The sequence below is a fragment of the Aquarana catesbeiana genome, linkage group LG02 (genome assembly GCF_042186555.1).
Source record: "Aquarana catesbeiana isolate 2022-GZ linkage group LG02, ASM4218655v1, whole genome shotgun sequence".
Taxonomy (NCBI): Eukaryota; Metazoa; Chordata; class Amphibia; order Anura; family Ranidae; genus Aquarana; species Aquarana catesbeiana.
Genome location: NC_133325.1, coordinates 296,474,471 through 296,546,559, shown reverse-complemented (window position 1 = coordinate 296,546,559; position 72,089 = coordinate 296,474,471). Strand labels below are relative to the sequence as shown.

The window sequence follows — 72,089 nt, the reverse complement described above, 5'->3', positions numbered from 1 at the left end:
CGAGCTTGGCGTGGCCTCAGCCGTCGGCAGATAGTAGATATTCTAAATTCTTGTGAACTGTGTAGATCAGTATAGTGTGCTGCACCTTTGAGTAGGTATCTCCATTCATCTAATGCCGCTTTAATGGCGAGTAATTCTCGGTCATCCACATCATAATTTCTCTCTGCTGGGGAGAGTCGGCGGGAGAAGGCGGCTACTGGGTGCATCAGATCCTTCAGTCCTTGGCTTTGTGACACCACCGCTCCTATTGCTGACTCTGAGGCATCTACCTCCAGGATGTAGGGCAGTGCTGGGTTATGCCCCGTACACACGGTCGGACTTTGTTCGGACATTCCGACGACAAAATCCTAGGATTTTTTCCGAAGGATGTTGGCTCTGTTAGGTACCTGGTAGGAGAGCCTGACTGTAGGAGAAGACCTCTCATACAACGCTGGTTCAGGAGCCACTGGAGTGGGGACAGTGGTCTCCTGAGCGCAGTGGGGTAGGAGTGCCTGTTGGAGTATAGGCTCTGATGTAGAGGCAGAGATCCCTCCTGGGATGGCAGGACTGCAGGTGAGTGGAGACTGGAACAGCAGCAGACTTGACACACTGGAGGTGAGGGATCACAGGAGCTGAAGCTGAAGGTGCAACAGCAAGTAGAGCGGCAGGCACAAGCAGAGTCAGACAGTCCGGGTCGGCAGGTAACTGGCACAGGTAATCACAGCAGGCAAAGGCAGAGTCGGTGAACAGACAGAGGTTGGCAACGGTAGCAGATACAAACAGCAGAGTGGTCAGGCAGGCCGGGTCGGGATTGGAGCAGGTCGGATGGTCAAACAAGCCGGGTCAAATCAGGTAGCAGACAATCAGATACAGGTTCAAGCAGAATCACAGAGCTGAGACGAAGCAGCGATGTTCCCATGGAACAGGGGAACTTTTATGTGCTAAATGGCGCCAAACCGGCGCTAACGTGAACGCGCATCGCCCGTGTGCGCGCACGCACCCGCGCCACGCACCCGCGTGCGCCTGAGCGCCGCGCTGATGCACAGCAACAGTAGCAGCTTGATGCCGTGTCTGAACAGGGGCGCGCCGGCGCATAGGCGCATGCAAGCGCCCCGGTCTGGTGCTGGTAGATCCCTGACAGGCTCAAACTTGTCTTGCATACACACGGTCACACAAAGTTGTCGGAAAATCCGATCGTTCTAAACGCGGTGACGTAAAACACGTACGTCGGGACTATAAACGGGGCAGTGGCCAATAGCTTTCATCTCTTTATTTATTCTGAGCATGCGCGGCACTTTGTCCGTCGGATTTGTGTACACACGATCGGAATTTCCGACAACGGATTTTGTTGTCGGAAAATTTGATATCCTGCTCTCAAACTTTGTGTGTCGGAAAATCCGAAGGAAAATGTGTGATGGAGCCTACACACGGTCGGAATTTCCGACAACAAGGTCCTATCACACATTTTCCATCAGAAAATCCGACCGTGTGTACGGGGCATTAGGGTGGCTTAGGATAGGTGCAGAGGTGAACAATTCTTTTAAGGTCTGGAATGCTTCTTGTGCTTCTATACCCCAGATGAATCGCAGGTGCGACTTGGTTAACTGGGTGACGGGGGTTATAGTGGCTGAAAACCCCTTGATGATCCTCCTATAGAAGTTGACAAATCCTATGAATCGCTGCACCCCCTTCTTGTCGGTGGGTGCTGGCCAATCCAGTATGGCGGAAACCTTTTGGGGGTCAATCTTGATTCCTGCTGGAGAGATCTTCAACCCCCAAAACTGGATCTTCTGGCATTCCAGCTCACATTTCTCCAGTTTGGCATAGAGCCTGTGTTGGCGAAGTCGAAGCAGAACACTCCTGACACGTCCCCGGTGGTCATTCAGAGATAAGGAAAAGATTAAGATATCGTCCAGACACACAATGACAAAAACGTCTAGAAAGTCCCGGAAGACATCATTGACGAAGTGCTGGAAGGTAGCTGGCGAATTGCATAGACCAAAGGGCATCACCAAATATTCATAGTGGCCAAACCTGGTGCGAAAAGCTGTCATCCACTCATCCCTTTCTCTGATGCAGACAAAGTTGTACGCTCCTCTTAGGTCCAGTTTGGTGAAGATGGTTGCTGCTCTTAACTTTTGGAATAATTCAAGCATTAAGGGGAGAGGATAGCAGTTCTGAACCGTGATCTTATTCAGTTCTGTGTAATCGACACAAGGCCGTAAGGATTGGTCTTTCTTGATCACGAAAAAGATTCCAGCCCCTGCGGGGGATGTGGACGGGCGGATGAATCCTTTCTTTAGATTCTTGTCCATGTACTCCCTTAGCGCCCCTTGTTCCTTTTCGGATAGCGGAAAGATGCGCCCGAAGGGGATCCCAGCCCCAGGCAGTAACTCTATGGGGCAGTCTTATGGTCTATGGGGAGGCAGCATGTCTGCCCCCTGTTGACTGAACACTTCTTAGTATTCCTCATAGGCCTTGGGTATAGGCTGACTTGTCTCCAGGTTGGAGTCCATACATAATAAGGTGGTCATGGCCCTGGGAGAGCAGTGTTCTTGGCAGTATTGAGACTGAAACTGGATTTCTCCAGTGATCCAATCGATCTGAGGGTTATGGCTTGGAGCCAGGGAAGGCCCAGGATGATAGGAAACAGTAGAGATGAAAATAGCATCCAAGTTTAGGAGTTCCTTATGCTAAGCTGGTGTAGTCACAGATAGGGGCCCTGTCTCCTCAGTGACTAGTCCTGATTTATTGCAGGATCCATTGGCCAAGTATACCGACAACCCCTGCGTCTTTGATCGTAATGGGAAGTGCTGCTGGTTAGCAAAGGTCAGGTCGATGAAGCAGCTGCATGCCCCCGATTCAATAATGGCGTTGACCCATACTGTTTCATTAGGAAGCTGAAAAGAGAGGAGAAAAGCGAGATGAGTTGCTTGTCTTGACAAGGATGACAGATGGGTTGGAGGTACCGTGGAGCACTTACGTAATTTTTGCTGGACAGGCACGTATGTAATGGCCGGCCTCCCCACAGTATAAGCATAGGTCCCTCTGTCTGCGCCACAGACACTCTTCGGGAGAAAATGCAGGGCATATCAATCCGATTTGCATCGGTTCAGGCTCATTGGGAGCAGAGCTGGCAGAACTGGCATGCGTCATGGTTGGGTTAGACTGGATGTGATAAGCCGGGATTGGGGCTCTTGGTGTCATCCAGACAGGCCGGTTGGATGGAGTGAACATTTCTACCCGGAGCTCATGGAGCCGCTGATCGATTTGGATTGCCAGGGTAATCAAGGCCTCCAGGGTAGAGGGTACACCGACCCAGGCGCCCTTGAGGTTCTTAGAAAGGCCCAGACAGAAGTGGTGTCGTAGGGCAGTGTCATTCCATTGGGTGTCCCCACTCCAACGTCTAAAACCTGAGACATAATCCTCGGCTGCTCGCCGACCCTGCTGAAGTGCGTGGAGGGCTGCTTCGGCCTTAACTGTGCATTGGGGGTCATCGTATAGCTGCGCCATTGCATCAAAAAAAGATGACATCCCCTGAACCTTTATATCATTCTTCTCCAGTAACTGGTGAGAGCAGGACTGAGACTCCCCTTGCAGAAGAGCGATGATGAACCCAAACTTTGTGGCCTCCAGAGAAAAGGTTTGGGGTTGGAGTGCAAAATATAACTGACAGGCAGTGCGGAAGGCCTGGAACTTGCTCCGATCCCCGGAGAATCATTCAGGTGTGGGGACCCGTGGCTCTGGAGGCGGCGTCCTCACTGTCGGTGGAGGAGCCACCTGGGCTGGAGCCGGACTGGTCGAAGAGCTGGGTGGGGTAGCCAGGGACTGTACCCATTCTTCCAACTGAGTACAACCCTCTTGCAGGGAATTGATGGCCTGTGTAAGAGCAATGAGATGTTGGCAAATCTCCTCCATTGGCGAGGGTCCTCTTGCAGGCTCTGTCATGGCTATCTGGTACTGTCATGTACCTTTCTGGAAGAGCCTGACGAGCAGAGGAAGGCCTCTCATACAGCCCCAGTTCAGGAACTACTGATTTTGAAACAGCGGCTGCAAGAGCATGGTGAGGTAGGAGTGCCTGTGGTGTTCTCCATAGCAGGGGGACATTTATAGCAGCCAGCAGCGGTAGTGGAGCTGCGGTTGGTGGCTGCGGATGCCGGTAGGTTGCTGGTGCCTGGTACCGCAAATGCAGGTACATGGAGGCTGTAGCAAAGGAAGGAGACTGGTGCAGAGTCAGACAAGCCAGGTCAAATATGGAAGAATCAGGTACATTAGAGATATCAATAAGATTGGTCAAGTTCATGCAGAGGTTTGGCAACAGGGAATCAGATATGACTGAAGAAATGTCAAGCAAGCCGAGGTCAGAAATGGAGAGAATCAGAGGAGTCAGGAAGCCGGGTACAATCAGATCAAGGGCAGGCACTGGAAACAGGATACGGAGGGAAAGCTGCTGTCAGGGCTGGGCTCAGCCCTTCCTTCTCTGAGCTGGCCACTCAGCTGGGAAAGGGATATCAGCGCTCCAGGTAGATAAATTGGAATGAACCTCGCCTCTAGATAAGAAGCCATAGGTGCTGGCAATGCATATAGCAATGAGGATGAAAGAAATTCTGGACAGCCGCACTCCAAAAATTAGCCTTTATTCGTAAAAAATATAATAAAAAATACATGCCACAGCAGAACAGACAGAAGCTATGATTAAGCACGATAGCTCATCAGCTATGATTAAGCACGGTTTGATAGTGTGAAATGCGTCAACTTTTCTGTCCGTTCTGCTGTGGCATGTATTTTTGATTATATTTTTTACGAATAAAGGCTAATTTTTGAAGTGCGGCTGTCCAGAATTTCTTTCATCCTCACTGGTTGTTGGCTAATATCCAGCTCCCATGTCTCTCCACAGTTACCCAGCTGTTGATGATCCTGCTCGCCAGTCCTGCCTACTTAAGCCATCCAGTCCAGAGGAGCTCTGCCTTCACCTTGGTCACATCACAAGTATCTCCTGCGTTCCTGTTTAAAGACTGGCTTTTGACATCCCTTCTGGCTCCCAATCCTGCTTGCTATTCCACTACTTTGATCCCTGACTTCTGCTTGGCTGATTATCCATTTCAGTTACTGAACTTTGGCTATGTTTTGACTACGTTTGTTCTTTTTACTTTTATTAGTAAACAAGTGTGATTTAACTGTACTTCTGTCTCAGTCTGATTTCATGGTTTCTGACAGCTGCAAATCAGACAGCAAAGGCCCTAGTGCATCTGCCATCTCTGTATACTACAATTGGCGCCAATGCTAATGGGCGCACATACACACGCGTGTGCATGCACAGTGGCGTTCGTCCGGACCCACGAACATGCCTCTGCACATCTTCTCTGCTATGGCCAGCAAGTCCCTGACAGACTTCCTGGCCAATCTGGTCTCTCAGGACCCGCTACCTGATTGGCCGGGAGGGGAAGCGGGAAGACAATAGCGAATATTAATTCGCTATTGTCACACAACTGGGTGGGTTTATGGCGCAGTGCTCTGTACCCCTGAGCCTACCCTTTTTTAAGCCAATTAGAGCCTTAGGCTCTAATCATGTGTTTAATTAAAAAAAAAAAAAAACATTGTAATCTATGCGTCCGGTGCTCTGCTTGTAGATTAGGGGCCCAGGAGCATGGATTAGGACGAGCCGCCACTAGTCAAGACCCCTTACAGGTTCCTCCATTGCAAGATCACCTTCCATTCCTGTGATGAAAATTTTGGATTTCCAATCAGGGTCAGTAGTGAGGGTGGATCTCCCCATTGGGGATATGGCAATAAATACCAGACAAAGTTTCTGACCTTTTCTCAAGTTTTGCCTTACATACACTTTAATTTTTTTTATGCTGTCCATGTTTTTACATTTTAACATGCCTTGCAAGATGCCATCAAATAGACAGCCCGTAAGGAAAGACTTGCCAATATACCAGATGACTCCTCTGGACAGACTTCTGTGTACAGGCTAAAATATGTTCCATTTCGTGCTTGCAAGAATTTGGCACTGGCTGATGCATATGTGCATGCATATACGCTGGTGCTCGCGTACAACTGTGACAGATGTTGGCATTAAACGGCTATTTAAACTCGGCCAGTGCTCAGGATCAGCGCTGCTTTGTCTTCAGACTCCTGGGTATCCTGTGTTCCTGTGATTCTGTATCCTTATTTCAGTTGTTGACCCAGCTTGTCTTGACCCCTTTCTGAACTCTGCCTGCACTGACCTCAGCTTGTCCCCTGACCTCTGCTTTTGTCTGCTCCATTGGCTCCTGCTTCTCTGATCGGTTCCAGCTTGTTTCCGGACCACACTGCTGCCTGTGCCCTAAACCCAATCCATCCTGCCTGTGTATGACCCATCCTGCCTGACCCTGCTACTCTACCTGCTGTCATTGGTACCCGTCTACCACCCTGCTGTTCCGGCTGACCTATTATCTGCTACCAGCAACCGTCTCAGCTGCCTTCTGTCACCTGTGCCAGTTTGCCTCAGTCTTCTGCCTACCAGCTGCTACTTCAGCTGCCCATGGTGGACACCTGCCCTGTTGCTAACTAAACTTACAGACACTCATGTCACTCTGTACTCCTGCACCTCTTGTCTACACTATCAGGGGCCTGAGTCAGAGGTGTAAGTGAGGCTTTCCTCATCATATCAGGCTTTGCTATCAGGTACGTGATACAGCTGTAGCGCCCTCCCAGGTAGGTGCTAGAGTGAGTGTATCCTAGTTTTTGGTTTCTCTGCCTAACAGAGAAACAGTAGGCAAATTTAAGTGCTGTATGCTTAACAGAGGCTGTGATTGTTGAGCAGAGTCTGCTCAGTATGCTCTGGTGCTGCTCATGTTGTCTTGATGTTTCACACTGGTCTAGTAGCTCTGAAGTGTACTTGAGAGTGGGTGGAAACCATGCACATGAGAGCATGAATGTCCATACAGCCCTGGCAAATTGGAAGGAAATGTGTCCCAATGCATGTTGGGTGACTGTACTTACAGTATCTCACAAAAGTGAGTACACCCTTGACATTTTTGTAAATATTTTATTATATCTTTTCACGTGACAACACTGAAGATGTAAAGTAGTGAGTGTACAGCTTGTATAACAGCGTAAATTTGCTGCCCCCCCAAAATAACTCAACACACAGCCATTAATGTCTAAACCGCTGGCAACAAAAGTGAGTACACCCCTAAGTAAAAATGTCCAAATTGGGCTCAATTAGCCATTTTCCCTCCCAGGTGTCATGTGACTTGTTAGTGTTACAAGGTCTCAGGTGTGATTGGGGAGCAGGTGTTTTAAATTTGGTTTTATCGCTCTCGCGCTCTCATACTGGTCACTGGAAGTTCAACATGGCACCTCATGGCAAAAAACTCTCTGAAGATCTGAAAAATAGAATTGTTGCTCTACATAAAGATGGCCTAGGCTATAAGAAGATTGCCAAGAATCACTGAGCTGCAGAACACCGACCAAGACCATACAGTGCTTTAACAGGACAGGTTCCACTCAGAACAGGCCTCGCCATAGTTGACCAAAGAAGTTGAGTGCACGTGCTCAGTGTCATATCCAGAGGTTGTCTTTGGGAAATAGACATATGAGTGCTGCCAGCATTGCTGCAGAGGTTGAATGGGTGGGGGTCATCCTGTCGGTGCTCAGACCATATGCCGCACACTGCATCAAATTGGTCTGCATGGCCCAGAAAGAAGCCTCTTCTAAAGATGATGCACAAGAAAGCCCGCAAACAGTTTGCTGAAGACTAGGGATGAGCTTCGAGTGCGAGTCGAACCCACGTTCGACCGTTCGTCGAATTGCGAACGTTATGGGCCGTTCGCGCCAAATTCGAGTGGCGCATCACGGCCCATAATTCACTGGGGCATCGCAGTGCATTGCTGGCTGATGATTGGCCAAGCATGCACTATGACCTGCATGCTTGGCCAATCACAGCGCCATCTGTACAGAGAGCCGTAATTGGCCAAAGCTTTTTGGCTTTGGCCAATTAAGGCTCAGGGGGTTTAGTACACGCCCCACACTATATAAGGCCGCCTGTGTGGTAGCCTTGTGTAGTGTGTTGCGGCGGCGGTGGAGAGATAGACAGAGAGACAGTGTCATTTGATTTAAGTTAGAGTAGGCAGGCGAGTCAGTTAGCTGCACAGTGTATTGTGTGTATATATATATATATATATATATATATATATATATATATATATATATATATATATGCATCCTAGGTGTTGTATATATATATATATATATATATATATATATATATACACTGTATTCAGTTTAGCTAGATCCGTTCCTGTTATTCTCTTCCTACTGACAGGCAGTCATGTGTTTTTACAGTATTTACAGCTACCTGAAGAAAATTGCTGGTGTTCTTCTGATCCTATTAGTACCACAGGCAGGCAGCTACAGTATTTACAGTTAGTGTAGTGCGTCCTCTGCACAGTGTGCACCTAAAGCTACCTGAAGAAAATTGCTGGTGTTCTTCTGATCCTATTAGTACCACAGGCAGGCAGCTACAGTATTTACAGTTAGTGTAGTGCGTCCTCTGCACAGTGTGCACCTAAAGCTACCTGAAGAAAATTGGTGATGTTCTTCTGATCCTATTCGTACCACAGGCAGGCAGCTACACTATTTAAAGTTAGTGTACTGTGTCCTCTGCACAGTGTGCACCTAAAGCTACCTGAAGACAATTGCTGTTGTTCTGATCCTATTAATACCACAGGCAGGCAGCTACAGTATTTACAGTTAGTGTACTGTGTCCTCTGCACAGTGTGCACCTAAAGCTACCTGAAGAAAATTGGTGGTGTTCTTCTGATCCTATTAGTTCCACAGGTAGGCAGCTACACTATTTACAGTTAGTGTACTGTGTCCTCTGCACAGTGTGCACCTAAAGCTACCTGAAGACAATTGCTGTTGTTCTGATCCTATTAATACCACAGGCAGGCAGCTACAGTATTTACAGTTAGTGTACTGTGTCCTCTGCACAGTGTGCACCTAAAGCTACCTGAAGAAAATTGGCGGTGTTCTTCTGATCCTATTAGTTCCACAGGCAGGCAGCTACAGTATTTACAATGAGTGTACTGTGTCCCCTGCACAGTGTGCACCTAAAGCTACCTGAAGAAAATTGGTGGTGTTCTTCTGGTCCTATCAGATCCAAAGGCAGGCAGCTACAGTATTTACAGTCAGTGTACTGTGTCCTCTGCACAGTGTGCACCTAAAGCTACCTGAAGAAAATTGGTGGTGTTCTTCTGATCCTATTAGTACCACAGGTGGGCAGCTGCAGTATTTACAGTTAGTGTACTGTGTCCTCTGCACAGTGTGCACCTAAAGCTACCTGAAGACAATTGCTGTTGTTCTGATCCTATTAATGCCACAGGCAGTGTCAGGAAAGAAGCAAGTACCAGTCTCGCCAATATCGCTGACTTCCTTCACATATGCGCGGGAGAGTGGCACTCCGGCGCATCCCTGGGCACAATACAGCTAAACGGCTAATGCGCATGCGCAATTCAGCTAAACGGCTAATGTGTGTGCAATTTAGCGAAACGGCTAATGTGCATGCGCAATTCATCGGAACGGCGTACGCAATAGCGCGCGCACAACATGAGCCTCCCACTGGCCTATAAAGCCACTCTGTGCCATGACCAGATTGCTGGTTTGTCTTTCAGCTCCCCGTGTGTTTCCTGCTTGTATCCTGAGTCTTGATTACCTGTTGTGACCCGGATTGACTTTGACCTGCTCCGACCTCTTCCTGCATCTGACCCTCAGCTTGCCTCTCGAACTTCTCCACTTGCTTCCTGTGTTTGACCCTCGGCCTGTCTACGGATAGTGCTTCCTGTCTCCAGTGATTGACCCTCAGCTTGCTCCTAGACTTTGCTATTTTCTTCAGTGCTCGACCCCTGGCTTGCTCACAGACTTTGCCTCCAGTTACCTGTGTTTGACCCTCGGCCTGTTTACGGACTTTGCTATCAATCTTCAGTACTAAGTCATCAGCCTGCTGACAGACCTGCTAACAGTCCTTTGCACCAGACTGTTTTTGCCTATCTAAGAGACTCTTACTAGTCATTGGTGTTTGACCCCCGGCCTGTTGTTGGATTAGCTGTTCATCTTCCTTCTTGAGCTTCAGCATCTTCCAGTCCTGCACAGCTGTATCCCTGCTGGTGACCTTCATGCAAGACCTGCCCTGCCTGCTGGTGACTTGAGCCTCTTTGTGCCCTTCACCCCCTGTACCATCTTCAGGAAGGGAGTGCGCTTAGTCGCAAGAGGTTACTGCTCTCAGCATCTCGCCTTCGGTGAGTACCCTTATCTGACAGGCAGGCAGCTGCAGTATTTACAGTTAGTTTACTGTGTCCTCTGCACAGTGTGCACCTAAAGCTACCTGAAGACAATTGCTGGTGTTCTCATACTAATAATACTACAGGCAGGCAGTTGATTCTGCTAGCTGCAGTATCAGTATATATATACATCCCAGCTTTGTGCAGCTACATCTCACTGCAGGCCATTAGTATGTCTGGAAGACCAACAAGGAGAGGCAGACAGTCACAAGCCAATAAAAGAGGACAAGCAGGCTCTGTGTCTAGAGGCAACAGTGCTGGTCGTGGAGACGGTGCATCCACATCAGCATGTGGCCGTGGGACACACTTGTCCTTTTTTTCGGCAGCCGGCCGTGTTGAGCCACAACATGCATAAGACTTGGTAGAGTGAATAACCAAGCCGTCCTCATCCTCCTCATCCTCTCTCAGCCAGGCTCAGGGTACTTTGTCTTTCAAAGCAGCTGCCAACACGGCCTCTTCCCTCTGCTCAATGGCATCAGTCACTCCTTCCCTATCCCCACCATGTCCTCCTGAGGAGTGCCCCGAACTGTTTGACCACAGGGTTGGGTACATGCTCCAGGAGGATGCCCAGCGTTTTGAAGGCTCCGATGATGGTACCCAGCTAGAGGAAGGCAGTAATGTGAGCCCAGAGAGAGGGGGTGACCAAGAAGGACAGCAATCTGGCAGTCATGTTCCCCCAGCTGCAGCATACTGCCAGCTTTGCTCCAGTGATGAGGAAGGCGGGGATGGTGAGGTCACTGACTCCACGTGGGTGTCTGATAGGAGAGAGGAGGTGGAGGAGGCACATCTCCAACAAGTCAGGATGCCCTCCAGGGGCCAGCTTAAGGGCAGCACACCGACTGCATCACACCGCAGAGCTCTGCATGTGCAGGGCGCTGCTGTCTCTGCGCGTTATTCCAAAAGTTCTTTGGTGTGGGCCTTTTTTGAGACGAGTGCATCAGATCCCACTGCTGCTATTTGCAACATATGTATCTCGCATGGCCAAAACATCACCTGCTTGGGCACCACATGCTTGACCAGACATATGTCGACCTGCCATGCAGTTCGTTGGCAAGCGTACCTAAAAGACCCACACCAAAGAACAAAGCAGACCTCTCCTTGCTCCTCATCAGCTGGGATCTCCAACTCCACTATACCTTCAGACCTCTCTGAAACCTGCATTGAGAGGAATGAAGGTGTAGAATTAAGTGTGTCACAGCCAAGTACTTGCGGGCAATCTGTTATCGGTATATCAACGTCAGATTGTACCAGGCAAATTTCCCTGCCTCAGCTGCTGCACCCCCGAAAGAAGTTCGCTCCCAGCCATCCACATGCCCAGCGGTTGAATGTTAGCTTGGCTAAATTGCTAGCACTTCAACTGCTGCCTTTTCAGTTGGTAGACTCTGCCCCCTTCCATGAGTTTGTGTAATGTGCGGTTCCTCAGTGGCAGGTTCCCAAACGCCACTTTTTCTCATGGAAGGCGATTCCGGCTCTCTACCAGCATGTGAAAGGCAATTTCTTGGCCTCGCTGGACAGGGCAGTCAGCGGTAAGGTGCGTATTACCGCTGACTCATGGTCCAGCAGGTATGGACAGGGATGTTACCTATCTTTCACCGCGCACTGGGTGATTCTTCTGGCAGCTGGGAACGATGCAGGACAGAGTGCAGTAGTGTTGAAGGTTGTTCCGCCACCACGCCTCCAAAATTCTGCTAGTGGTGATTCTGCCACACCTCTCTCCTCCACCCACTCCTTTTCTTCTTCCTCCATGGCCTCTTCCTGTGCTGATTTGTCCTCGGAACCAGCAATGCTCCGTAGGCGTTCAAGGGGCTACGCAAGCACGCAGGCAAAAAGATGCCATGCGGTGCTTGAGCTGGTGTGCTTGGGGGACAGGAGCCACACTGGGGCAGAGATTCTGTCAGCTCTGCAGGGGCAGGTTCAGAGGTGGTTGACGCCACGCCAGCTTAAGCCAGGTATGGTGGTTTACGACAATGACACCAACCTCCTCTCCGCCCTCCGACAGGGACAACTGACCCATGTGCCCTGTTTGGCTCCTTAACTCAGTGGTGCAGCGGTTCTTGGGCAGGTACCCGGGCTTACAGGATGTCCTGAGGCAGGCCATGAAAGTCTGTGTGCATTTCCGCAGGTCATATAATGCCAGTGCTCGGCTGGCTGACCTCCAAAAGGAATTTAACCTGCCCAAGAACCGCCTAATCTGTGACATGCCCACCAGGTGGAACGCAATGTTGGCCATGCTGCAGCGGCTGCACACGCAGCAGAGGGCCATCAATGAGTACCTATGCGACTATGGCACCAGGACAGGGTCAGGGGACCTTGGTTTTTTTCCCCACGCCAGTGGGCTATGATCAGGGATGCATGCACTGTCCTGTCACCATTTGAGGAGGCCACGAGGATGGTGAGCAGTGACAGTGCATGCATCAGTGACACTGTCCCTCTTGTCCACCTGTTGGAGCACACGCTGTGTGGAATAATGGACAGGGCACTTGAGGCAGAACAGAGGGAGGAAGAGGAGGACTTCCTTACCTCTCAACGCCCCCTTTATCCAGACAGTGTTCCTGCGTGCCCGCTGATCACACAGGAAGAGGACAAGGAGGAGGATTGTGTCAGCATAGAGGTGGAGCCTGGCACTCAGCATCAGCAGCAGTCTTCAAGGGATCATTTACAGTCCGAAGAAACCCATGGACTTGAACGTGACTGGGAGGAGGTGGCTGCGGATCATGTCATCCTTAGTGACCCAGAGGACTCTGGACCGAATGCCTCAGCAAACCTACGCTGCATGGCCTCCCTGATCCTGCAAAGCCTGCGGAAGGATCCTCGTATTCGTGGTATCAATGGGAGGGATGATTACTGGCTGGCAACCCTCCTTGATCCACGTTACAAGGGTAAGGTTGCGGACCTTATCTTGCCATCGCAGAGGGAGCAGAGGATGAAACATTTTCGGGATGCCTTGCAGAAAGGTTTGTGCAACACGTTTCCAGAGCCTAGGAGGTTACAATTTCCTGGTCCTCCTGTACAACGTGTTGCTGAGGCTTCGGTCAGTCACAGAAGGAGCGGTGGAGAAGGTGGCCATCTGACCGATGCGTTCAGACAATTTTTTAGTCCGCAGCCCCAAGGTCTGATCAGTTACAGCAACCATCGCCAGCGTCTGATTCACATGGTGCAGGATTAGCTAGGGGCAAGATTAGACTTGGACACCTTTCCCACCGAAAATCCTCTGGGTTACTGGGTCTTGAGGATGGATCACTGGCCAGAGCTTGCACAGTATGCAATTGAGCTACCGGCCTGTCCTGCATCCAACATTCTTTCGGAACGCACATTCAGTGCTGCTGGAGGCTTTGTAACCAATCACAGGGTGCGCCTGTCCACCGAATTGGTCGACCGGCTGACCCTCATAAAAATGAATCAGTCTTGGATCACCAGCTACCAAGCACCTGATGCTGATGTAACCAATTGATTTTTTTTTATTTGGAATCCCTTCAAGACTGCCTATGCTGATGCTGAGAGACTATCCTGATATGCTGAGTCACAATCCTCTTCCTCCTCAATTTTCATGCTGATAGCTTGTAACATTTTTGGTTCTGGACACCACCACCAGTGGCCAAGGCCCAATTTTTATGCCCCTGTTTAACAGGGGCGTGTAATTACAATTTTTGATGCAATACTTTGCAGCAGGGCTCATTCCTGCGCTCCAACTATAGTATCTATGAGGGGTTGCAGTGTTGTGGCACCAGCACCAGTGCCCAAGGCCCAATTTTTCAGCCCCTGTTTAACAGGGACATATAATTACAATTTTTGATGCAATACTTTGCAGCAGGGCTCATTCCTGTGCTCCAACTATAGCATCTGTGAGGGGTTGCAGTGTTGTGGCAATTTTTCTGCCCTTGTTTAACAGGGGTGTGTAATTACAATTTTTGATGCAATACTTTGCAGCAGGGCTCATTCCTGTGCTCCAACTAGAGTATCTGTGAGGGGTTGCAGTGTTGTGGCACCAGCACCAGTGCCCAAGGCCCAAATTTTCAGCCCCTGTTTAACAGGGGCATATAATTACAATTTTTGATGCAATACTTTGCAGCAGGGCTCAATCCTGCGCTCCAACTATAGCATCTGTGAGGGGTTGCAGTGTTGTGGCACCAGTGCCTAAGGCCCAATTCTTCAGCCCCTGTTCAACAGGGACATGTAATTACAATTCTTGATCTAATATTTCACAGCAGGGCCCATTCCTGCGCCCACCAACAGTAACTGTGAGGGCTTACAGTGTTGTGGCAACACCACCACCACCACCAAAGGCCCAATTTTTCTGCCCCTGTTCAACAGGTGCATGTAATTACAATTCTTGATATAATATTTCACAGCAGGGCCCGTTCCAGCGCCCACCAAGAGTAACTGTGAGAACTTACAGTGTTGTGGCACCAGCACCACCACCACCAGCACCAAAGGCCCATTTTTTCTGCCCCTGTTCAACAATGGCATGTAATTACAATTCTTGATCTAATATTTCACAGCAGGGCCCGTTCCTGTGCCCACCAAGAGTAACTGTGAGGGCTTACAGTGTTGTGGCAACACCAACACTTAAGGCCCCAATTTCTGCAGAGTATATATGGCAGGCCCCTACTTTCAAACATCCAACTTACAAACGACTCCTACTTGCAAACGGAAGGAGACAACAGGAAGTGAGATGAAATCTACCCCTAGGAAGGGAAATTCTCTCCTGTAAGAATTAATATGGGAAAAACGTGTCTCCTCTTCACTGATGCTTTATCACCAATCCTTGTTTCACTAAAAAACCCAAAATTTCAAAAAACATTTGTCATTGGGACAGAAAGTGAGGTGAAATCTTCTGAAGAGGTGCACCAACAGCAAAACAAATGTTACAGGGGTGATAACCCTTCCCCATGTTTTCCAAAAAGCTTAAAAATAGATTTTTTGGCTGGAGCTACACTTTAAAAATGTACCAGTTCAAAATTAAAAACAGATTCTACTTATCAACAAACCTACAGTCCCTGTCTTGTTTGCACTGCCTGTATACTGCTGTTCAGAGTATATAGGGCCTGGGGGCCCCACGCCTTTCCTTTTTTTAATTTGGGTGTGGGGTTCCCCTTAATATCCATACAAGACCCAAAGGGCCTGGTTATGGACTGGGGGGGGGGGTACCCATGCCGTTTGTCTCACTGATTTTCATCCATATTGCTGGGACCCGACATTACATTAAAGCCGTAAGCAGTTTTAAATTACTTTTATTCCTTTAAAAATGTCATTTTGTGCAGGGACTGTTCTAAGCACAGGAAACACGCGCCACTTTACAGGCATACTATAGACCCCCCCCCCCCAGGTACGATATTTAAAGGAATATTTCACTTTTATTTTTTCACTTTAAGCATCATTAAAATCACTTCTCCCAAAGAAAACGGCCGTTTTTAAAACTTTTTTTTGCATTGATACATGCCCCCTGGGGCAGGACCCGGGTCTCCAAACCCTTTTTAGGACAATTCCATGCATATTAGCCTTTAAAATTAGCACTTTTGATTTCGAACATTCGAGTCCCATAGACTTTAATGGGGTTCTAAAGTTCGCTCGAACTTTCGGTTCGTTCGCAGGTTCTGGTGCGAACCGAACCGGGGGGGGGGTGTTCAGCTCATGCCTACTGAAGACAAGCAGACTAAGGGCATGGATTACTGGAACCATGTCCTGTGGTCTGATGAGACCAAGATAAACTTATATAGTTCAGATGGTGTCAAGCATATGTGGCAGCAACCAGGTGAGGAGTACAAAGTACAAAGACAAGTGTGTCTTGCCTACAGTCAAGCTAGGTGGTAGGAGTGTCATGGTCTGAAGCTACAGTTCATTGAGGGAACCATGAATGCCAACATGTACAGTGACATATTGAAGCAGAGCATGATCCCCTGCCTCCGGAGACTGGGCCACAGGGCAGTATTCCAACATGATAACGACCCCAAACACACCTCCAAGACGACCACTGCCATGTCATCATGGAGGAGTGGAAGAGGACTCTAGTGGCAACCTGTGAAGCTCTGGTGAACTCCATGCCCAAGAGGGTTAAGGCAGTGCTGGAAAATAATGGTGGCCACACAAATTATTGACACTTTGGGCCCAATTTGGACATTATCACTTAGGGGTGTACTGCCAGCAGTTTAAACATTAATAGCTGTGTTGAGTTATTTTGAGGGGACAGCAAATTTACACTGTTATACAAGCTGTACACTCCCTACTTTACATTATAGCAAAGTGTCATTTCTTCAGTGTTGTCACATGAAAAGATATAATAAAATATTTTCAAAAATGTGAGGGGTGTACTCACTTTTGTGAGATACTGTACTTAACTAGATGGATGCAGCATCAGTCTAATGGATCTGTCCCCCACGACCTCTAGACCAAAAAGAACCGAGCGATCAATCTGCGGTGATCGCTTGGTTCTCGGTCTTCACAGAAAGCTGGAGACTGATGGTTGCTGGCTCTCTGCTCTGCCCCTCCTACACTCACTGGAGCACTGGGCTGTGCAGGGGGTGGGAGCAGCTGTCTCGAGCTCCCAGCGGCGTGCTGAGAGGCTGAGCTATCTGCTGCTCAGGAATCTAGGCAGATCCCTACATTAAAGTCAGGATCTCTCCAGAGCCTGGATCAGCTTTAGCCCACTGTCGGCTGAAATACAGGTCACAGAAGTGCAGAAAAAAGTGCAGTATTGTGACCCACAGGAGAAGTAGAAAGCTTTGGCCCAAAAGAGCTTTTGCCCTAGTTCTCCTTTAATATCAGTTTGGCAGAAGAAAATGAGAAAAAACATGGAGTTGTTGCAAATAGTCTTCTTTCAAGTATTACCTTTTAGTTTATTAAAAACTGGTTTCCATATGCAGGAACTTATTTTATTTTTATTTTACTTATGAGTTAACCAGTTACCGGCCGCCGCACGACGATGTACGTCGGCAGGATGGCACGGGCAGGCAAAAGGACTTACAGGTACGTCCTTGCCTGCCCGCGGGTGGGGGGTCCGATCGGACCCCCCCCCCGGGGCCTGCGGCGGTCGGCAAATCTTCCCTGGCGATCGGAGGTGAGGGGGAGGCCATCCATTCGTGGCCCCCCCCTCGCGATCGCTTCCAGCCAATGGGATCATTTCCCTGCCTCTGTATTGTACACAGAGACAGAGGAAATGATGTCATCTCTCCTCGGCTCGGCATTTTCCGTTCCTGCGCCGAGGAGAGAAGACTGGAATGTGAGTGCACAACACACACACATACAGTAGAACATGCCAGGCATACATTACACCCCCGATCCCCCCCCCGATCAACCCCCCCCCCGTCACACTGACACCAAACAGTTTTTTTTTTTTCTGATTACTGCATTGGTGTCAGTTTGTGACAGTTATGCCCCGTACACACGGTCGGATTTTCCGATGGACAATGTCCGATCGGAGCGTGTTGTCGGAAATTCCGACTGTGTGTGGGCGCCATCGGACATTTTACATCGGATTTTCCGACACACAAAGTTGGACAGCAGGAGATAAAATTTTCCAACAACAAAATCCGATCGCGTCAATTCCGACCGTGTGTGGCCTGTTCCGACGCACAAAGTGCCACGCATGCTCAGAAGAAATTCCGACACGGGAACAACACATTTCTGTCAGGGTCAGCTAAAACAAACACAAGCAGTAAATGTCCACAAAGAATTTCTTTTGGTTGTTTTTTATTTGAAAAAGGTGTCACAGATTGTCTGGCATATTGATAGCCCCCCTACCCGCAAAGAACTCCAGGTAGCGTAACCGGACATCATGGGCATTCAGGGAGGGCAAGCCAGGACGTCCACTTTCAAGCGCCGTCAGTGTTGATGGATTAGGGATTCCGGCCTCAGGCCCAACTGAGCCAGCATAGTTGGCTGAATGTTTTTTTAAAAAATTATGGAGAACACAGCAGGCAAGTATTATATGGTTCAGTTTATACTCCGCCATATGGATGGGTGTCAGAAATAATCGGAACCGGCTGGCCAGGATTCCAAATGTGTTCTCCACCACTCTTCGGGCTCTGTTCCGGGGTGAGGGTCCTCATCGGGAATGGCCGCATCAGGTGGTCCCCCAGCGCAAATGCTTCATCAGCAACAAACAAAAATGGGAGACCTTCAACATTGTCCTCTGGAGGTGGCAAGTCCAAGCTGCCATTCTGGAGACGCCTGTAGAACTCCGTCTGGGCGATCACTCCACCATCGGACATCCGGCCATTCTTCCCCACGTCCACATACAAGAACTCGTAATTAGCCGACACCACCGCCAACATCACTATACTATTAAACCCCTTGTAATTATAATAGTACGACCCCGAGTTGGGTGGTGGGACGATGTGGACATGTTTCCCATCAATTGCCCCTCCGCAGTTAGGAAAGTCCCACCGCTGGGCAAAGTGGGAGGCCACAGTCTGCCATTCCTGTGGCGTTGAAGGAAACTGTTGAGGGAAAAAAAATAAACCTTACTATTTTTTCACAGAAACATGGCAAGCAGATTAGACACAAACATTATGGGGCAACCTCCAGATAGCATTTACTAAGGGGAATTTAACAAGGCCAAAGTATAAGGTACACCTATCATATTCCCCCTCCCCCCTCTCATGGGCCATTTCTAACATTATAGGGGGGGGAACTCTTGGACAGGTAACCCTCTTCACTTCATTGAGAGATGAATGCCTAAATACAGGGTATTACTTGGAACAGCCCCTCCTTAGTTACACTATTGGCAGACCACTGGACAGGTAAGAAGTGTCATAATACAAAGATATAAATACACACTGTACACATTTGAGGACATTTGAACATTCTGCTATTACCTATCAAGATAATAATAGGATACAAAAACTTTAACCAGTAGCATTGGAAAGTATACAGGCAGGCCCTTGCACTACATGCTTTGGGGAATTCATCCATAAATCTGACCAGTAAAGAGGTGGGTATAGTGTGTATGGGTTTGGCAAAGTCAGCAGATAGATGATTGAGGATAGAGAATTGGGATCAGCTGACTTAGCAGTTGGGGTGGGGGGGTTAAAAAAAATTTGGGGACACCACAAAAAAAAGCCTCTGGCACTCTGCCTGAATTTAAATCAAAAATAACATTTCCAAACATTTTAGGGGGTGTTTGGGGTAAAGCACTACTATGGAGCTGATAAAATACATTGTTAAGTGACTACATGAGGTGAATATAGGCCAGGAGACACCATGCTGGGGAGGTTATTGAAGGGCAAATATGTATGAAGGACCTAAAAATAATAATTATATAAAAATTCAGCATGCATGAGAACAAAGGGGACATTCACAGCATATTACAATCATGGTAATTAGGGAACGAGGGAAGAAATACAATATATTATCAAACATTCAATACAATAAAATGTGATATAAAAGGATAAAAATCTTACCTTCATATACTCCTTCTGCAGGACCTGTACGATGGCAGAACAGGTCTCTGGGATAATGATCCCCAGAGCCTGGGGGGAGATGCCTGTCGAGAACTTGAGGTCCTGCAGGCTTCTCCCTGTGGCCAAATACCGCAAGGTAGCGACCAACCTCTGCTCCGGAGTGATGGCTTGCCTCATGCAGGTATCCTGCCTGCTAATATAGGGGGTCAGCGAAGCCAACAAACGGTGAAACACGGGGTCCGTCATCCTGAGAAAGTTCCTGAAATCATCAGGATTATTCTCACGGATCTCACGGAGCAAAGGCATGTGACAGAACTGGTCACGCTGAAGCAACCAATTCTTGGTCCATGAACTCCTCCCCACCCTGTTCATGGACTGGACTTGTGTCAAGGTCAAGACCCCAACACCAAGCCCCCGCACAGCACGAACTCTACGAGGAGTACGCATACGAAACATGGCTAGAAAACGGTCGGCTGCTCAGAACGAAGTAACAGAACGCACTGAAGAACAGCAAGGCCTGTGAAGAGCGACCTGAAAAACAGCAACGAGCAGGCAAGATCACACAGAAAACTCCGATACGAACTGACTGCACGCACTGAAGAGCAGATACAAACCCACAAGCACAAACTGAACGTCAGAAAACGATCTGAAAGCCATGAGTCTGAAAAAGCGCGAATCGTCTCTCACCAAACTTTTACTAACACGAGATTAGCAAAAGGAGCCCAAAGGGTGCCGCGCTTGGTTCTGAACCGGCCTTTTCTAGTCTCGTCGTACGTGGTGTACGTCACCGCGTTCTTGGCGATCGGAAATTCCGACAACTTTGTGCGACCGTGTGTATGCAAAACAAGTTTGAGCCAACATCCGTCGGAAAAAATCCGAGGATTTTGTTGTCGGAATGTCCGAACAAAGTCCGACCGTGTGTACGGGGCATTAGTGTGGTAGGGCAGTTAGTATTAGGCCCCTTTAGGTCTAGGATACCCCCCTAACCCCCCCCCAATAAAGTTTTAACTCCTTGATCACCCCCGTCACCAGTGTCGCTAAGCGATCATTTTTCTGATTGCTGTATTAGTGTCACTGGTGACGCTAGTTAGGGAGGTAAATATTTAGGTTCGCCGTCAGCATTTTATAGCGACAGGGACCCCCATATACTACCTAATAAATGTTTTAACCCCTTGATTGCCCCCTAGTTAACCCTTTCACCACTGATCACCGTATAACCATTACGGGTGACGCTGGTTAGTTCGTTTATTTTTTATAGTGTCAAGGAACCCGCCGTTTATTACCGAATAAAGGTTTAGCCCCCTGATCACCTGGCGGTGATATGCGTCGCCCTAGGCAGCGTCAGATTAACGCCAGTACCGCTAACACCCACGCACGCAACATACGCCTCCCTTAGTGGTATAGTATCTGAACGGATCAATATCTGATCCGATCAGATCTGTACTAGCGTCCCCAGCAATTTAGGGTTCCCAAAAACTCAGTGTTAGCGGGATCAGCCCAGATACCTGCTAGCACCTGCGTTTTGCCCCTCCGCCCGGCCCGGCCCAGCCCACCCAAGTGCACTATCGATCAATCACTGTCACTTACAAAACACTAAACGTATAACTGCAGCGTTCGCAGAGTCATGCCTGATCCCTGCGATCGCTAACAGTTTTTTTGGTAGCGTTTTGGTGAACTGGCAAGCACCAGCGGCCTAGTACACCCAGGTCGTAGTCAAACCAGCACTGCAGTAACACTTGGTGACGTGGCGAGTCCCATAATTGCAGTTCAAGCTGGTGAGGTGGCAAGCACAAGTAGTGTCCCGCTGCCACCAAGAAGACAAACACAGGCCCGTCATGCCCATAATGCCCTTCCTGCTGCATTCGCCAATCCTAATTGGGAACCCACCACTTCTGCAGTGCCCGTACTTCCCCCATTCACATCCCCAACCAAATGCAGTTGGCTGCATGAGAGGCATTTTCTTTATGTCCTCCCGAGTACCCCTACCCAACGAACCCCCCCAAAAAAGATGTCGTGTCTGCAGCAAGCGTGGATATAGGCGTGACACCCGCTATTATTGTCCCTCCTGTCCTGACAATCCTGGTCTTTGCATTGGTGAATGTTTTGAACGCTACCATACACTAGTTGAGTATTAGCGTAGGGTACAGCATTGCACAGACTAGGCACACTTTCACAGGGTCTCCCAAGATGCCATCGCATTTTGACCCGAACCTGGAACCGGTTACAGTTATAAAAGTTAGTTACAAAAAAAAGTGTAAAAAAAAATATATATATATATAAAATTTTAAAAAAAATAGTTGTCGTTTTATTCTCTCTCTCTCTCTATTCTCTCTCTATTGTTCTGCTCTTTTTTACTGTATTCTATTCTGAAATGTTTTATTGTTATTATGTTTTATCATGTTTGCTTTTCAGGTATGCAATTTTTTATACTTTACCGTTTACTGTGTTTTATTGTTAACCATTTTTTTGTCTTCAGGTACGCCATTCACGACTTTGAGTGGTTATACCAGAATGATGCCTGTAGGTTTAGGTATCATCTTGGTATCATTCTTTTCAGCCAGTGGTCGGCTTTCATGTAAAAGCAATCCTAGTGGTTAATTAAATAAAGTACAGTGACTGCGCTTAGGACAGGTGTAAAGGTATGCAGCCCCCCTAAAGAAACTCCCCAAGGTGTTTCAGAAATGAGTGTATATGTATAAATGGGGTAATGGCGCTCCCTAGAATTTTATTGGGCAGGTGAGTAATATCAAGTACCACTAATAATTGGAACCGATGGATAAGCTACACGCCGAGTGACCCCACCCGGGTGAGTTGTGTAAATAAATAAATAGATACCAAGCAACCGTGGAGTAACAAATCTCCACGGTTGCTTGGTATCTATTTATTTATTTACACAACTCACCCGGGTGGGGTCACTCGGCGTGTAGCTTATCCATCGGTTCCAATTATTAGTGGTACTTGATATTACTCACCTGCCCAATAAAATTCTAGGGACTGCCATTACCCCATTTATACATATACACTAGTGGCTAATTAGCCTCTAGACTGCTTTTACAAGCAGTGGGAGGGAATGCCACCCCCCCCCCCCCACCGTCTTCCGTGTTTTTCTCTGGCTCTCCTGTCTCAACAGGGAACCTGAGAATGCAGCCGGTGATTCAGCCAGCTGACCATAGAGCTGATCAGAGACCAGAGTGGCTCCAAACATCTCTAAGGCCTAAGAAACCGGAAGCTACGAGCATTTCATGACTTAGATTTCGCCGGATGTAAACAGCGCCATTGGGAAATTGGGAAAGCATTTTATCACACCAATCTTGGTGTGGTCAGATGCTTTGAGGGCAGAGGAGAGATCTAAGGTTTAATAGACCCCAATTTTTTTTAAAAAAAGAGTACCTGTCACTACCTATTGCTGTCATAGGGGATATTTACATTCCCTGTGATAACAATAAAAATGATTAAAAAAAAAAAAAAAAATGAAAGGAACAGTTTAAAAATAAGATAAAAAAGCAAAAAAATAATAAAGAAAAGAAAAAAAAAAAAAAAGCACCCCTGTCCCCCTCTGCTCTCACGCTAAGGCAAACGCAAGCGTTGGTTTGGCGTCAAATGTAAACAGCAATTGCACCATGCATGTGAGGTATCACCGCGAAGGTCAGATCGAGGGCAGTAATTTTAGCAGTAGACCTCCTCTGTAAATCTAAAGTGGTAACCTATAAAGGCTTTTGAAGGCTTTTAAAAATGTATTTATTTTGTTGCCACTGCACGTTTGTGCGCAATTTTAAAGCATGTCATGTTTGGTATCCATGTACTCGGCCTAAGATCATCTTTTTTATTTCATCAAACATTTGGGCAATATAGTGTGTTTTAGTGCATTAAAATTTAAAAAAGTGTGTTTTTTCCCAAAAAAATGCGTTTGAAAAATCGCTGCACAAATACTGTGTGAAAAAAAAAAAATGAAACACCCACCATTTTAATCTGTACGGCATTTGATTTTAAAAAATATATAATGTTTGGGGGTTCAAAGTAATTTTCTTGCAAAAAAAAATAATTTTTTCATGTAAACAAAAAGTGTCAGAAAGGGCTTAGTCTTCAAGTGGTTAGAAGAGTGGGTGATGTGTGACATAAGCTTCTAAATGTTGTGCATAAAATGCCAGGACAGTTCAAACCCCCCCCAAATGACCCCATTTTGGAAAGTAGACACCCCAAGCTATTTGCTGAGAGGCATGTCGAGTCCATGGAATATTTTATATTGTGACACAAGTTGCGGGAAAGAGACAATTTTTTTTTTTTTTTTTTTTGCACAAAGTTGTCACTAAATGATATATTGCTCAAACATGCCATGGGAATATGTGAAATTACACCCCAAAATACATTCTGTTGCTTCTCCTGAGTACGGGGATACCACATGTGTGAGACTTTTTGGGAGCCTAGCCGCGTACGGGACCCCGAAAACCAAGCCCAGCCTTCAGGTTTTCTAGGGGCGTAAATTTTTGATTTCACTCCTCACTGCCTATCACAGTTTCGGAGGCCATGGAATGCCCAGGTGGCACAACCCCCACCCCCCCCAAATGACCCCATTTTGGAAAGTAGACACCCCAAGCTATTTGCTGAGAGGTATAGTGAGTATTTTGCAGACCTCACTTTTTGTCACAAAGTTTTTAAAATTGAAAAAAGAAAAAAAAATGTTTTTTCTTGTCTTTCTTCATTTTCAAAAACAAATGAGAGCTGCAAAATACTCACCATGCCTCTCAGCAAATAGCTTGGGGTGTTTGGCCTTGTTGACCGAAAAAAAACTGGCAGCTCAGGACGGAGCCGCTGTACTAACTATCTGATGTTAGTACAGCGATCTCTCCGGTCAGCGCTCCCGAGTTTTTGAATCAGCCAATGTCGCTCGGCATTCGGCCCATGGGGTTGATTTACTAAAGGCAAATTGACTGTGCACTTTGCAAAGTGCAGTTGCACCCTGCAAGAGCAGGTGCTTCAGAACTTAGTAAATGAGCAAAAGCTCTGCTGACTTCCATCGTCCAATCATGTGCAAGCAAAAATGCTGTTTTTTTTATGTTCCTTGCATGTGATTGGGCATTCTTTGCAAAGTGAAGCCTAACCTCATTCACTAAGCTCTGGAGCAATTGCACTTGCAGAGTGCAACTGCACTTTGCAAAAAGCACAGTCTATTTGTCTTTAGTAAATCAATCCCCTTGTGTACTAGGCCTAAGGTTTCAGTCAAACAGAACACCAAAAGAAGATGTCTCTGCTGTACTTTCTCTTTCAGTATTCATATTTCATATTACTCTGGATATCATTTGTCATGTATTAAATGCCTATATGCTCTAAAGTGAGGATACTTTAATAAGGAAATATAAAGCCATTTAACCACTTGCCCTCCAGAAGATTTACCCCCCTTCATGACCAGACCATTTTTTGTGATACAGCACTGCATTACTTTAACTGACAGTTGCATAGTTGTGTGACACAGTACCCAAATGAAGTTTTTGTCCTTTTTTCCAAGAAATAGAGCTTTCTTTTGGTGGTATTTGATCACCTCTGCGGTTTTTATTTTTTGTGCTATAAACAAACAAAAAAACAATATTTTTTACTTTCTGCTATAAAACATACCCAATAAAAAAAATGTCAAAAATCTAATTTCTTCATCACTTTAGGCAAATATGTATTCTGCTACATATTTTTGGTGTGATTGGTTTGTGCAAAAGTTTTATCGCCTACAAACTATGGAATATATATATATATATTTTTACTAGCTACTATGCACTGTCACTGTACTAATGACAATGGCTGGGAAGGGGTTAACATCAGGGGCAATCAAAGGGTTAACTGTGTGCCTAGCCTGTGCTTACTCACTGTGTGGGGGGTGATTTGATTAGGAGAAGGCAAAGATCCATGTTCCTGCTTTGCAGAAACAAAGGATCAATACCTTCTCTTCTGACAGAACGGCACTCTGCCTTGTTTACATAGGCAGAATGCCTTTCTGCCTGTGTACTGTGTAATTGGCAGGTGCCGGCAGACATCGGGAGTGGGTAGCCAGCAGCGCGCGCCCCAGACCCGGAAGTGTCAGATCACGTACTAGGTACATGATCTGACACAGAGCGGCTGTCCTGCCACAGTATATGTATGGTGGACGGTCTGCAAATGGTTAGAATGGCCTCGGCATCATCAAGTCTGTTCCAAGATTACATGAAGAGACAGTAAAACAGACACCCTAAATTCCCAGAGGGACTGTGGTTATGTTTTTTAAACAAACTACCTGCTGAGTTCCTTAAATTGGTTCTAAAGGCAGAAATGTTCCGCTGAGGTATTGTCCCCTCACCCTCCCTTATACTCACCTGAGCCTGATCTCGATCCAACGCTGTGCCCCTCTGCAGTGGTGCTCTCATCTCTTGCTCTTCTCAAATCCTGTGAGCAGAGAGCGGGGAGTGGGGGCCGAGCCGCACTGTGTGTGTTCATAGCCACTCCTTTGCAAAGAGCGGTTAAGTAAAACATGGAACCCCATGTTTACATTATTATTATATATATACATACATTATTATTACCACGGTGTAGAGGACATATTTTTACCAGTTCAGAGGCTTTTTGCTTATACCTTTGATAGCGCAGCGTTTTTAATGCGATTTTGGTTAAGTAAAGCATGTTTGTTATTTTTACAAAAAAAAAAGCCTTTACAAATGCTTTAGGATAGCCATAGATGGGTAGAATTTTTTTAAAAAAGAAACTCTTAGGTTACGAATGTTCTAAGAAAGTTTGTTAATTTTTCTAATCATTGAGGGGTCAAATAGATGTTAATTTTTGTGATGCAGTGCCAAAAAGTGAAATAAACATAAAATTTAAAAATAGTTCCACCAAATCATCAACGTGAATGTGCAAATTGTGCAAATAAATAAATATAATGCTCGAAATAAAATTCAGTGTTTGAATTAAATGGACCTTAAGAATGTGAATATAGATGTCAATAAATAATATTAAATATATTTGTGACAAATCATATAAACATCAAATAAATTAATAAAATTGTGATCAAATTAATAAATTCATAAAAAGTCCATCAATTCATCCAGTTCAATGTAGAATAGATAAATAAAAAGTTCCTTACTCACCAGAGAGTATAGCTGCACATTATAGAGCAGCTTAAGAGCTGTATAATTCATTATGAATAAAATTTCCTTCTCATAATATTAATTTTTTAAACTGAGTTTATTGAGAATAAACCACAAATAGATATACATTCAGAAAAAAGAGCCTCACATTAAGCATAGGTAAAGACAGGTATTGGTCAACGCAACAAATGATATACACAATGCGATTTCGAGAATAAACCTGCAGTTGGCTGATGTGCCCAAATGAATGTATATTTAGACAGATATGTTGTTTCATACAAAGCAATAACTCGGGAAAAAGACTTGCATTCCCAAACCCGTTTAGTAAATCCTAACAAAGTGTCAACCTATAAGGGCCCAGATCTTCCTGATCTCAGTTTCACCTGTATGCATAACCTGAGCAACATAAGCAAACTGTGGCTGCAATTCCCCCTGAACCCTGTGATGACAAGAGAGATGGCAATATACCATAATACCCATAATACTGTGTTTCCCCCAAAAAAAGACCGGGTCTTATAATAATTTTGGCTACAAAAGACACATTAGGGCTTACTTTCAGGGGGTGTCTTATTTATTCATGTACAATAATCTACATTTATTCAAATACAGTCAAGTCACCTTCTTCTGGAACATTGTCATAACTCTCCAAACCCTGAATTCCCGCCTGAATTTCTTGCATCTCCATTGCCTGTCGAACCATTGGGCCTAATTTCTCAAGTACAGCAATAGAGCTCTCCTTAACCACCTCAATACAATGTACTTGCACCCCTTTCCTGCACAGACCAATTTTAAGCTTTCAGCGCTCTCACACTTTGAATGACAATCTCAGTCGTGCAACACTGTACCCGTATGAAATTTGCGTGCTTTTTTCACACAAATAGAGCTTTCTTTTGGTGGTATTTAATCACTAGTGGGTTTTTTATTTTTGTGATATAAATAAAAAAAAGACCGTAAATTTTGAAAAAAATGCCTTTTTCTTTGTTTGTCATAAAATTTTCCTCATTAGTAATTTTTCTTCATAAATTTTGGCCAAGTTTTATACTGCTACATATCTTTGGTAAAAATAACCCAAATAGTGTATATTATTTGGTCTTTGTGAAAGTTATAGAGTCTACAAACTATGGTGCCAATCACTGAAAATTGATCACATCTTATCAGGCCTTCAGTACATCAGGTGTATCTCATTTCTTGAGACACTAACAAGTCAGGAAAGTACAAATACCCCCAAATGACCCCTTGCTATTGTAATTTATACTTATGTGTAATGTAATGTGTAATTTATGCTTATGATCAACAAAGAACTTGAATGCAAGTGCACGTTTAACAACTTCAGTATCTTCCAGCTTGAACAGTGTTGTCGATCTTATTAGAGACAGCTCATATCGCTGAAAGAAGCTATCCATCTAGTGTTGTGATGCTTTGAATTCCTCTGGGGATAGTTCAAACTGTGGTGCCATTGCAAGGGCAAATGCTTGAAAATCAGCCATGTGCACAACCAAAGCCTTTGCTCTCGTCAGCAATCCATTCAGAGATGATGTCTTCCAGCTCAGGAAATAATGGCTGCCAACCTGATCCACACTTGCGCTTCTTAGCATTTCCCTCGTCCACCTTTTTACTGAGGTCATCGTACTCTGCTCGCCATTTTTGGACCATTCAGAGATTTAACTTCATCTCTGCAGAAAGCTGTAAAATTGTTGCCTCAGGAGTCCTCCACGATTCATTTCTTGTACTCGACGGAATAGCTCTTTCTTCTTGCACACCATCTTGTCTGGGGATCAAAATATTCCTATACGTAATAAGTCTCGAGTCCGTCTGGCTGATGATCTTAAAGTGGTTGTAACCCTAAAAATAAAAAATATATATATCCCGATCCTTTAAAGCATGATAGACAGCACAGTGCTTGTACTGTGTCATTTACCCCTCTCTACAGTATGTTCTAAAAAACCTTGATCCTGCCAGTTCCTGCACGAGGCTCACCTTTCCCTGTAATCAGCATGTTATATTTCTGCCCTTAGATAAAATTGTTAAATTATTGCCAAATTGTGTGCTGAAAGGAAACTGTTTTGCGCATATGTTATTTTATTTTATTTTTTTTACAGGAATAATACAATAAAATGTATTTTTAAAAAAAAACATTCTTAGTGAGAGGAGGAGAGCAGCAGGAGGATAGGTGAGCGTCCAGCAGCGCTGTAAGGCTGGGTTCATACTGGTGTGCAGAGTGGCTCACAGCAGGGGTCCGGTGCGTCCCTGTTCTCTGTTTCAGGGACGAATCAGGCCCGAATTTTTGGCTGAATTCGGACCAGAAATGGACCAGAGAACGCACAGGACTCTTCTGCAAACTGCTTCGTAGCCTCCCTGGAGATGTGTGAACCAGCTTCATTGAGAGCCGGTCACAGTCTCCTGACATGCGAATTGGATGTGGGGAAATCTGCATCCAATTCGCACTAGTGTGAACCCAGCTTAAAGAAGGTTTTTTGCATAATAATGTTACAGAAACAAACACATTGCATATTATATAATCATAATAATAATAATAACAGAGCAGATTGCAGTATTTTACAGTCACTTTAATTAGGGCTAATTTTTGGGATAGGGTTTATATTGCAACCATCCTGGAAAACCACGCTAGGTCTTATCAGGGTAGGACTTATTTTTGGGGAAATACGGTACTACTGTAATAAGAAGGGTATAAATCAGAGTGGAGAATCAGTCTGCTAATCAGATATCATTGAAAGCATGGAATCCCTGGGTATCCAGCCAAGGTCCCCAGATCTCCATAACTCTGGAGAAGGTTTTCATCCAGGATATCCCTATACTTGGCCACATTCATCTTTCCCTCGATTGCAACCAGTCATCATGTCCCTGCAGCTGAAAAACACCCCCACAGCATAATGCTGCCACCACCATGCTTCACTGTTGGGACTGTATTGGACAGGTGATGAGCAGTGCCTGGTTTTCTCCACACATACCGCTTAGAATTAAGGCCAAAAAGTTCTATCTTGTGCTCATCAGACCAGAGAATCTTATTTCTCACCATCTTGGAGTCCTTTGGGTGTTTTTTAGCAAACTCCATGCGGGCTTTCATGGGTCTTGCACTGAGGAGAGGCTTCCATCGGGCCACTCTGCCATAAAGCCCCGACTGGTGGAGGGCTGCAGTGATGGTTGACTTTCTACAACTTTCTCCCATCTCCCGACTGCATCTCTGGAGCTTAGCCACAGTGATCTTTGGGTTCTTCTTTACCTCTCTCACCAAGGCTCTTCTCCCACCAAAGCTCAGTTTGGCCGAACAGCCAGCTCTAGGAAGGGTTCTGGTCATCCTAAACGTCTTCCATTTAAGGATTATGGAGGCCACTGTGCTCTTAGGAACCTTAAGTGCAGCAGAATTTTTTTTGGAACCTTGGCCAGATCTGTGCCTTGTCATAATTCTGTCTCTGAGCTCTTCAGGCAGTTTCTTTGACCTCATGACTCTCATTTGCTCTGACATGCACTGTGAGCTGTAAGGTCTTATATAGACAGGTGTGTGGCTTTCCTAATCAAGTATAATCAAACACAGCTGGACTCAAGTGAAGGTGTAGAACCATCTTAAGGATGATCAGAAGAAATGGACAGCACCTGAGTTAAATATATGAGTGTCACAGCAAAGGGTCTGAATACTTAGGACCATGTGATATTTCAGTTTTTCTTTTTTAATAAATCTGCAAAAATGTCAACAACTCTGTGTTTTTCTGTCAATATGGGGTGCTGTGTGTACATTAATGAGGAAAAAAAATGAACTTAAATGATTTTAGCAAATGGCTGCAATATAATAAAGAGTGAACAATTTAAGGGGGTCTGAATACTTCCCGTCCCCACTGTGTATATATATATATATATATATATATATATATATATATATATATATATATATATTATATATATATATATCTTTTCATGTGACAACACTGAAGAAATTACATTTTGCTACAATGTAAAGTAGTGAGTTCACAGCTTGTATAACAGTGTAAATTTGCTGTCCCCTCAAATAAACTCAACACACAGCCATTAATGTCTAAACAACAAAAGTGAGCCCAATTAACCATTTTCCCTCCCTGGTGTCATGTGACTCGTTAGTATTACAAGGTCTCGGGTGTGACTGGGGGGCAGGTGTGTTAAATTTGGTGTTATCGCTCTCACTCTCTCATACTGGTCACTGGAAGTTCAACATGGCACCTCATGGCAAAGAACTCTCTGAGGATCTGAAAAAAAGAATTGTTGCTCTACATAAAGATGGTCTAGGCTATAAGAAGATTGCCAATACCCTGAAACCGGGCTGCAGCATGGTGGCCAAGACCATACAGCGGTTTAACAGGACAGGTTCCACTCAGAGCAGGCCTCGCCATTGTCGACCAAAGAGTGCATGTGCTCAGCGTCATATCCAGAGGTTGTCTTTGGAAAATAGGTGTATGAGTGCTGCCAGCATTGCTGCAGAAGTTGAAGGGGTGGGGGGTCAGCCTGTCAGTGCTCAGACCATACACCGCACACTGCATCAAATTGGTCTGCATGGCTGTCGTCCCAGAAGGAAGCCTCTTCTAAAGATGATGCACAAGAAAGCCCGCAAACAGTTTGCTGAAGACAAGCAGACTAAGGACATGGATTACTGGAACCATGTCCTGTGGTCTGATGAGACCAAGATAAACTTATTCTGAACTGGTGACTAGAAAATGGGTATTATGTATTATAGTTCCATAAATAATACTGGCCACCATAGAAAGCCAAAAAAAAATATTAAAATACCAACAGGTACTGGAATATATAAAATGTGAATGAATATGTTTGTTTTTAGTTTGGAATTATAATTTAAAACTTTAAAGAAATTGGCATATTAATTTGTGTATCAATTAGCATAATACACTAGTCACCAAGGAGAGGTGTATTAAATGAAAATCATTAGAACCTAAACATAATTCATCCTTTGGTTGTCTTACTGCAGTAAACCACAGAGACAGCTTTTGAGGACTACATTTATGTATCATTATTGATCTTTGTATTCCTTCACTGAATGAGCCCTATTATGTGATTGCTTCAAAGTAAAAAAAATACAAAACTGGTTACAAATGTTATATTATGTTTTCTTCTATATAAACTAGCACTGTGCCTGCTTTTAGCTGGCCAGGGTTAACAAAAGAAAATGTGACTAGAGGTCTCTGCTTTGCTACATAAATTCGTATGCACTTATCTCAGTAAATAAACCAATCAAGGTGAACTTTCATGCTGCTCAACAAGTGCAGAATGTGCGTAATGCTACTTCGTGAAGAATGTAGAAGAAAATGGAAGGGCATGTGATAACCACAAACTCTATGCTACCTGATATCAACAACCTTATGGAGTAGTATGATAACAATGCTAATGCAGGAAGAGTAGCTGAATCTGATTTGACAGCAGAACCAATGACATCTAAACAACCTTCACAAACTTCTATAAAAGAGAGTGCTAGTTTAGTGAGGTGCTGCTTTTTGCATGCTGTATAGAAGGGTTCAATCTTGATCTTCAAAAATGGCCACTTTTAATGAAAAGAAGACATGCAGCCAACGGATGGAAAATTTTAGCCGCTTTCTATGGAATCCTGACACATCAGAATTTATGGGAAGAGCGCCAATCAAATGGGGTATATTACTTTTCACGTTTCTAACTAGCTAATTTTAGCAGAAATATAATTATTATTTTTTTTTTATTTTTTATCAATTTTCAGTATACAAAAAAGAACAGAAAGTGACAAAAACAACAGGCTATTTTTATTATTTTATATTATCTGAGCAGATCAGTCTGCTTCGAATGTCTGGGCAATAGAAAATATTCATGTTTTCCATTCTTTTTATGGTCTACATCTCTATCAGGTGGTATAGTGACATACATGTCCTATATAGTATCCTTATCATCATGCCTTCATATTTCAGTAAAAAGGAAAAGACGGTAGATACACCTGTAACCTCAAGCACTAAACAGTATTTAAATATGGAAAAACATGTTTAAATCTGAAAATATTTAAAAACACAAAGTAGCCAAAACTTTTTTTGTTTGTTTGGGATAGCATGTGGAAGGGTTATTTGGTGGTCTGTGTTCTTCTATGGAGATATTCTATTATTTCCCGTCACAACAGGAAGTGTGAGGAAATCTCCCAATTGGGAGGATTTCCCATATTAGACACCCAACATTTCTCTATCCTGAAAGATTTCAATGGCCTCTTGCTCTTATGCAAAATAAAAGGAGAGTGGGAATAGGACCCAAGGTGTACTTACCTTCAGTGAAGGAAAAGGAACAAACTGTGATTTAACCTGATATAACTTTATTAGAACAATCAGTAGAAAAACATTTTAATCATTGAAAGGAAAGCATAAACAATAGGAAATTGCATAAACTGACAACGTTGTCACTTAAAAACGTGCCCATGAGCTCAGCCATATCTCAGTCATCCACACGTGTCAATCATCTCAAGTCATTAAGTGTGACTTAATATATAATGTTTACATGTGTTTAGGCGAGGTGAGTTCCGGGAAACCTTGGTAGCACAAGTCAATACCTGTATTGTGCTTAACCATGGACCTCCAGACTCCCTATATGCCTATAGAGCTGCTGCATTAAGTCTTTACAATGTTGAAGAAAGCATTGGTTATCTCAGAGAAATAAATGCAATTCTGGCTAGAAAGTATTCCTGATAGTTAGTGAACTGGACAGGTTTGATTTCTGGATGTAGCACTGTCAATCATAGAGATAATATATAAAAAAAAAATGCAGCACACTATGATGCAAGCATGCGACTTGAGTCAAGGAGAAACAATAGATCCACAACAAGCCTGTTTGTCATTCAGCACCATCTTTCCATGAAACATTAAAGATAGCACCGCATATAGTTAGGATAGGAAAATATAGTCAGCTGAGTCAAAACACAGAGCCTCCAAAAAAAAAAAAAATGTTCAGGCTGTGATTGCTTGCTGGATATACCAGTTGAAAAGAGACTCACTGTTTAGATGATATTAGATTGGTCCTCAATTGCAGCAACAAGGTGGTGAATCCAAAGTCCTTTGCAGGGGTCCACAGGTGTGCAGGATGCGAATCTCTGTATTCCTAGTCCTGGTGACACGCACAGGATGTTATCCACTCCAAACCAGCATGTGGCCGCCTGGCCATTTACTTCCAGTTTTCGGTTGTTTGTGGATTTCCAGTTTGCGGAGATAGGATGAGGGCTAAAGAGTGATGAAAAGCCCAGGTTGGCTATCGGCAGAGGGCATGTGTAGGCACTTAGTCATTTATCCAATATATTTTGTTTTTTTTTCCTACAGTGATTACCATGACATACAGACTGCAATAAAAACTTGACAGGGAGTCTAACTCTTTCACACTCCATTAGAAACTAAGACAAAACATTTAGTCTTTACATACATTATAATTTAATTAATTAAGAAATAAATACCTGTTACTGAATTCTGAGTTTTGCGATTCACATTCAACGAATGGTTCAATGCGTCTGTCATTCAGGAAGAGTTTATAAAAAGTGTTATATAACATAGTTAACATAAATTGCAGTTAGTTTGTGGCAATATTGCAGGTCCTCATCTGATGAAAAATATTAATTGATATTATTTTGAAAATAATAATTCAAAGGATTAGAATCAGTTATTAGCCAAGGTAAGGATCATACAATGATAACACATTTTTTTGTATTCTCTTTACAGTGTACATTGTTTCTTACTATATAGCATTTTACATTATTATGATTGGAATATTCGCTCTTTCCATCTACTCCCTGATGAAAACCATCAGCCCTTACGAACCATTTTATCAGGACCAAATAAAGTCACCAGGTAATTGATCAATCTTAGTCACGCTGTTCATACCAAGTATCTCTTTAAAGGTTTTGCTAGTTGTTACACTTCATTGTAGTTTGAAGTTGGTGTGCAGAAGCAATTCTTGCATGATGAAAGAGCTATTGAGAATAAAGGCAAAAGGAATATCAGCCTGGATCCAGTGTCAATAGCATAAGTCACCCAAACTGTCAATTGAATGCTGATATAGAAATAAAAATAATTTGAGGAATTTAACTAGATTTTATTTAGAGAAATATTTTTAGCATTTTAGATTTCACTTGTGCATGGTTCCAGAGTATACCTCTACTCTTCAGGACCAGTGCTGGCACCTTCCAGCACTGGTCCTGAATTTGAATGTCAAAAGACATGAAAACAAAGTATGTGCAGTGTATGGTTATGTAATTCCCATACAGTTCCCAGCTTCAGTTTGGAGTAGGGAGCATGGGAAAGATTCATTTCTAGCTGTTTGGAGGCTGAAGATGGGAGCAGCTTATCTTTGAGCACTGCAGCTAGTGTCTAATTTACAGAAAGTCTGACACTTCAGGCTTGTTTCATAGTTCCATACAGTTAGGCCTCATGCACAGTGGATGTTATGAAAAAGCCAGTAGTGTTAGCTGTAGAAAGCTGTAGCTGTAGAATGAGTTTTGCAGCATTTTTGCAGTAGCGTTTTTTAGCGTTTGCATTGTTTTAGCAAAACTATACTTCTACAAAAGCTTATGGTTTTAACCACCTCAATGCAAGGCACTTTCACCCCCTTCCTACCCAAACCATTTTTCAGCTTTCAGCGCTGTCGCACTTTGAATGACAATTGCGCGGTCATGTTACACTGTACCCAAATAAAATTTTTATCATTTTTTCCCCACAAATAGAGCTTTCTTTTAGTGGTATTTGATCACCTCTGCGGTTTTTATTTATTGTGCTATAAACAAAAGAAGAGGGACAAGTTTGAAAAAACACAATATTTTTTACTTTTTGCTATAATAAATATCCAATTTTTTTTTTTTTTTTAACTATTTTTTTCCTCAGTTTAGGCCGATACATATTCTTCTACATACTTTTGGTACTTTTGGTTAAAAAAAAAATCGCAATAAGCGTATATTGATTGGTTTGCGCAAAAGTTATAGCGTCTACAAAATAGGGGATTGATTTATAGCATTTTTATTATTTTTTTTTTTTACTAGTCATGGCGGCGATCTGCGATTTTTATCATGACTGCGATATTGCGACGGACATATCGGACACTTTTGACACATTTTTGGGACCATTCACATTTATACAGCGATCAGTGCTATAAAAATGTAGTGATTACTGTATAAATGTGACTGGCAGGGAAGGCGTTAACACTAGGGGGTGATCGAGGGGTTAATGTGTGTCCTAGGGAGGTGATTCCAACTGTGGGGGGAGGGGACTGACTGGGGGAGGTGACCGATCGCTGTCCCTATGTACAAGGGACACACATCGGTCTCCTCTCCTCTCTGACAGGACATGGATCTGTGTTTACATACACAGATCCACGGTCCTGCTCGGTTGCTGGGCAATCGCGGGTGCCCGGCAGACATTGCGGCCGCCGGGCACGCCCATCCGGTCCTGAGTCCCGCGCGCGCCCCCTAGTGGCTCGGAAAGGCGGTCACGTCATATGACGTCCTCCCAGAATGAGAGCTGCCTCGTCCCGCCGTCATATGACAGTGGGCGGCCAGCTACTGGTTAAAAATGCTGATAAACGCTGAATAGCCATGTTATTCAGCATTTAATGTGGATATAAACCAGATTCCTGAAATTTGAGCGGGGCATATATATCTGTAGTGTTTTCTTATCTATCTTCTCCTGCTCCGTTCTTCTGTTATCATCCTGATAACATCTGACAAGTTCTCCGTCACATGTGATAAAAGCAGCCTGAGTTTTGTGTTGGGGAGGATGCTTTAAATAGATTAGCAGAGTGCTGAACTATTCAGCAAACAGTTCTGAAAGTCTCTACCTATGAGGAGAGGGGGTGTGTGCCTTTCCTCCATTCAGCTGTCTTGGCTATATGCCCAGGCTTCACTGCAGTACTGAACAGGAAGAGAAAATCTCCTAACATGTTAGGAACTTTCTAAAGAATATATAACGCTGAAGACAGCAGATATGCATGTAAAACTTATGTAGCCAAATTTGTTTCATCCCTGTGTATCACCTGAGGCTGTTCACTTCACTGGGTATATGTGAGGGTTTACATCCACTTTAAGCTTTTATCAGAGATAGAGAGTTTTTACAGCTAAAAAACTCTTAAAGCCCAGTTTGGGGTTTTTTTTCCAGCCAGAAAACGCCCCTGACAGAAAACACTGATAATAGCCTATGTGTGCATGGACACATAGGATAACATGCTGGAAAGTTCACTGGTTGCAGAAAAAAACGCCAGAAGCCAAAAGCAGCAGCTGTAAAAATGTCCAGTTTGCATGAGGCCTTAGGCTGTATGGGGCCCTAGGATTTCTAATAGCAGCCCTGTGAGGCTGTTTGTAGAAAGTGCATTGCAGCATAGGGCTCGGAATGTATTGAATACAAAAGGTCAGTTTAACAGACAGCCAACTCATTTTTCAGAAACAGGTGAGCAGCAGTGGTTCCTTTATCTTTAGGAAAGGTTTATTTTATGCTGAACAAAAATGTAAAAACAAGTAACATTGAAATATGTGCTGGCTGCTTATGTCCCTGCTTCTTCGAAAAGTATCACAATCCTTGCCACTCTCAACCCTATACTTCTTTTTGTTTGGTTTAGCAAACAGAAAGAGGTGTACCATCCACCAACAATTTATACATATACATTTAAATGTGTATTTCTTTGTTACAGGTGTGACAATGAGGCCAGATGTATATAGCGATGATGCCATAGTGTTATATTATAACATGTCCAACAAAGCAACATATGAATCATCTGTGAAGGCTCTGATCCAGTTTCTTGAGCGTATGTAACTTATTTATTAGCACTTTTTCAAAGTAAGGTTTATGGTTTCATCTGCACAATACTGTGTCACTGTCTAGTAGTGTACTTCCTATACCTAAACTGGAAAATAAATGTGGGATATTACTCACAGCTATTGATTGAAAACCAACTGTAAACCTAAAGCAGTAGTAAACGAAAAAAAACAACTTGTCCTCCTGTAAGACAATGTTATAATGTGCTTGTATGCATCACATATGAGCACATTATGGGAAACTTACCTTAAAACGAAGCCCTCCAGTGGTGCTCTGTCACCACTGACAGGGCTTCCATCTTCACCTGGTCTTTCTTTCGGGTTTGTGGGCTCCGGTCCTTTGAATGGAGGATCCGCAATGACGTCACTCCCGCGCATGCACGCAGGAGTCACTGTTTACGGCACAGGACTCTGAGGGAACGGCACGGATATGCCGTTCCTTTAGAACGCATGCGCTGGTGACGTCACCAGCAGCTTTACAAGTATATATATATATATATATATATATATATATATATATATATATCCTAAACGGTGCACGTTTTTCCATATTTAAATACAGTATTTGCAGTGCTTAGAGGTAAGTCTCATTATAGGCTTATCTGTACTACCATTTTAAAGTGGTTGTAAACCTCAGACATGAAATATGAACAAAGTACATAGCTCTATAGTGTGTACTTGTCTCAATTAAGAGCACCAAGGGTCATTTCTGTTTGCTGCTTCATTCCTCTGCTAACAGCATGATTCACTTGTGACAAGTTTTCCTAATACCAAGAGAAAAACAGGTGAAAGGAGAGGGACCTACAGCAGATTAAAAGCCTGCCTGTGTGAAGGGTGTGTGTCTCCTTCCTCCAATAAGCTCTTAGAGCTCTCCTCACTGAGCTTTGCAGAGTGTGACTTCAGCTCTCCATCCTCTTTTTTTCTAACAGCTCAGACAAGCTTTATAACTGGACTTTGAATAGATGTAGAGAAGTGAAGACTGCAAATAAACAGGTAAAACGTATGAGGGAAGATTTGTTTCATCTCTGTGTATCACCTGAGGCCAGTCACTTCCTGGATATATGTTAGGGTTTACAACCACTTTAAAGGGAACTATTGTTTATTTAATATTTTGCAGATATACACGTGAAAGAAGTCAGTGTAGATTGTGCATCAATGTATGTTAATTAAAGAGTATGTAAACCCAACATTTCATATTCATGCTTTGTGCCTGCTGTAATATGTACTTGTATGAAAAGTATCCTATTCTCTTTGTAGTGCTTCCTTTGTGTGAGGTCCCTGGTGTTCCTGCCAGTCCCTTTGCTTTCCTATTAAAACTGACCGCACTGGGCATGAGAGGACAGTGTGGTCAGTTCTCTAGCTGTGCTGAGAACTCGGCCTGCTCTCCTGCAATGAGACTTGTCCTAACATGCCCCCTGCACAGCCATTCACTGAGAAGATCAGTGTACTGCTGTTTCTCCTCTCTCAGCTCTTATGCAGCTGAGAACAGAGGGAATGTGATCACCTATAAAAAAGGTATTTATAATGTTTTTTTTTTATATCTACACACACAGTTCTGCCTTTCATTTATATTTTAAACAGAATGAGATATTTTACAAGGTGAGGGTTTACATACACTTTAACTAAAAGTCTTGTTTCTGTGTATAGGTTGTAAATATTTGTGTACATATGGCAGCCATATTTTATCCTATTTGCTCGTTACTCATTGAAAACAATAGATCCTCTGCAGCAATTTTTGACAGATAAAGAGCATGTGATCTCTGTGTGTGTTATAGGAAACAGCAGTTTTTTGTTCATGGCAAGCAAACGTTTTTTTTTTTTTCTTTTTTACATACTGTACACCTTGTTAATTAACATAAAGAGTAAACATTAAGGTACAGTTTTTAAAGCTCTTAGCTTGTAAACGCGAGTCAGGTATAGCAAGGATTTTAAAAGCATGTGCAAAGAAGCTAAAAATACCTATTAATTCCATATGTTTAAGTACAGTACACAGACTGGATATTCATAGACCTTGGGTTATAGGCTGCTACCTTCAGGTGACTGGACACTGCCAAACAATTTGCTGGGAAGGCTCCCTGGGTGTACTCCTGTGACCCCACCCCACTCTGTAAGTCCTCAGTTTTTCAGCAAAAAATTTCTAACAGAGGGGACTGTACTTCGAAATATGGAATTTACAGGGAAGTCAAAATGTCCTCCTTAATCATACAGTACAGGACACAGGCTGGATAGTCATAGACCCTGGGACATTCACAAGCAATGAGTGAGAGTCCGGGCAACAATTAGGCAAACAGAACTGTGGCAACAGGCCAAATAACAATAAGGATCAACAGACCCAACTTCAAAGTACTGCAAGAACCTAACGGATGAAATTTGCATCTGCAGAGCCTAGATAACCAACTGGTAAAACTTGGAGAAGGTATGAATAGAAAACAAAGCAGAGGCCTTACAAATCTAGGCAAGAGATGGATGATTTCAGAAAGCTTTGAAAATTCCAAATGATATGGTGATGTGAGCACATATAGGTACTGGAGGTGCCTTGTCTTTGAGAGCATAAGCCCTCACAAGAAGTTGTCTTATCTACCAAGCAATAGTGGACTTAGAAGCAGGCTGTCCTTTACGGGACCCTGTCTTCAATACAAAGAGGAAATCTGTTTTACAGATAGAGACGTGGCTGTCGGTTAGTCTCTAGCAGCTCTGACCATGTCCAAACAATGGAGGGTCTTGGGTGCAAGACCACTTTATCTGTATGGAGGATTAGGAAAGTCACTAATTAAGAAACACGTCTGACAGGCATAATAGCCACCAAAAAGGCCACTTTGCAGGAGAGATCATCCATGGGGAGTTCCCCAATGGGTCCAAATGAGCTTCTTCAGGACAAAGAGAACAAAATTGAGATTCTAAGGAAGCACAGTGTGCTGTAATGAGGGTTAGGGATGAGCTTTATGTTCGGGTCGAACATGAGTTTGATACGAACATTGGCTGTTCAATCGTTCGTCGAAATACGATCATTATGGGCGTTCGCGCCAAATTCGAGCGGCGCGTCACGCCCAGTGGCGTAGCGTGGGTTGTCAGCACCCGGGGCAAGGCAAGTAATTTGCGCCCCCCCAACCTGCGGACTTTTAGCACTCCCAGAGTCCTGTCCCTTCCCTTCCTACAATAGTACTAACCAACCTGATTCCTATACTGACCACTACACTCTACTGTCCACTACACTGACCACTATACTACACTGACTACTATGCTGTCCACTACATTATACTGCTCACTACACTGACCGCTATACTGTCCACTACACTATACTGACCTCTATACTGTCCACTACACTATCCACTATACTGACCACTACACTGTCCACTATACTTTACTGTCCACTATACTTACCACTGCACTATACTGACCACTATACTGTCCACTACACTGACCACTATACTGTCCACTACACTATACTGCCCACTACACTGACCACTATACTATACTGCCCACTACACTATACGGTCCACTATACTGCCCACTACACTATACTGCCCACTACACTATACCACTAAACTGCCCACTACACTATACTGACCACTACACTGTCCACTATACTTTACTGTCCGCTATACTTACCACTGCACTATACTGACCACTATACTGTCCACTACACTGACCACTATACTGTCCACTATACTATACTGCCCACTACACTATACGGTCCACTATACTGCCCACTACACTATACCACTAAACTGCCCACTACACTATACTGACCACTATACTGCCCACTACACTATACTGTCCACTATACTGATCTCTATACTGTCCACTATACTGATCTCTATACTGTCCACTACACTATACTGCCCACTATACTGTCCACTACACTATACTGTCCACTACACTGACCACTATACCGTCCACTACACTACCCACTACACTATCCACTATACTGACCTCTATACTGTCCACTACACTATCCACTACACTGCCCACTATACTGTCCACTACACTATACTGCCCACTACACTGACCACTATACTGTCCACTACACTATACTGCCCCCTACACTGACCGCTATACTGTCCACTACACTATACTGTCCACTACACTGACCACTATACTGTCCACTACACTATACGGTCCACTATACTGCCCACTACACTATACTGCCCACTTTACTGTCCACTACACTATACTGCCCACTACACTATACCACTATACTGCCCACTACACTATACTGACCACTATACTGTCCACTACACTGACCGCTATACTGCCCACTACACTATACTGACCACTATATTGTCCACTACACTATACTGTCCACTATACTGACCTCTATACTATACTGTCCACTACACTATATTGACCACTATACTGCCCACTACACTATACTGTCCACTGCACTATGCTATCCACTATACTGACCACTATATGGTCCACTACACTATATTGTCCACTACACTGACCACTAAACTACACTGTCCACTATACTGCACTGACTACTTTACTGTCCACTACACTATCCTACCTACAGTATTCCTATACTGACCACTACACTGCATGACTCTAGCTGCTCTTCTACTCACTCTCTCTGGCTGGGTGCTCCCTCTTCCCAGACTGTGTCCCGCCCCCCCCCCCCCCCCGGGCCAGCAACACGACTCTCATCACGAGGGAGTCTTACCTTTTCTTCTTTGTTTCCCATCGGTCCGGAGGGGAGCAGGAGGAGGAGACAGCGGCGCTCACAATCTTTTTGTGTCCCCCGCGCTCCGCCATGTTCAGTCTCCGGCGCCTTGTGATTGGGTGTATGGGGTCATGTGCGGTGGTGGGGCTGGCCTGTTAACGCTCGCGCTTGCTCCTGGAGTCCCGCCTCCGCACATGACCCCATTTACCCAATCACAGGGTGCCAAAGACTGAACATGTGCAGAGGCGGGACTCCAGGATGTACCGCGATCATGGATAGGCCAGCCGCGCCGCCGCACATGACCCCATACGGCCAATCACAGGGCGCCGGAGACTGAACATGGCGGCCAGAGTGCGGGGACACCGGGCAGTGAATTTAGGAGGAGGCAGCCAGTAGTCACACACTGGCACGGAATTGCGCCCCCCCTAAATGTTGCGCCCAGGGCCACGGCCCCCTCCGCACCCCCCACGCTACGCCACTGGTCACGCCCCATAATGCACTGCGACGTCGCAGTGCATTGCTGTCTGATTATTGGCCAAGCATGCACTATGACCCGCATGCTTTGGCCAATCACAGTGCTGTCAGCAAAGAGAGCCATAATTGGCCAAAGGCAGGGTGCTTTTGGCCAATTATGGCTCAGGGGGTTAAATCCACACCCCACACTATATAAGGCCGCCTGCACATCGGCCCTGTGTAGTGTGTTGCTGGCATTGATCGAGAGTGTCATTTCATTTAGATTGAGCAGGCAGGCAATTCAGTTAGCTGCAGTGTATTTAATATATATATATATATACATACAGTCAGTCTCGTATATATATACAGTGGGGACGGAAACTATTCAGACCCCCTTAGATTTTTCACTCTTTGTTATATTGTAGCCATTTGCTAAAATCATTTAAGTTCATTTTTTTTCCTCATTAATGTACACACAGCACCCCATATTGACAGAAAAACACGAATTGTTGACATTTTTGCAGATACATTAAAAAAGAAAAACTGAAATATCACATGGTTCTAAGTATTCAGACCCTTTGCTCAGTATTTAGTAGAAGCACCCTTTTGATTTAATACAGACATGAGTCTTTTTGGGAAAGATGCAACAAGTTTTTCACACCTGAATTTGGGGATCCTCTGCCATTCCTCCTTGCAGATCCTCTCCAGTTCTGTCAGGTTGGATGGTAAACGTTGGTGGACAGCCATTTTTAGGTCACTCCAGAGATGCCCAATTGGGTTTAAGTCAGGGCTCTGGCTGGGCCATTCAAGAACAGTCACGGAGTTGTTGTGAAGCCACTCCTTCGTTATTTTAGCTGTATGCTTAGGGTCACTGTCTTGTTGGAAGGTAAACCTTCGGCCCAGTCTGAGGTCCTGAGCACTCTGGAGAAGGTTTTCTTCCAGGATATCCCTGCAGGCCATTCCTGGTGTACTTTTTCTAGTAAACTTCAGGCGGTGTTTTGCTAATAAAATTTTACAGTACATCTGGAAGGCCGCCAAGGAGAGGCAGATGCTCACAGGCCACTAAAAGAGGGCAAGCAGGCTCTGTGTCTACAGCCAACAGTGCTGGTCGTGGACATGGTGCATCCTCAGCACGTGGCCGTGGGGCACGCTTGTCCTTTTTTCGACAGCTGGCCGTGTTGATCCACAACATGCAGAAGAGTTGGTAGAGTGGATAACTAAGCCGTCCTCATCCTTCTCATCCTGTCACCCAGGCTCAGAGTAGTTTGCTTGCCAATACAGCTGCCAAAGTGGCCTATTCCATTGGCTCAATGTCATCAGTCACTCCTTCCCTAGCCCCACCATCATGCACGGAGGATTCCCCCGAACTGTTAGACCACAGTGTCAGGTACATGCTGCAGGAGGATGCGCAGCATTTTGAAGGCTCCGATGATGGTACCCAAGTTGAGGAAGGCAGTAACATGAGCCCAGAGAGAGGGGGCGCCCAAGAATGACAAGAAACTGGCAGTCATGTCCCCCCAGCTGCAGCATACTGCCAGGAGGGAGGGGATGATGAGGTCACTGACTCTACGTGGGTGCCTAATAGAAGAGAGGAGAAGGAAGAGGCACATCTCCAACGAGGCAGGATGCCCTCCAGGGGCCAGCTTAAGGGCAGCCACCCTACTGCATCACACCGCAGAGCTCCGCATGTGCAGGACGCTGCTGACTCCCCGTGTATTTTAAAAAGTTCTTTGGTGTGGGCCTTTTTTGATACGTGTGCAGCAGATCGCACCGATGCTGTTTGCAACATATGTTATCAAGCATGGCCAAAACAGCAGCCGCTTGGGCACAACATGCTGGACCAGACATATGTCGACCTCCCATTTAGTCCATTGGCAACTGTACGTAAAAGACCCACACCAAAGAACAAGGCGGACCTCTCCTTGCTCCTCATCAGCTGGGATCTCCACCCCCACTATACCTTCAGTCCTCTCAGAAACCTGCACTGAGAGGAATGAAGGTGTAGAATTAGGTGTGCCAAGTACTTGCGGTCAATCTGCTATCGCTACACCAACATCCGACTGTAGCAGGTAAATTTCCCTACCCCAGTTGCTAAACCGTCGAAAGAAATTCAGTCCCAGCCATCCACATGCTCAGCGGCTGAATGCTAGCTTGGCTAAATTGCTAGCACTCCAACTGCTGCCTTTTCAGCTGGTAGACTCTGCCCCCTTTCGTGAATTTGTGGAATGTGCGGTACAGTGGTGGCAGGTTCCCAAATGCCATTTCTTTTCACGGAAGGCCATTCCGGCTCTCTACCGGCATGTGGAAGGCAATGTCTTGGCCTCATTGGACAGGGCGGTCAGCGGTAAGGTGCATATTACCGCTGACTAAGGATGAGCTCCGGCATGTTCGCATGCGGAATGTGCCGAGCCCACCAGGAAGTCGGTACGGCGCAGCACTAATCACAATCAGTGAGACATTTCCCGATGTGTGGCTGCAGAGATCGGGAAATGTCTCCCTACCTGTGATTAGCGCTGCACCGTGCCGACTTCCTGGCGGGCTCGGCACGTTCAGCATGCGAACACGCCGGAGCTCATCCTTACCGCTGACTCATGGTCCAGCAGGCATGGACAGGGACGTTACACCTTTCTTTCATGGTGCACTGGGTAAATCTGCTGGCAGCTGGGAAGGATGCAGGACAGGGTGCAGTATTGTTGGAGCTTGTTCTGCCACCACGCCTCCAAAATGCTAGTAGTGGTGATTCTGCCACACCTCCACCCCCTCCTCTTCCTCTATGGCCTCTTCCTCTGCAGATTTCTCCTCGGAACCAGCGGTGCTCCGTAGGCATTCAAGGGGCTACACAAGCACTCAGGCAAAAAGATGCCATGTGGTGCTTGAGTTGGTCTGCTTAGGAGACAGGAGCCACACTGGGGCAGAGATTCTGTCAGCTCTGCAGAGGTGTTTGACGCCATGCCAGCTTCAGCCAGGAATGGTGGTTTGCGACAATGGCACCAACCTCCTCTCCGCCCTCCGACAGGGACACTTGACCCATGTTCCCTGTTTGGCTCACGTCCTTAATTTGGTGGTGCAGCGGTTCTTGTGCAGGTACCTGGGCTTACAGGATCTCCTGAGGCAGGCCAGGAAAGTCTGTGGGCATTTCTGCCGGTCATATGCCAGTGCTCGGCTGGCTGACCTTCAAAAGGCATGCAACCTGCCCAAGAACTGCCTCATTTGTGACATGCCCACCAGGTGGAACTCAACGTTGGCAATGCTGCAGTGGCTGCACATGCAGCAGAGGGCCATCAATGAGTACCTGTGTGAGTATGGCAGCAGGACAGGGTCAGGGGAGCTAGGCTTTTTTTCGCCATGCCAGTGGCTACTGATCAAGGATGCATGCCCTGTCCTGTCACCATTTGAGGAGGCCACGAGGATGGTAAGCAGTGACAGTGCATGCAGCAGTGATACTGACCCTCTTGTCTTCTTGTTGGAGCACACGCTTCATGGAATAAAGGAGAGGGCACTTGAGGCAGAACAGAGGGAGGAAGAGGAGGACTTCCTTACCTCTCAAGGCCCCCTTTATCCAGAGTGTATTCCTGCAGGCCCGCCGATCATACAGGAAGAGGAGGAGGAGGAGGATGAGGATTGTGTCAGCATGGAAGTGGAGCCTGGCACTCAGCATCATCAGCAGTCTTCAAGGGATCGTTTTCAGTCCCCAGAAACCCATGGAATTGTACCTGGCTTGGAGGAGGTGGCTGTGGATCATGTCATCCTTAGTGACCCAGAGGACTCCGGATCTAATGCCTCAGCAAACCTTCGCTGCATGGCCTCCCTGATCCCGCAAAGCCTGCGAAAGGACCCTTGGATTTGTGGTATCAAGAAGAGGGATCATTACTGGCTGGCAACCCTTCTTGATCCATGTTACAAGGGTAAGGTTGCGGAATTTATCCAGCCTTCGCAGAGGGAGCAGAGGATGAAACATCTTCAGGAGGCCTTGCAGAAAGGTTTGTGCAATGCGTTTCCAGAGTCTGGGAGGTTACAATTTCCTGGTCCTCCTGGACAACGTGTTGCTGAGGCTCCGGTCAGTCACAGAAGGAGCGGTGGAGAAGGTGGCGTCTGACTGATGCGTTCAGACAATTCTTTAGTCCGCATCCCCAAGGTCTGATCGGTTCCAGCAACCATCGCCAGCATCTAATTTACACGGTGCAGGAATACCTAGGAGCAAGATCAGACTTGGAGACCTTTCCAACCGAAAATCCACTGGGTTACTGGGTCTTGAGGATGGATCACTGGCCAGAGCTTGCACAATATGCAATTAAACTACTGGCCTGTCCTGCATCCAGCGTTCTTTATGAATGCACATTCAGTGCTGCAGGAGGCTTTGTAACCGATCGCAGAGTGCGCCTGTCCACAGACTCAGTTGATCGGCTCACCTTCATAAAAATGAATCAGTCTTGGATCACCAGCTACCAAGCATCTGATGCTGATGTAACCGATTAATTTTTCTACGAATGTGAGATCCCTTGAAGACTGCCTATGCAGAGTGACTATCCTATTCCTCCTCAGTGTTCATGTTGATAGCTTCTAAGAACATTTTTGTTTCAGGGCACCAACACCAGTGCCTAAGGCCCAATTTTTCTGCCCCTGTTTAACAGGGGCGTATAAGTATAATTTTTGCTGTAATATTTCGTAGCAGGGCTTGTTCTTGCGCTCAACTAGAGTATCTGTGAGGGGTTGCAGTGTTGTGGCACCACCACCAGTGCCTAAGACTCAATTTTTCTGCCCCTGCTTAACAGGGGCATGTAATTACAATTTTTGCTGTACTATTTCACAGCAGGCCTCGTTCCTGCGCTCAACTAGAGTTGCAGGGTTGCAGGGTTGTGGCACTACTACCAGTGCCTAAGGCCCATTTTTTCAGCCCTGGTTTAACAGGGGCGTGTAATTACAATTTTTGCTGTAATATTTCACAGCGGGGCTCATTCTTGCGCTCAACTAGAGTATCTGTGAGAGGTTGCAGTGTTGTGGCACCATCACCATTGCCTAAGGCCCAATTTTTCTGCCCCTGTTTAACAGGGGCATGTAAATACAATATTTGCTCTAATATTTCACAGCAGGGTTCGTTCCTGCGCTCAACAGAATCTGTGAGGGGTTACAGTGTTGTGGCACCACCACCACTGCCTAAGATCCAATTTTTCTGCCCCTGTTTAACAGGGATGTGTAATTACAATTTTGACAGGGGAAAGCACCCCTCACAGGACCCACATACCCCAAGGGTCTTACACAGGAGCCCACTAATATGGGATTGCTGTTTGGACATTGATCCTTCCGGCATACAGCCGGCATGCAATTGGTTCTTTTGAACGTTTTTCTTCCATAGTTGGCTCATCTACTATACCTCCTGATACCAGTAACTCTACGTATACACTAGTTCTACATAACCCGGGTCTGGCATTTAGAAAATCACAGTATTTAACCCTAGGGGCTATGGGTGCTATCTGAACACAGAGTAATTCCTTTTGGAATTCACGTATGTACAGAATATCCACAGCTCTCTAACCCCTGATGAAGGTACTAGGAATAGCGGAAACGCATCGGGTATCGGGGTACATTACCCCTGTGGGAGTACATCTATTTTTTCTCACCCTATACATATTCTCAGTTTTGATTGTGTATATACTATGGAATGATTTTCTAGTCTGTATGTTTCTGTATGTTATAGACTCTTTCACGTATTTTTTAACCATATTAATAAAATTTATATTTTTATACTTAAAGAGTTGGTGGCCTGTTAAAGTCCGAAACATAGGGGGATTTATTTTTCTATGGTTCATTTTGATAGGGATGAGACCACCACACTCTGTATTTGCTATGATGGAAGCCCCCCTCGTTTTGCCTATTTTGATCTAATAATTCACAGCAGCCTGTTTCTTCGCCCACCAAGAGTAACTGTGAGGGCTTACAGTGTTCTGGCACCACCACCACACCACCAAAGGCCCAATTTTTATGCCCCTGTTCAACAGGGGCATGTAATTACAATTCTTGATATAATATTTCACAGCAGGGCCCATTCCAGCTCCTACCAAGAGTAACTGTGAGGGCTTACAGTGTTCTGGTATCACCAACACCTAAGGCCCAATTTTCTGCAGAGTATATAGGGCAGGCCGTATAGTATATACAGGCGGGCCCCTACTTTCAAACATCCGTCTTACAAACGACTCCTACTTACAAATGGAGGGAGACAACAGGAAGTGAGAGAAAATCTACCCCTAGGAAGGGAAATTCTCTCCTGTAAGAGTTAATATGGGAAAAAGGTGTCTCCACTGATGCTTTATCACCAATCCTTGTTTCCCTAATAACCCAAAATTTTCAAAATCCAATTGTCATTGGGACAGAAAGTGAGGTGAAATCTTCTGAACAGGGGCACAGACAGCAAAATAAATGTTACAGGGGTGATAACCCTTCCTTATATTATCCAAAAAGCTTAAAAATAGTTTTTTTGGCTGGAACTACACTTACAAAATGTACCTGTTTCAAATTACATACAGATTCAACTCAAGAACAAACATACAGTCCCTGTCTTGTTTGGACCGCCTGTATACTGCTGTTCAGAGTATATAGGGCCTATATTCTTTTTTTAATTTGGGTGCGGGGTTCCCCTTAATATCCATACAAGACCCAAAGGGCCTGGTAATGGGCTGGGGGGGTCCCCTTGCCATTTTTCTCAATAATTTTCATCCATATTGCCGGGACCCGACATTACATTACAGCTGCAAGCAGTTTTAAATTACTTTTGTTCCTTTATAAATGTCATTTTCTGCAGGGACTGTTCTAAACACGGGAGACACGCGCCACTTTACAGGCATACTATAGTCACCCCCCAGGTACGATATTTAAAGGAATATTTCACTTTTATTTTTTCACTTTAAGCATTGTTAAAAACACTGCTCATGAAAAAACGGCCGTTTTCAAAACTTTTTTTGCATTGATACATGTCCCCTGGGGCAGGACCCGGGTCCCCAAACACTTTTTGGGACAACAACTTGCATATTAGCCTTTAAAATTCGCACTTTTGATTTTTCACGTTCGTGTCCCATAGACTTTAACGGTGTTCGAATGTTCGCACGAACTTTCGGTCCGTTCACATGTTCTGCCGCTAACCGAACCGGGGGGGTGTTCGGCTCATCCCTATAATGAGGGTCTGGTCTGTGAGACATGTTGAATAAAGATTCTAACAAGGGAAAGCAAAGTCAAAGTTTTCTGGAATAGAATGGATAAGGCCTAAGTATATCACCTAAGAGTACTTAAGGCCAAATTCTTGTCAAGTCCTGCTTGTAGGAAGACCAGAATGTGAAGTAGAGGGGAATCTCTGGGGTTAAAAAGCTCGTGTTCACACCAAGCAAAAAATGTTTTCCAGGTATGATAGAACATTTATCGCTAAGTGGCCTTTCAGGCTCTGATTAAGGGTGGAAAGACAGTCAGATATACCCCATGCCCTTTAAGACCTGGGTTTCAATAGTGATGCCATTAAAACAGGTAGCTGAAAAGCAGGACGTTATAGGGGGCCTAGGGACACTAGATCAGGCCTGTTTGGAAGAGTGGTTGTAAAAGTGTGAGATGTGGTGTGATGTAAAACCTGGTCATCCCCAAAGCATGGAAGAATTTTTACCTTCAAGTTTGAAAGTTTAAACACCTAATAAGCAAATAAGCTCAAACACGTTCCCAGCTTTCTGTTGATTTCACAAAGCGAATACCAGGGAGTACGTAAATAAGTGTATTTCAAGTAATGAAGGTACTGAGTCTCATATTCGCTGTAAAGCTACAGTATCCAATGATCAAAAGAACCTGTCTAACCTTTTCATGTTGCTGGTCCTTATATGGGTCCAGGCTTTATATAATGGTGTCTATACAACCGGAGGGGTCCTAAGGGTCTGGAAATCATAGGAATGGACCATGACCCTGGATTTATATACCACCCTGCAGCTAACTACACTCATTGCAGTCAGTGCCAAGGCGAGTGCCCAACTAGGATCCAGTGCCCAAAGGCACACTACAGTGTGAGGTCCGGGTACAGTTCCCATAGTATTACCAAGGGTACACCAGTCCAGATACACTGCTTCTATTTTTATAGTAGAAGGCACTACAGAGTTGATTGAAGAATCAAAATTAAAATAAAGGTAAAATAAAGAAACGTGGTTAATCACAAAAAACGCCTCTATAAGGGAGAAGAGGTCCATCACCTAAGGACACTAGCAAAAAACAAGGACTCCCAAAGTGGGGTGTGGTTATAGGAGTATGCCTTGGGTGAGTGTTCAGTAAAGCTTTTGCCAGTGTCCAATCACCTGAAGGTAGTAGCCTATCACACGTGGTCTATGAATATCTATCCGGTGTCCTGTACTGTAAGATTAAGATTGCACCTTTTTTATAAGTCCTTAAAGTACCCTTCATCCTAAATCTATGGCAAATTTTGCTAAAGCCTGCTAAAAGATAGTAAAATGCTTGGTAATGGTATTCTGAATCTGATGCCTTTAGGAGATCAACAATATAACCATGTGTTTAGGGTCATAGTGTGTTTTGTATTTGCAGTGTATAATACAATTTTGACTTTTTTGCTCTGAATTTACAGCATACAACACAACAACACAGCAAAAAATTAACAAAAATTGTACTGGTGTCACTGATGTGGCAGCTTTCTTGTCCACCTCTGGTCGCTCAAAGCATGCATGCCAGTTTTTGGAATCAGAGCTTGGAGACTGTGCCTATAATCCTGATGATAAAGACCCTTTTGGATTTCAAAAAGGACAACCATGCATTTTTTTAAGAATCAACAGGGTAAGAACTTGAAACATTTCCTATCATTATTGTGCAATATACAATTGCTCATACTGAATATACATTTTTCATTTTGTACAGGCAGAAACTAAACTAGTTATTGCCTTCAGATAATGCTATTAAAATACATCCAGATCTTTAAAGGGATGGCACGACTCTTTTACAAGCTGACCTCTACATATATAAACATACATCATGATAAACACATCCATGATTTTAAATCCCAAATTCAGACTCTGCAATCCCCCCTTCCCCCAACTGATGTAATGACATCAGCACCATTCTTAGATCATCACATTCTGAGTGCAGGGCACTGTGGTGACACTACCTAAAGCAGGTTCATGATGCCCTGCAATCACAAGATATCCTTGTTTTTCTGGGTCGAAAGACACTGGGCATTATCGTGTGGTAAAAAGGAAGGAGGGACAGTGCCAGAGGGAAGGTAAGTATTTTCACAATTTTTTTAAATTGCTGTGGAACCTTTATAAAATGGCCTGTCTTTGCACTTTCACAGACTGATCACATTAAAGCCCAAACACAAAATCTGGGAGGCTTCTGAAGTTCAATAATGTTGAAACTTAGCAACAGTAAAACATGTTGTTACATAATCTAATATTTTTTATTTCAGATAGTACATTTTGTACCTCGGAATCACTCAACTCCAACAGTTAAGTGCTTACCAAAGGTTTGTAATTTTCTAATTAAATTATGTCTACATGTGCCAAAGATCAGAGATTGCTTTCTGGCAGCATAGGGAAATGGTATTAGGCTGGAAACGAATCATTGAAGTATATGAAAGTATAGCAAGTGTTAGCCCCTGGTGAGAGGTACCAATTAAACTGCATCTATTGCCAAAACTTTTTTTTTAAAATAAAGTAGGGAAGGACTGGTAACACTATCATGCTTTTATTGCTCTTTGTTTTCCCACTCTAATTGTCCTGGTGATTATTGTCAAAGCAATAGGAAATCCAACATTTTTAATTTCTTCAAGGTAAATCTAATGATAGCTGTCTATAACAGGAATTTCCCTCATCTTCTAGAGATTTTCTCTCCTTTTTTTGTATCTGTAAAAAAAACTGACAGTGGTCGTTTCCTAGCTTAAGCCTGGTACACAGGGGTAGATTATCAGCTGGTTCAACAGAAACCAGCCGACATTCGTCCCGTGTGTAGACCAGCCTATCCGACAGAAGCTGGCTGAATGCCTGGCTTCTGTGGAACAGGCATACTGGAAAACCAGCATCCGATCAGTGCTGGCAGCCAATGGCTGTGTGCGCTGACCAGTGTGTTCTAGTGGGGAGCAGTCCCCCTGTCAGAACATAATAGCTCAGCGGGGAGATGGTCATATGAACATTAGATAGTACAGTGAGCCCCTTCCCAGCGCCTCAGTTTTTTTTTAGTTCAGTCCGCTGGGTTGAATGAAAAAAAAACCCGATAGTGTGTACTAAGCAGCTTTACTCCACTAAAAAGTAAATAAATTATGTTTTGGCTATACATACACTTTAAATGCCTGTTTGCACTGGATACTTAGCTATGCAATTTGTCAAAATTATATTATACAATATGGCTTGCAATTCTTTAAAAAAAGTTGTGTATACTTTTAAAACACAGACCAAAGAAGAACCCTGGGAGGTAAAATATTATCCAGAGGATGCATCCTTTAACTTGCAGTATTTCCCATACTATGGAAAAAAAGCTCAGGTAACACCTTTCATAACTACATTAATGTCTTTGACTTTCTTTAACTTGTCGATATTACTACAGAAATGTTTGCTCCTTTTTAGCCAACCTTCATCAACCCAGTGGTGGCAGCGAAGTTGGTGAATGTTCCACACAATAAATTGATTGAAGTCGTGTGTACAGTTCATGCTGACGGAATTATTACAGACAATATTCATGATCCGTATGAAGGAAAAGTGACATTCAAACTTAATATACAAGGTTAAAGTACCCTTCGTGATAAGACTGGAAGGTATGATTAGAGTGACAGTTTTTCATAAAGTACGTGATATGAAAGGTGAAAATCAAATATTATTGTTTGCTGACCATAACAGCAGAAGATAGGACAAGGTGACCAGTTCATTATCAGTATATTCAAGTTTAAATCAGCTAGGACTGATGGCATTAAAGGAAACCTGAATTGACAGAAATATGTTGGCTCCCACTGAAGACATGTCCCTTTAAAAAGCTAGCTCCCTGGCTGTCTTTCCTGATCCTGAGCTACTGACCTAAATCAAGTATGCAAATCTGAAGTTGTGACTTCATTTGTTGCATGCTTGCTCTAAGTAACTTAGGAACTACTGAAGCTAGAGACAACCAGGCAATTAGCATTTTAAGAAAGAGGCCAGCAATGGAAAGTTGAATTTCTCTAAATACAGGCCACTTTTATTCTGTTTTTATCAAAAGATTCAATTAAAATTACAGTGAGTCCAGTATGTTTTACATAAGAAAGCCTACAATTGAACAAAAACAAGACAAAAACTAAGATTTGTTTCCAATTAATTTTCTTCTGAGAGCTGTCAGATCATTTCCACCGATGCGATTGTCACCTTGACCTATGAACTCTATCCTTACATATTCACCAAATAGAAAGAACATTCTGAGCAAAAGACAATTTGTTAAAAGGTATTGTCAGTTCAAGTAGAAAATATTTTGTATCAGTATGGTTTCATTATACAAGGAATATGCATGAACTGAAAGTCATATTGTTTCATATTTGGACAGCAAAGTAGTAATTTCCAGGAGCACTGTGCTGCTGTGACTGCTGAATGCTTTTTAATTTTTGTTCCTTAACTTTATATTAAAGTGGAACTCCAGGCACAATAAAAAGTACATGGCATAGTTATCTCCCTTCCTAACCACATTGGCTCACACAGCAGGAAAAAATAAAGAATTTAAAATTCTGATCTTCTTGTATTAAGTTGGGGTCCCATGGTGCTTCGGTTTTGCCGTTTGATGTTCAAATTTCATCTTGGTATGGTAGGATCATTTCTATCTCAGTATGTCCCATGCATGTGATGTTGTTGCCGTCATTTACTTGTATACTCTCTCTGTCAGAACAGAAGTCTCAGGTTGAGTATTAGGTTGTAAGGCCAGTCTATCTCCTGCCTGAGCTTTAGCACTAAACTGACACTCAGTGGTCATATAACAAAGGTTCTGTCAGGATTAGATATAAGAAATTAAAACACTTTTTTCTTTACTCTCCCCAAAAAGCCCAGATAGTGTATTTCATTAGGCTGCACTATTTAACAACTGAAGATATAAAGGGCACCCATTTTTTTTTTCAAATTAAGGGCTAGTGGTGCCTTCATGCAAGGTCTGCTTGAGGGCCAGTTCACACCTGAATCACACAGGAACATAGTCCGTGTTCCTGCAATCTTGACACCTGCAATCTTGACAGTAGCAGGGATGTGAAACTGCCTATTACAGATTATATGTTTGCGTCATCATAGATTTATTGTAAAGATACTATTTAGTGGACCATACCTAACTAAAATGTTTTCTCAATTTCCACAGATTCATCCTGCTAAAGAAGAAGGATTCTGCTAATAGTGGTCATCTCTGTGCTCTGGTTTTGCCTGCGACAAAAAATTAGCTCATCAAATACACTGTCATTTAACAAGTTAGGAGAAAAGAACCATGCGATGATCTACATATTCCTTTTAGACATATACTGATATATATGAGATTTAAATAAATGATTATATTAAAATTTCCATTGACAGTTAAATCAAACATTTCTACTCTACACTGCCCGTAGCGATTATTCAAGTAGGATAAAAAATGGTATTTGATTGACTTTTGTGGTAACACCCTTTTACTTTGCTTCAGTTTTTAAAAACCAGCCCAGCCTTCTTGAGTCATATTTATTTTTTTACAGTTAATGCTTACTACTTAGAAGCAAAATATGTTTAACCTGCGGTTAATACACCTTTACACGTTAAATAGGAGGCCCTATATATCCTGACAATGTTTTAAGATATGGTCAGCATTGCTAAGCTTAGATAAGGCTTTGTTTTGTCTTTAAATTTCTTTGTCTTCTTTCACCTCTGTTATGAATTAACACCTTTATATTACTTTTTAATACTGACCTTATATGCCCGCATTTCTCTGTTCCACCACACTCAGACTACAGGCCTGCAGGAACAATGTATATGAAGTCACACTAAGACAAAGATTAATACGCCACTCGTTTATTTCCGGGTATGGCACATTATTAAATACAGTATACAAACACGATATGGCCAGGGCTGTTCACCCATGGTTTACCACCATAGGACAAACTCCCTTTACATGGGGTGTGTTCTAGATCCCCAAACATATTCTCCAAATAAAGACATTTCTTCTTAATATATGTGTTAATATAGTTATTTACTTGTTAATACAAAAACTTACTTTTTACAGTAAGGGGACTGTTACGTAAATATGTTCCAGGCTTATTGCCAGCATTGTGGATAAACTGTAAAAGCTTATAGCAAGTTCCCATTTCTATAGAACTCTTGTGTAAACTGCAATATAATATCCTAAACTTAAAGAAGTCTTCTCGACTAATGTTTAAAAAAAACACAAATCAATGCAAATGTTTAAGGGGTATTTACAATATCCTTTCAATGTACATAGATTTATCAATACACTATCATGTGTTTAATGTAATTATATATATGTGTGTAAACTATCTAACCCGCTTATTTGCTGGAGGCGCTCTCTGCTGCACTTCACAGGAAAAACACTCACCAACTTTCTATTCAAAGAGCAGAGGTGAAAATGCTGCTTCATTGGCCAGTGAGCTGTCTAGAGGCAAAGTGTGACACCTGCCTGGCTATGCATTGTGGCAAAAGTGTGAAAATCAGAGTTGCAAATCTTTTGACAGGTGTAGCACCACATATGCTTATTTTATCTATGTATTTAAGGTTTGCTTGACAATAGTTTGAATGAGAAACTGTGCTAATAGAATGTTGTGCACCAAATATATAAAAGTAACTCTAAATAATATAACTAAAATAAAAGCATACTTTGTATACCATCAAAAATATATAGCTACTGGTCTTCTTGTTTGCTCATTTGGTGCCAAAGCAGCTTGCAAAACGCCTACGCCACTTACAGCTTACAGCTCCTTAAAGCATATGTGTGCATCGACACAAAGAATAACATGAAGAAGTGTTTTTAAGCTGTAAAATAAAAATATGGACGCCCCTGCAGCTCTAAAATCATCCAGTGTGCATGAGGCCTTATTGTTAGACAACCAACTTTATTCCTCCAGTTTTATTTAATCACCCCGTTTCCTAGTGGCTATACATTCAGCTCATAGAGGATTCAGATTACATATTACGAAAACACACTGGTGAGACATTTGTAAAAAACGGAACAAAAGGAATAGTATTGTCCAGATTTCTAAAGACCAGGAACTGAAGTGGAAAATTATACTGTTGTTCCAAGTTCTTTGACATTTAAATGTATTGTCTGCATTGAAGAACAGTTTTAGTTACAATTGAAAAAATTTCCAATACTCAAATAGTAGAACTTTACATATAACAACTTGATAAAAAAAAATAATGTTCCTAGGAAGGAACATACATTCCACATTAATAAATAATTATGCTATCAAAATTAGTGTGTGCTGTAAATTGCTCTCAGCATTGCTCCAGTTTCTTTTTGCTAGAGGCTACCATTTTGCTGAAGCCCAAAGCCCCGGCAGTAAATCATAAAGTGGAACTAAACCCATTGATTTAACGGTTTAAAAAAAACTCCTGGAATGGCGGGATCACAGTTGTGTCCTCAACCAAACTGTCAAACCATAAAATGGCTAGCGTTGTAACTTTTAGGCCTCATGCACACTGGACGTTATAAAAACACCAGTAGCTTTAACTGTAGAATGCCGCAAACAGCCGATAGCCGTGTTTTTTAAAGTTAGATCTAGAGCAGTTTTTACAGCTGAAAAACTCTTCAAACACAGTAGTTCTGAGTTCTTTTTTCCAGCCTGAAAGAGCGACTGCCAAACTTCGCTGATAACAGCCTATGTGTGCATGGACACATAGGATAACATACTGGAAGTTTACTGGCTGAAGCTGAAATAAAAAAAAAGCCTGAACATCCACCTGGTAAAGCTTGAACAGAAGACCAGGTGGTAGCTTTGCAAATTTGGGAAACAGCTGCCTGATGCCAAAAAGCCCACAAAGCACTCACAGATCTAGTACTGTTCAACTTCACAGGAAAGGGTGCAACCTAATCCTTTTAAATGTATCCATGGTCAAATTATAAAATCATATCTTCATTTCCACATTGTACTTTAATTATTTAATCCCATCAATCTGAATGATCTTGAAGTTTGTAAACTTACTTTGTGAGGATACTTACAACATTTACTTCCTTGAATTCTAGGACATGTATTTACTATGCCTTGTAAATAAGTACTCATGTGTCACAGGATTTACCGAGCCTGCCTTCTGAACTACAGAGGGCAGAGTTTCAGGAAGAAGGATCAGTACTCAACCTTTGTGGAGTAGGACTGTGGGGTGGTCTGGTGAGCCAAGCTGTTCTACTACCATTGATGACTGCATTTTTGCCGCTGTCAGATCATCTTTACTTCGTTGGTGTCATGCAAGGTGTGGTGCCCACCCTGTCACCATGGTCTGGTTCTCACCGGGGTGACCCTCTATTGTCGGTTTGCAGCTAGCACAGGAGCTAAAAGAAAAAATTGGGCATGGTGGGTTCACTGACGCTGATGCCTTTTGATAAAGAGACAGTTGGCAAATCAAAACATATTGATGTTATTACCCAGGGTGAAAAACCAAAGCAGCTTCCTTACACTTTTGGGTACTGGCTGTAGTACTTTCAGTGCCTATGCAGGGGTGCTCTTTGAAATTTTCTGGAATTATGCCCTTCCCTATTTGGTTTTGTATATTTCTTTTGGGGGCCTACAAAATATATGGAGGGCAGTGCTGGTTTAATTATGATACCCAGTTTATCCAAAAAATGGCTGCCCGGAAAGAACTGCATTTTAACTGCCAAGATGGTAGTCTTTGATTTTACTCATGTGTCTGTATAGGCAGACTTCCTTGCAGTTACCTGCTGGTGCTCCCACTATGCTCAGCAGTATCCAAAAAAGGCTTCTGCAGGGCTGTTTTACAAGAACCACTGTAAGTGGTACACTGCATGTCGCTTTAAACACAAGTGTTTCATTTGCATTGCCCAGCAGTCTGCTGTTTCCTAAAGGGGAAATTGCCACCCGCCAAAGTTGGTTCCAAGGCTGACCTTCCTAAGTCAGAGGACACCAGTGAACATCCCAAGGATGTTGCATTCGCTAGATTAGCACCCCCTCGGTAGGGAGGCTATAATCTTACAAGAGGGATTTGATTTGTGCCATTGAAAGAGACTATGTCTGCCAATTTAAAAGCATCACTACAGTTTGACTCAGTAGCAGCCGATAAAACTGAAAAAGAATTAGAATTGGGTCACATGGCAGGCCCATTTGATCTGCCTCCCTATCACAACTTGCAGGTTTCTTCACTTGGTGTGGTATCCAGAAAAGAACAAGGAAAATTTTGATGTATGAACCACCTTTCTTTCCATGCAAGCTCCTAGGTTAACAATATTGATCAGGAGGAATACCAGGTCCAAAATACCTCTTTTAATACAGTACTTTGCTGAGGTCTCTGTGTGATTCTGCCCTTTTGGTAAAGGCTGACATTGATTCTGCCTTTCGCCTCCTTCCTGTTGACCCTGACTGTATTCATGTTTTGGGTTGTTTCTTCCAAGGTAGCTATTATATGGATATGTGTCTGCCAGCAAGTTGCGCTATCTCTTACTACTACTTTGTATTGTTTAGCAGTTTTCTTAAAGTGGGTGTTAATTTAGTCCCCTGGTCTGCACTCTTTGTTTTTTTCTGGGTGATTTTTTTTATTGGTCTTGCAGACAGTGACTATTGTCAATGTCTCTTGCCCTTATCCCAGGAGGTTTGCTATCAACTGGGTATCCCAATATCTACCAGCAAAGCAGAAGGTCCTGTCTAAGTTATGACCTTTTTGGGCATTGAGATTGACACTCTGGAGATGGTCTTCTGATTTCCTGTGGATAAATTGGCAAAGCTTCTGTCCTTGGTTACATTTGCAAAGGATGCCAGGATGCCCCAACAGCAGTCTTTTGGGGCACCTAGTTTTCACATACAGAAGGGGACATTGATGGGTACCTTGCCGATTTTGAACGTCAATGTGCCCTACACCGGGTGCCCACAGAGGAATGGGTTACCATTTTGTCTGGGAAATTGTCCGGCCGGGCCAGTGAAGCGTTCAGGGCCATCCCAGACAAGGATATTATGAACTATGGGCTAGTAAAAGAAGCACTTTTGGCCAGGTATGCCGTCACACCGGAGGCGGTTCCGAGAGACGAGCAAACAGACTGGAGGCTCATATACCGAGTGGGCATGCCGCCTACACCACACTGGGTCGCTGGATGCCAAGCTGTATCCGGGGAAGAGGTGCTGCAGCTGTTCCTGCTGGAGCACTACTTTGACAAGCTGTCCCCAGAAGCAAGAGAGTGGGTCCGGGACCGAAAACCTTTCACCTTGCCTGAAGCAGCTCGCCTGGCAGACGAATACACAGACGCCCGCAAACTGGATAACCCTGTGGTCAAGACATCAGCTCAGGTGGATTATCGATCAGCGGCACCCCCTCCAGCTGGCGCCTACCAACCACAGTCATACCGCCCTACAGCACCACCTCCAGCGGCCACTTGTTCTCAGCAGCCCAGGTTCAACTCCCAGGACTACTTACAACCCATCAGGTATTTCGGGTGTAAACAGCTAGGGCACAAAAAGCCAGACTGTCCGTTGAATCCAGCCAGGTAGTCCCAGTCGTGGAGAAAGCCAGCAGGGGGGAATCCCCGCACATCCATGTCTGTTGAGGAGGAAGAACATTGGGGCGTCCTGCACGAGGCTGATCCAGTACAAGCAGCTAACCAGGACAACAGGCAGCAACAAAGGCAGACTGTCCGGGTTAATGAAAAGGAAGCCAATGGCCTACGTGATACTGGCGCCACCATGACCCTACTACGGAAGAACCTCATCCCAGAGAGCCAACACACCGGAGACACTGTAGCCGCAAGGGTAGCAGGAAGCACCATTTTCCGGCTACCCGTTGCCCGTGTTCACCTGGATTGGGGGGTTGGTTCGGGGCACGTGACTGTGGGGGTGATGAAGGATTTGCCAGCGGATGTATTACTGGGGAATGATTTGGCCCCCTTCATTTCTGCTTATGCCCTGATGGGCCCTGCTGAAGCCAACCCAGTGACTACCCGTACCCAGACCCGTGCTGTTGGAACCAGCCCACTTGCTGCTGAGACCCAGGTAAGACTATCTTCCCCGACATGTACCTTAGATCAGGCTCCCCTAGGCTGGGATACCCCAGAGGCATTCGGGAGGGAAACCCGGGAGGTCCCTACCTTACACAAGTATAGGGCTAAGGCAGATATTCAGGAAAGGGTACGCTAGTGGTACCTAAGAAATACCAGCTGGAGATTCTGCGAATCAGGCATGATGTACCACTAGCAGGACATCTAAGGTCCCATCGCACAGCCCATAGAATTACACAGAATTTCTTCTGGCCCAATTTTAACCAGGATGTCCGACAGTACTGCAAAACGTGTGACACATGTCAACGAGTAGGTAAGCGGGGGGACCACCCTAAGGCCAGACTTATGTCCATGCCTATTATTGGGGAGCCCTTTTACCGCATAGCCATTAACATTGTGGGTCCCTTGGCCAGGCCTAGTCCATCCGGTAAGAACTATATTCTCACCGTGGTGGACTACGCCACCCGTTACCCAAAGGCAGTAGCTATGTCCAACATTGAAGCAGAGACAGTAGCTGATGCCCTGGTTAAGATTTTTACTAGAGTGGAGTTCCCTAAGGAGATTCTCTCTGACCAGGGAACCCAGTTTACCGCTGTGCTCACCCAGCAGTTGTGGAAGGTGTGCAATATTAAGCCCTTGCTAAACTTACCTTACCACCCCCAGACTAATGGCCTCTGCGAGCGCTTTAACGGGACCCTCAAGCAAATGCTAAGGACCTTTTCGGACACTTGAAGAGACTGGGAGAAATTCCTGCCTCACCTGTTATCTGTGTACAGAGAGGTACCCCAGGAATCTACTGGGTTCTCTCCCTTCGAGTTACTCTATAGGAGAAGGGTCCACGGACCCCTCGATCTCATTAGAGGACACTGGGAGGGAGAGACAGAGCGGGAGGGGACCCCCATAGTGCCCTATGTTCTGGAATTCAGGGACCGCATGGAGCAGCTGTCACTGATGGTAAGGGGGAATCTCCAGGCGGCCCAGGGGAGACAGAAGAGATGGTACGATCGAGGGGCCCGACAGCGTATCTTCCAGATTAGGCAGAAGGTCTTAGTGCTCAAGCCTGTGAAGACTGACAAGATGCAGGCATCTTGGCAGGGCCCATATAAAGTAGTAGCCCAGGTATGTGATACTACCTATGTTATTGCCAACTGTGCAGATGAAAGAATCCAGCGAACCTTTCATGTGAACATGCTGAAGGAGTATCAGGAACAGCAGGAGGATGTTGCCGCAGTATGTGCCCCTACTGCGGATGACTCCAAAAGTTTACCCCTCCCTGACTTACTAGAGAGAGACCACAGACTGACCTCATTAGCCTCGTACAGCTAGAGGACTGGTTAAGCCCCACAAAGAAGGAACAGGCTAAGCGGCTTCTGTGGGAGAAACAGGCGACTTTCTCCCAAAAACCGGGCTACACGACACTGGCTGTGCATAAGGTAGAGACCCCTGGACAAGCACCCCTTCAAAAGCCCCCCTATCGTATCCCTGAAGCAGTCCGAGAAGGAATGTGGAAGGAGATACAAGAGATGATTCAGTAAGAAGTCACTGAGCCCTCTGACAGCCCTTGGGCCTCGTCTGTAGTCCTGGTGCCTAAGAAAGATGGAACTACCTGGTTCTGCATGGACTACAAGCGACTCAATGAGAAGACCACCACTGACACCTACCCGATGCCCAGGGTAGACGAACTGCTAGATCGTATAGCCAGGGGACGTTATTTAACTACAATAGACCTGTGTAAGGGCTATTGGCAGATTCCCCTGGCCGAGGATGCTATCCCCAAGTCGGCATTTGTTACCACGTTTGGCCTGTACCAGTCTAAGGTCATGCCATTCAGGATGAAAAATGCCCCGGCTACCTTCCAACGTATGGTGGATAGGTTCCTCGATGGCTTTCAAGATTTTGCATGTGCATACCTGGATGACATTGTGATCTACAGTGGGTCTTGGGAGGAGCACCTGGTTCACATAGGGGTGGTTCTGGACAAGGTTCGGGCCGTAGGCCTGACCTTGAAACCAGACAAGTGCCATCTAGGTATGGCGGAGGTGCAGTACCTGGGACACAGAGTAGTGTGTGGGAACCAGAGACCAGATCCAGCCAAGGTAGAGGCAGTAGCTAACTGGCCCACACTCCGTACTAAGACCCAGGTATTAGCCTTCTTAGGGACTGCAGGGTACTACCGACATTTTGTCCCTAATTATAGTGCTATTGCCAAGCCCCTGACTGACCTGATGAAAAAGAACTTACCTAGGCAGGTCCTGTGGTCTCCAGCTTGTGAAGCCATGTTTCTAGCCCTCAAGCAAGCAATTGTAAATGCCCCTGTCTTGGCTGCCCCAGTACCCAACAAACGTTTCCTTGTCCACACAGACGCTTCCATGTTTGGACTGGGGGCTGTGTTGAGCCAAATCAGGGAGGATGGAAGAGAATGCCCTGTCGCATACCTGAGCAGAAAGCTATTACCCCGGGAAGTGAGCTATGCGGCAGTGGAGAAGGAGTGCTTGGCCCTGGTCTGGGCCCTTAAAAAGTTGAACCCTTATTTGTATGGACAGGAATTTTCATTAGTCACCGACCACAACCCATTGGTCTGGCTTAACCGGGTCTCAGGAGACAATGGCAGGTTGCTGCGGTGGAGCTTAGCCCTGCAACCATACAACTTCACCATCAGCTACCTACCTGGTAAGCAAAATGGCAATGCTGGTGGGTTGTCCCGGCAAACAGACATCACTCCAGCCTCCTAGTTCCGTACATCCCCAAGTTGACCCGAGAAGGATCAAGCCGGGTCTGCCAGAGTGTCCCACAAGGAGGGAGCCATGTGACGGGAGTCACTTTTGGGTGCAGGATGACCAAGAAAATAATGTACCCTGTATATGCCATATTAGAACTAGTGACTGATTCATACTGTTGGGACACATACTGTGAGGAGATGCTGATGTCAATTCCAGCCACCTGTCTCTGTTGTCTTCTATAATGTAAATGAGTCTAGTGTGGCTTCTCTTTCAGCCATTGTTGTCTGGGCTAATTAACCCTGCAATTGTATGAAGGAGTCCTGTATTTATACTAATGTGTGAAGCTCGGTGACAAAAAGTCTGACCTGTAGTGAAATCCTAATTAATCATACAATGCCCAGGAGGGCACGGAATCACATCGGCTTCTAGAAGGGATTAGTTAATGAGCTCATGTTAATTAGGTCTGGTCACAGGTATATCTTCATAATATGAGCAGGGGGTATACACCTCCTCCTTTGACTCTATATTAGACTATTTGTTTCAATAAAAATGCATTTCTGTTCGACCCTCAAGACAGAGCCTTGTCTGGTATTTGGGGGGGAGAGTTATTCATATGGGTTTCTTGTTCGGCTGATCGGAGTGTTCGGTAGCTGCCTTTGCATTCGGAAATGGAATGTCTTAAACGGCTTTAACCCCTTTCACACTCGGGGTGTCGTTACAGCACTATAGTTATAAATATACAGTGGGGACGGAAAGTATTCAGACCCCCTTAAATTTTTCGCTCTTTGTTATATTGCAGCCATTTGCTAAATCATTTAAGTTCATTTTTTTCCTCATTAATGTACACACAGCACCCCATATTGACAGAAAAACACAGAATTGTTGACATTTTTGCAGATTTATTAAAAAAGAAAAACTGAAATATCACATGATCCTAAATATTCAGACCCTTTTGATCTAATACAGCCATGAGTCTTTTTGGGAAAGATGCAAAAAGTTTTTCACACCTGGATTTGGGGATCCTCTGCCATTCCTCCTTGCAGATCCTCTCCAGTTCTGTCAGGTTGGATGGTAAACGTTGGTGGACAGCCATTTTTAGGTCTCTCCAGAGATGCTCAATCAGGTTTAAGTCAGGGCTCTGGCTGGGCCATTCCAGAACAGTCAGAGTTCTTGTAAAGCCACTTCTTCGTTATTTTAGCTGTGTGCTTAGGGTCATTGTCTTGTTGGAAGGTAAACCTTCAGCCCAGTCTGAGGTCCTGAGTACTCTGGAGAAGGTTTTTGTCCAGGATATCCCTGTACTTGTCCGCATTCATATTTCCCTTGATTGCAACCAGTCGTCCTGTCCCTGCAGCTGAAAAACACCCCCACAGCATGATGCTGCCACCACCATGCTTCACTGTTGGGACTGTATTGGACAGGTGATGAGCAGTGCCTGGTTTTCTCCACACATACCGCTTAGAATTAAGGCCATCTTGGTCTCATCGGACCAGAGAATCTTATTTCTCACCATCTTGGAGTCCTTCGGGTATTTTTTTTAGCAAACATGCTGGCTTTCATGTGTCTTGCACTGAGGAGAGGCTTCCGTCGGGCTACTCTGCCATAAAGCCCCGACTGGTGGAGGGATGCAGTGATGGTTGACTAACTACAATTTTCTTCCCTCTTCCGACTGCATCTCTGGAGCTCAGCCACAGTGATCTTTGGGTTCTTCTTTACCTCTCTCACCAAGGCTCTTCTCCCCCGATAGCTCAGTTTGGCCGGACGGCCAGCTCTAGGAAAGGGTTCTGGTCATCCCAAACGTCTTCCATTTAAGGATTATGGAGGCCACTGTGCTCTTAGGAACCTTAAGTGCAGCAGAAATTGTTTTGTAACCTTGGCCAGACCTTTGCCTTGCCACAATTCTGTCTTTGAGCTCTTCAGGCAGTTCCCTGACCTCATGATTCTCGATTGCTCTGACATGCACTGTGAGCTGTGAGGTCTTATATAGACAGGTGTGTGGCTTTCCTAATCAAGTCCAATCAGTATAATGAAACACAACTGGACTCAAATGAAGGTGTAGAACCATCTCAAGGATGATCAGAAGAAATGGACAGCACCCGAGTTAAATATATGAGTGTCACAGCAAAGGGTCTGAATACATAGGACCATGTGATATTTCAGTTTTTCTTTTTTAATAAATCTGCAAAAATGTCAACAATTCTGTGTTTTTCTGCCAATATGGGGTGCTGGGTGTACATTTATGAGGAAAAAAAAGGAACTTAAATGATTTTAGCAAATGGCTCAATATAACACAGAGTGAAAAATTTAAGGGGGTCTGAATACTTTCCGTCCCCACTGTATAAATACACAGTGGGGAAATTATTATTTTATAATTAATGGTTTATCATTTTTATCATATTTTAAATGATCGAGACAGAATATCAACCAAAAATCCAGAAAAACACATAAAACAAATGCTATAAATTAAATTGTAATTCAGTGTGTAAAACAATTATTTGATCCCCCAGCAAAACATGACTTAGTACTTGGTGTAGAAACCCTTATTGGCAAGCACAAAGGTAAGGCATTTCTTGCAGTTCGTGACCAGGTTTGCACACATCTCAGGAGGGATTTTGGTCAATTCTTCTTTACAGATCTATAAATCCTTAAGGTTTCTTGGCTATCTCTTGGCAACTCAAAGTTTCAGTTCCCTCCATAAATTTTCGATGAGATTAAGTTCTGGAGACTGACTAGGCCACTCCATGACTTTAATGTACTTCTTCTTGAACCACTCCTTTGTTGCCTTGGTGGTATGTTTTGGGTCATTGTCATGCTGAAAGACCCATCCATGACTTATCTTCAGTGTTCTGGCTGAGGGAAGAAGGTTCTCATCCAAGATTTTACAATACATGGCCCCGCCCATTGGCCCCTCAATGAGCATAGTTGGCCTGTACATTTAGCAGAGAAACAGGCCCAAAGCATCATGTTTTCACCTTCGTGCTTGACTGTAGCGATGGTGTTCTTGGGGTCATAGTAGGGGTGCAACGGATCGTTGCCGATCCGTGATCCGTACGGATCACCCTCCGCGGATCGGCACACCCGCGATCCGCGGAGCACTTTTCGGCCTCAGCCATAGGAAAGGCCGCGGCTTCGGCCTAGCTCCGGAGCCGGCGGCCATCTTAGTACTCCCTTGAAGCGGCCGCTGTCTCGACAGGAAGTGATGTTTCGTCGCCGCCATCTTGCTACACCCCACACTCCTGCACAGTACAATAATGATAGAGTGAGAAGGGGGCAAGCGGACATCTTGTTACACCCACCGGAGTTATAGATTTAAAAGCCATTTTCAACACAAAACTGAGCTTATATGCACAAATACTGTATTTATGCATATAAGCTCGCTTTTGTGTTGAAAATAGCTTTTAAATCTAAAACTCTGGTGGGTGTAACAAGATTTGTGTGGTGTTTTTTTTTTTTGCTGATCCGAAAATGATCCGATCCGTGACTCTGATCCGAGGATCGATCCGATCCGTGAGATTTTTGATCCGTTGCACCCCTAGGTCATAGTCACCATTTTTCTTCCTCCAAACACGGTAAGAGTCATGTTATTGCCAAAGAGCTCAATTTTGGTCTCATCTGACCACAGCACTTTCTCCCAATCCTTCTCTGAATCATTTAGATGTTCATTGGCAAGACTGTACATGTGCCTTGACTTGAGCAGGGGGACTTGCCATGTTTGGAGGAAGAAAAATGCTAACTATTAACCTAAGAACACCATCCCTACAGTCAAGCACAGAGGTGGAAACATGATGCTTTAGGCTTTTTCTCTGCTAAAGGTACAGACCGACTTTCCCTCACTGAAGGGCCAAAGGATGGGGCCATGTATTGTAAAATCTTGGATGAGAACCTTTTTTCCTTAGCTAGAACACTGAAGATGGGACACGGATGGGTCTTTCAGCATGACAATGACCCAAAACATACCATCAAGGCAACAAAGGAGTGGCTCAAGAAGCAACACAATATGGTCATGGAGTAGCCTAGCCAGTCTCCAGATCTTAATCATATAGTAATTTTATGGAGGGAGCTGAAATTTTGAGTTGCTAAGTGACAGCCAAGAACCCTTAAGGAGTTAGAGAAGATCTGTAAAGAAGAGTTTGACCAAAATCCCTCCTGAGATGTGTACAAACCTGGTCACCAACTACAAGAAACGTCTTACCTCTGTGCTTGTCAAAAAGGGTTTCTCCTCCATGTATGAAGTCATGTTTTGCTTGGGAATCAAATACTTATTTTACTCACGAACTGCAACTCAATTTATAACATTTGTATCATGTGTTTTTACTGGATTTTTGGTTGATATTCTGTCTCTATCATTTAAAATACACCTATGATAAAAATTATAGGATCTTGCATTTCTATGTGTGGGCAAACTTACAAAATCTGTAGGGCAGTGGTCTCAAAGTACCGGCCCGTGGGCCATTTGCAGCTTTGTCTCTGTGTCCATGTCCTCTCTGCTGCACGCTGCTGCAGCCCAGAGAGAGAACACAGTGGAGGAATGATCTGCTCATTGCCCCGCCCACCTAAGCACTGGTGATCGATCAGAGCCCCGGATCCAGGGTCCTGCTGCCACCTCAGGATGGGAGATTGTGTCCTTCTCTGGGAGCCCTGTGTTGAAGCCAGGACGACTTGAGGAGAGGTGAGTGAGCCATCACACTGAGGAAAGTCCTTAGTGGGGTGACTGGGGTAGAAATCTGTGTGTGTGTGGGGTATTTATGAAGTGTGGGGGGTATTTGTGCAGTGTGGGGGCTATTTGTGCAGTGTGGGGGGTATTTATGACGTGTGGGGGGTATTTGTGCAGTGTGGGGGGTATTTATGGAGTGTGGGGGACAATGCTGGGTTTAATAATGTGTTTTGCTGACATCAGTGCTGGGTTTAATAATGCGTTTTGCTGAGACCAATGCTGGGTTTAATAATGCATTTTGCTGACATCAGTGCTGGGTTTAATAATACGTTTTTCTGAGACCAATGCTGGGTTTAATAATGCATTTTGCTGAGACCAATGCTGGGTTTAATAATACGTTTTGCTGACATCAATGCTGGGTTTAATAATGCGTTTTGTTGAGACCAATGCTGGGTTTAATGATGCGTTTTGCTGAGACCAATGCTGGGTTTAATAATGCGTTTTGCTGACATCGGTGCTTGGTTTAATAATGCGTTTTGCTGAGACCAATGCTTGGTTTAATAATGCATTTTGCTGATATCAGTGCTGGGTTTAATAATGTGTTTTGCTGACATCAGTGCTGGGTTTAATAATGCATTTTGCTGACATTGGTGCTGGGTTTAATAAGGCGTCTGCTGTTAGGGTCTCAATTGCTAACTCACTTAAAGCAAACTTGGCTCATCTAACACAGAGCAAACACTGCCAAACATCTGGCAGTAAGCAGTGACTGGTAGCAAGCAGTAACTACAACTGTGTATAGTTTATTATTTTTGAAGTTTGAAAGTTTGCATGCGGCCCCCATGGGATCTGAAAACTTGTCATGTGGCCCTCAGGCAATTTGAGTTTGAGACTCCTGCTGTAGGGGATCAATTGTTTCCCCTACCGTGTGAAAATAAATAAATATAAATATATACACACACACACTGTATATATATTATTATACACAATGTTTATAGCGCCAACAGTTTGCCCAATGCTTTACAAATAAAATATAGTTCAATACAGAAGGGACAGGATTGCCCTGCTCATGGAGCTTACATTTTATATATATATATATATATATATATATATATATATATACATACACACACACAGTATCTCACAAAAGTGAGTACACCCCTCACATTTTTGTAAATATTTTATTATACCTTTTCATGTGACAACACGGCCCAGTCTGCAAAGGGATAAATCACTAAAAAATTGGTTTCCTCTGATTGGGTTCCTGTATTGCATCCTGTATCCTTATGTCTTGCAAAATTGTGATATCTTTTACTTCACTTAATAAATAAGCATTATTTTGATAATAACATTGCTTGACCTCACTGAAGCAGCTTCCCGTTTTAAGTCCCAATCAGAGGAAAACTATTTTTTAGTGATTTATCATACAAGTTAGGGATGTGGGCCAGCTGACTTCATTTGCTAAAAGGGAAACACCATAATCCATATGTTCCAAAAATTCAGGTAGCAGATACCCACTTCCTCGTTTGGTGTTTTTCCATTGTTTAGCATGTTTTGATCATTTTTTTTCTGTTAATCATAATTATCATGACCAATTATGCAGGCACAAATTGGGACAATGCTATTTCAGGTTTTTATAAAAATTTCACTCAAAAAGGAACAAAAAGATACAGAACTTTCATCCATTTTTTTCAGTCTTAGGAAACTCCTGGAGAAGAAGTCTTTAAATCATTGGCATATATACTCTTTCGAATATTACCTGAAGCATAATATCAACCCGTTTGGATAACGTATCCAAATCTTTCCTACCATAGAAAACATTGGATCATCTTTCAAAAAAGCATGGGAGAAGAATCTGTCCACCTGTTCAGGTGGCATGATGACCCTATTGATAGATGAATATAAAAAAACAATAAAAGTAATTGATAGGGAATTAGAACCTCTGTACATCTCACTCATGGCTTTTAAAAGCCATGCGTCACATGTGCAGTTCCATAATGAGCTAAATGAACATTTAGAACACTTTAACAGAGACATTTTGATTAAAAAGGAGAAAAAAACTTTTAAGGGACCAAAATGCATTCCAAGAGAACAAAGCTTATAACTAGAGACATATGCAGTCTAGATCGAAGGCAAATTTCAAACAGAGATCATACTATAACGATCCTGGTTTCTCGGATGCATCATCTGCATCCTCAATCTCCTCCAAGGGACCCCTGAGATCTAGGAAATCCAAGAGAGGATCTAATGGAAGTGGATCCAGTGAAAAATTGAATAAAAAAAAAGTATCACGGAATCACGCGGTCCACCGGTTTGTCACAGCGGCACCCAAGCAACGCAGGGTAATTCAATAACCAGTTTTAGCATGCCCTCCTCACTCAGATTCTAATCCTCTTCTTCCCGGGTTGTTACCTTTAGGGAACAGAGCACGACCACTCATTGGTGCACAAGACGATTGTTTGGTCAAATCAACTGGAAACATCGAATCGCAATGAACTATGGATCCGGTAAGCAGCAAATTTATCTCTCCTGCTGAGGCCTTGACCTCTAGTTTGAAAGTTGTGAATCTGTCCTCTCATTCACTTACAAATTTGGAAACACAGATCCTTGCTCGGGGTCTGAGTTTCTGTCCCAGCCAAGACTTTGATAAGTTCGAGGCAATTAAAGACCTTCAATTGTTTGCTAGAAAATTGATATTAAAACAGATGTACTCAAAAGAAGTGCCTGACAAGCCCAAATTTGAATCACAGAAACTTAAAGCCTTAGATACTCTGATCACTCTTCTAGAGGAAAATGAGACTCCAGATCTTATTGATCAGATCGACCTAGAACATTAGGACGTTTTGATCAGACAGAACCCCCTGTATCCTCTATATATAAAAAAAAGTCAGACAAATTTCCGGCGTTGAATGCTAACTCCAATGTGTTGGCCTTCGTAAAGTTAACTGGCAGAGATTTGCAAAATTAAGGTTTCACATCAGGGTCAGGACAACCTATCTAAAGCAGAAAGAGAAGCTCTAAAGACACTGACAGAGAACTCGGGTATAACAATAAAGCCCTCGGAAAAAGTGGGCAATATTGTTATAATGGACAATGAAATGTGAAATGTTTGTTGATATGTGCAACCGTATCTTGAATACTAAAAGGTGGTATTGTAAAATTCCTTTGATTAAAATTGAGAAATTCCACCGGTTTTACTCCTTGGTGGATCATGCGTATGCCCAAAATATTCTCACCAAATCAGAATGGGACTATATACGGATTAAACTACCTAGGATACCTACCTTTTATTCATTACCCAAATTACATAAATGCATGAAAAGTCCATTGGGCAGACCTATAATATCTGGCAATGGATCTAGAACAGAAAAACTTAGTAGATTCCTTGATGGACATTTACGTCCCTATGTAGCCAACTTATCTAGCTATATTCCTGACACAATGCATCTGCTTCACAATATCGATTGACTGTGTATTCCCCCCCATCTACCCTAGTGGCGATAGACATGGAGGCTTTGTACAGTTCCATACCCCATGACAAAGGCCTAGCCTGCATGACACACATCATTTCTCAAAACAGTCAATTCGAAAAAAGACCAATGATTTTCTTCTTTGTGCCTTTGAGTTCATACTGAAACATAATTATTTTATTGGTGTTGCCATGGGGACTTTGTGTGCCCCATCGTATGCCAATCTGTACCTGGGGGAGTGGGAACGTATAATTGGTCAGAGGACCTGGCCCTCCTCATGAGCAACGTCGTTATCTGGTATAGATATATCAATGACATGTTCCTCGTGTGGGATGGCCCCCATGACCAACTGGAAACTTTCCTTTCATTGCTTAATCAAAACAACTTTAATCTGACC

General features: G+C 44.2%; 1 protein-coding gene across 1 annotated transcript; it reads left to right on the top strand.

The window, feature by feature from the left end:
* Positions 1–32,264: 32,264 nt before the first annotated feature.
* Positions 32,265–55,859, top strand: ATP4B (ATPase H+/K+ transporting subunit beta). Its single transcript, XM_073614562.1, has 8 exons — positions 32,265–32,449; positions 34,515–34,643; positions 37,468–37,581; positions 51,307–51,512; positions 52,141–52,197; positions 53,121–53,210; positions 53,294–53,481; positions 55,026–55,859. The coding sequence occupies exons 1-7, from the start codon at positions 32,338–32,340 to the stop codon at positions 53,453–53,455; spliced, it is 870 nt and encodes a 289-aa protein (XP_073470663.1). The 5' UTR covers positions 32,265–32,337; the 3' UTR covers positions 53,456–53,481; positions 55,026–55,859.
* Positions 55,860–72,089: the final 16,230 nt, after the last annotated feature.

What these genes read in the sequence shown, in the direction of transcription:
- ATP4B (XM_073614562.1), top strand. Translation starts at nt 32,338, where the DNA reads ATGGCCACTTTTAATGAAAAGAAGACATGCAGCCAACGGATGGAAAAT. An exon ending in TCTGATCCAGTTTCTTGAGC is followed by an intron (nt 37,582 to 51,306) that starts GTATGTAACTTA and finishes CTGAATTTACAG; the next exon opens with CATACAACACAACAACACAG. An exon ending in CAGTTAAGTGCTTACCAAAG is followed by an intron (nt 52,198 to 53,120) that starts GTTTGTAATTTT and finishes TTTAAAACACAG; the next exon opens with ACCAAAGAAGAACCCTGGGA.